Below are 72,089 nucleotides of genomic sequence, written 5' to 3'. Positions count from 1 at the left end.
ATCCAACTCAGGGAGGTCATGGCTGGAGTGTTTCTCTTTGCAAACAGATATATTTCAGTTAGTTTTTTTTTTTTTCATTTAAATTTCTAGGAATGGTTGTCTCAACCCACTGTTAGTTTTTGTTTACGTTCTTTTTATTTTTATTTAAAATTTACTTTTAGACTACATTTAAGAAAGAACAATTGTCAAAGTATAACTAAATGTAACTACTGACAGTTTAATAACTGTATAGTGAATCTTTAAAAAAGAGAGGAAGGAAACAGTTACTGTAATCCTTTAACCATCATAGTGTTGAACAGAAAGAAGGATGAAAACATTATGAAGAACAAGAAATCTGAACTCATATATTGCAGCTTAAATATTTTTGCCTAATCTAGTTAAATTCATTTTCTTTTCCAAATCATAATGATGACAAAGAGTGAATAGTAAACAGAGAAGCAACAGGAGCATCCGGACAAGTTCAATAAGACAACGGAGCAGGTTTGTAGAAGAAACAAGAAAATCACTATCGAAGGAATAAGCAAACATCTACACGTACCAGTAGAACTCAAATCATTTTCATGCTATTGAATTATAAAACGAAATCACTGTGCATATATATATATATATATATATATATATATATATATATATATATATATATATATATAAGTATTGAATATCACCAGTCCAAAATATAGTCACCAATTACAGGCAAGCCTTGTGAACAGAGTTCCTCCATTAACAGTGCCAAACACAAACATCAGGTCACCATAGGACCGATACAATTATAAATCATAAGTTAAATAGCCGGAAGCATAAATATACAGTGAGGCCAAGACACAATGAAACCGAACAAATCCTCAACAACAAATCCATAAAACGCTGCCTACAGCAAACACCTCGGACAGACAAACAGAGGAATAAAAATGAGCGACCCTACCTGATACGAGTGTAGGAGTCATGGCACGAGACTAGTGAGCGGATAGCCCAGTCGCACACATGTCCGGCCACAAACAAGCCATTATTGCCAAAAAAATAAAACCATAAATACAGAACTGTAAGCAGAGGTAAGGGTTTGCAGAAGAACTTACCGAAGGAGCCAAGCCTGTGCGAACAAGTGAGGAAGCCACGGACCAAGGTCACAGCCGCAGAGTGCTCACTGCCCACAAGGAGAAAGAATAGTCAGTGATAGAAGAAAACGAGATAGAGAAAAAAATAAAAGAGAGAAAACTCACCTCTAGTTGAACGTCGAAAGAGAGCCGAGAGCCGAGCCACCCCGCAACCATGACCTATGACAAATGCCAAGCAGATAATCAAACATCGGAGTAAGCACAATGAGAACAATAGAATAAACGAAGCCAGCAAACAACAAGAGCCCACAATCGAAATCATAACTAGGGCTGAACAATATTGAGACCAGAGACCGAGACCAGGGGTTCCAAACCTAGAACCTCGAAATGGTGCCCAGAACAGGAAGCATTGCCAACGCATGCAGGTGGAAACCCTCATGGGAATTCATGCCCAGAACCGGCGGAATGAAACCCTTGTGAAGCAACATGAGTCAGAACCAGAGCCTTCACCTCGCAGAGCAGCATAGTGAAACAATGACGAAATGACCAAGCTTAGCGTTTCGTGGGCATAATAAGAGGTGAGAGGAGCGAGCCCCAAGACCAGGACACTTGTCCTCAAAACAATTAAACCACAATACCACGCCATAAAGTCAACCAACCACACAGCTATCAAAAATACAATCATCATTTAATTATTAATTCGTAGGTGTATGGGGCTAGTCTCATCAGGTCATCAACCCCACCCTAGAATATTAAAAGTATCTCTCTGTTTTAACTAGCTCAAAGAAGAAAATTAATATAGCCGAGATTAGAACGAACTCTCATGAGCTCCATAGTGAAAGAGGTTGTTGGATAGTTCCTAAAACACTATGGATGGAAAGGTTCTGCAATCTCTGTGAGAATACGAACATCGAGGATGAAAATCACTTCCTCCTAAAGTGCCCCGTGTACAACCACACTAGATCTCAATTTCAAAATCTTTGTTGCAATACTGACTTTCCTAGCCTTTTACATTGTCAAAATTACAGTATCAAAATACGAGATTTGCGTGTATGTCAAAACTTAACCAGTTTGTGTAATCGTATTATAAAGCACAGACTAAATCGTTTTGATTTGTCCTACAATTTCATCTACTTTTGATTTCTCCTCACCTGGAGTCTCATCTACTTTTGATCATCCTCCTATACATTACAGGGCATTAGGCAGCGTATCTCTGTCAGGCCGGCCCACAAATTACCCTAAGCGTTTGTAAAAGTAATTTCTGACCTTGGCGTCCCAAATTTACGATATGGGGTTTAGCGGTGAGTTTCGTTGGGTGATACCCACGAGATGAGGGTTCAAATCCCATTGAGTATATGTTGACCTGTTGTGTCTTGGCTAGAAGAGTAGGCGACCCCATAGAGGACGTCTCGGCTCTTGTTGAGGCATAAGTTACCTGCTATTGTGCGGCTTGCAGGTTGTTGCACGTAGCCTAGGTTTATAGTGGCAGTCAGTGAGATTTGATCCTGGGTCTGTTCAGGATAACTCTCACCAGTTACCGATTATCCTAGATTCAAAAAAAAAAACAAAAGGTATTTACTTGAGGTGTATATTATTGGGAGTTAAGAATGCAATTACCAGTGGAAAATTAGAATTCAACAAAATCCTCATATATTTTAAACTATATCAGTGAACTTTCAAATTGAAATTGATGATTATTTTACCATAAAAGTTAATTAATCGGTTCACCGCAATTCAATCGACACGTCGCGCACGAATATATTTCACATCTCTTTCAAAGGATCCGGTCGGTTCTGGCTATCAGATTTGTCCAACCTACCCGTCCTTACTATGTGGACACTGTAGCCCATGGAATCTCATTTTATGATTTTTCTGAAATCAAAAATATAGAAAATAAAATGTATACCATATCTAGAAGTTTAAAGGTGAACGTGGACTCTCCCACAAGCCTAATTGATTTTTTTTGAAATAATTAAAATTTTAAAAAATTAATTAAATATATTTAATAAAAAAAATTCAAATAATATAATATTTAAATTGTATCATAAAAAAGCGTAATATTGATGCATTTTTTTAAATAATTAAAATTTTTAAAAAATAATTGAATATATTTAATAAAACATTTCAAACAATACAATATTTAAATTTATCATAAAAAAGCATAATATTGATGCTTTTTTTAAATAATTAAAATTTTAAAAAACTAATTAAATATATTTAATAAAAAAATTCAAACAATATAATATTTAAATTGTATCATAAAAAATTATTAAACATTGTATAATTGATATAATATTTAATTTTTTCTAATATTATTTAAATTAAAATTCTAAAATTCTGGATCTAAGACCTCTGTGGTTTATATCTTTTGAATTAGAAGCCGTAGAACAGTGTTAACCATTTCTTTAATCAACATTTTAAATCCCAATCGGGATCCATCATCAGGACAAACTTGAATGGAGAAAGAAGAAGAGCTTTAATGAGGGTTTAAATAGTTTTTAATAGAGATATGTCTACTAGTATATGTCGGCTATTTGATTAAATCATTTTATTTATTAATTTAATTTAATTAATTTATTTATTTTTTAATTGATAATTATTATTTATTTATTTATTTATTCAAAATTATAATAACATGTTTATTATTTGAGTTAATATTCATTTGAGTTAATATTCACTATATATAAATTAATAATAATAAGTGAGTAATTTTAATTTGTTATTATTATTATTAATTTTAAAAATAGCATTTAGTGTATTAATATATTATATATTTAAATATTAAATATTAAATATTAACCTTAATAATAATATTAATGTATCAATAATGATTAATACTTAATAATTAATTAATAATAGTAATAATTAATATTTAATAATTAATATTTAATAAATAATAAATAATAGTAATAATAAATAGTGATAATGATAATTAATATGTATTAATAATAATAATAATTAATAATTAATGATAATATTAATATGTTAATAATAAATGATAATTCATAACTAATAATTAATAAATAATAATAAATAACTAATAATGAATAATAAATAATAATAGTAATGCTAATGCATTAATAATAATAATTGATGATTAATAACTAATAATAGATAATTAATAACTAATAGTTAATAATATTAATGAATTAATAATCGATAATTAATAAATAATAAAATGATAATAATAATGTTAATGAATTAATAATAATTGATAATTAATAACAAATAATTAATAATAATAGTAATGCCAATGAATTAATAATAATTATTAATAATTAATACCTAATAATTAATAATTAATAGATAATTATTAATTATTAATCCTTAACCAATAAGGATTAATAATTAATGTTAAAGCGTTAATAATAATTAATAACTAGTATTTATTAATAATATTAATTTTAGCGAGTTAATAATAATTAGTAATCTTACAATATTAAATTAATGTATTAATAATAATTAATAATAAATAAAGTTAATGTATTAATAATAATTAATACTTAATAGCTAATAATTATCAATAATATTAATGTTCTAGTTAAAACCTAATAGAGAAGCAACTAACCAATGATTGCTAGAAGGGGAAAGAGAAATTTACCTGCTAAGCTCTACCTGAGATGTACTATCATTCTTAATCTTTCTGATTAAGGGAAGCCAGCTAGCAGTAATCTCAATACCCTGTTGAGATTATGTGGATGTTTGATAATTTCAAGAGCTTCTCTAATCTTCCGCGTGTGATGTTTATCTTCTCGAGCGATAATTGAAGCGCTTCCCAAGCAGACATGGTGCTTGGTTTTTGAGGAATGCTCTGCAAGAGATGAGGTTCGAGACCTTTCATTCCTAATGTCAGCTCCATGTTCCTTGAGTCTAGTCTACAAGGATCGACCTGTTTCACCAATGTAACTTTTTCCACATGAGCTAGACTCGCTTAAGTTGTTGTCCATTAATATTATCCTTGACAGACCTCATATTTTGCCTAATAGTTCCAGGTGCTGAGAATTGCGTGATTATGTTTTTCTTTTTAAGGATTTTTGCAATTTTATCAGTCACTCCTTGAATATAAGGAAGAAAAACCCTCCCATACTGAGGTTGGTCTTGATCCTTAGGCTTATGAGATAGCACCTTTCCTTCAGCTTTCTTTATAGTTGCTTTAATTTCTTTTTCATTGTAGCCTATACCTTTAAAAGCTGAGACTAAATGCTTCTTTTCTTCATCCAAATGCTCAGAGTCAGAAATTCGAAGGGCTCTAATGGTGAGAGTGTTTAGAACACCAAACTTCTGGGCTGGGTGATGGTGGGAATCAACGTGGAGGTAGTTTTCAGTGTGGGTTGACTTCCTGAAAACCTTATGACCCAAAGAGCCATCATTCTTTCTGATGATGAGCACATCTAAAAATGGGATGCTCATGTTTTCTTCAAGCTCCATAGTGAATTTTATCTCTGGAGAGATAGAGTTAAGATGAATAAAAAACTTGTCAAGCTCTGTTTTACCATGAGTCCATTTTATATTAGTATCATCGACGAATCGCTTCCACCAAGATGGCTTCAAAGAGTATAATTCAAGGGCTTTGTTTTCAAAGTATTCCATGTATAAGTTGGCTACAATTGGTGAAAGGGGTGATCCCATTGCCACTCTAGATGTATGCTCATAATATTCTCCTTGGAAGGTGAAAACAATCGATTGTAAACAAGTTTCTGCCAGTTTTGTTGTTCCTGGATCAGTAACATCTTTAATAACTTGAATGGTTTCATCAAGAGGGATCTTGGTGAATAGGGATACTACGTCAAAGCTAACAAGAATGTTGTCAGGGTTTAACCTTTCATTTTTAATAAGGTTCACAAAGTCGTGAGAGTCCTTAATGAAAGAATCAGTATTCCCAACAAGGGGTCTAAGGATTATAGTGACGTACTTAGCGAGCTCATAGGTAGGGGAGCCAATGGTATTGACTATAGGTCTAAGAAGAACACCCTCTTTATGGATCTTTGGTAAACCATAAATTCTTGGGATGGTTTCGCAAGAAGGAATTAATTTCTTCTTTAACTTATCATCCAGGTTGGAATCTGCAATTGTCTTCCTTACTTCTTTCATAATCTTGGGAATGGGATTATTATTCAACTTCTTGTAACTTCCACATCTAAGGTGTTCATTCATCTTACTGACATAGTCTTCCTTATCCAAGATCACTGTTGCTCCTCCCTTGTCTACCTTGAGAACCACAATTTTATCATTGTTTCGTAAGGATTTAAAGGCAATTTGTTCTTCTTTTCTTAGGTTACTTTTGGGAGCTTTGGCTTTTCTCAAAATGAGGGAAAACTCCTGTCTAAGGGTTTCCTTATCTTCCAACGAAATATTATAGATCCCATCCTCTATGCTGCAAATCATACTTTCAATAGGAAGGTTTTTAGGAGCAATTGCGAACCCTAAACCTTTGTTAAGGAGACTTATGATTTCAGGATCTAATTCGTGGGAAGATAGATTAACCACCTTCCTTTTCTACTCTTTTACTGAAGAAATGCCTTTTGGGCTAGCCTTGTCACTGCCTTTTAATATCTTACCATTCATATCAGCATTCTGAATATTGTGTGAATCGTTGCAGCTATCTGGAGGCCGTAAGCCCTGATTGCCAGACTGCTGAAGACTGCTATCTATGTTGCTATCTAGAGGCCGAAAGTTAACGCTGTCATCATCATCCAGAATGCCTGACTGCTGAAGACTGCTATCTGCGTTGCTATCTAGAGGCCGAAAGTTAACGTTGTCATCATCATCTGGAATGCTTGACTGCTGAAGACTGCTATCTAGGGGCCGAAAGTTAACGTTGTCATCATCATCCGAAATGCCTGACTGCTGAAGACTGCTATTTGCGATGCTATCTAGGGGCCGAAAGTTAACGCTGTCATCATCATCCGGAATGCCTGACTGCTACCTACGCTACATTTTAGAGGCCGAAAGCTAATGCTGTCATCATCATCTAGATTGTTGTCGGTCTTATGAAGGCTGTTGCTGATGGTGCCCTCTGCGACTAAACCCCGAGCGCTGCCTAAACGAGTGCTGCATGAACATCTGAAGCTCTGCGTAGTCCTACTCAACTCTTTTTTAATCTTTGATTCACCTACGTTGCTGAATATGTCGCTGTCTGTGCTGCACAATGTTCCACAATCAAACGGATTTTCTACAATGTCTGCGTTAATCCACGTGTTAATGTTATCTGAAAAACTGCTATTGTTCGGCAAAATGGTTTCACTAGAGTTCTATGTGCTGTTTAAAGTATTTTTGCTGCTATCTGGTTTATTACTAGCCCTTGGTGGAAGCGTGTTGTCATTCAACGAATTTGAATTGCCTACGATTGTTCTTGAATTATTTTCTTTATCAACTACCATAACCAACACGTTTTCTTTTGATTTAGAGCTTAATACTTCTGCTGTAACCAGGTTCCTTAACATGTTTTCTCTTGATTTTTCATCGGGCATTGTAGAGCTTAATACTTCTGAACCTGATGTATATGACCTGTTTAATAACTTCAACAACTTTTTGCGCTGTCTGGTCTGGGCAATGTGTCCTTCATTGCTAGCTTTTAGAGCAGCCCTGACATCAATTATAGCCAAAGATCTTCTTGGATGCTGTTGGCTAGCTTTAGATGTGCTGAGAGGGCTGAGCGTCCAAGACTATCCAGAGAAGCCCTAACCTTCTTAATCTCTGCCCGAACTAGAGTGATGCTTAGCTGAAAAAATGCCTTGCTATTAAATTTGTTATGTAACCTATGGTTAATTTGCGCAAATGAGAGAATAAGATTATTGTCACGATAGTACTTAAGAAATTGAAGTTCTGCAGCTCTTCTTGCTATCTTTACCCTAAATTTTTCAAGTAAATTTATTTCACTCCATGTGTCCCCTCTGCATAGGGAAATGATTCTGGGTTTAAGACCTCTGTGGTTTATATCTTTTGAATTAGAAGCCGGAAACCCACAGTATTAACCATTTCTTTAATAAACGTTTCAAATCCCAATCGGGATTCTAAAATTCTAAATCTTTCTACTAAAAAATTTTGAAATCTTTGAAACAAAGTAAAATAAAATCTTACTAACAAAGTAAAACTTAGTATCATAAAATAAAATCTTACTGACCAAGTAAAACTTAGTATCACAAAATAAAATCTTACCGACCAAGTAAAACTTAATATGTTTTTTTGAACCTTCTTATTGATTACCCATGATATGATAAAAAAACTTATTTACATATTAAAATGTTAATTATAAAATAAAAATAAATCTTTATAAATTTTATTCCATATATTTCTAATAATAATAATAATAATTTAAAAATAAAATTACAATTTAATTAATTTTTATTTTTATTTTTTTATAATTTTTTAAACTTTAATCATAAAATAATAAAATATTTTTATAAATTATTAATACATATCAACATTTAATAACTTTTTAATTTATATAAGTACACTGCTACATATTATAACAATAAATGTTTAATAGATTTATATTTATATTAATATTTTCTATATTTATATTGATATGTTCTAGTAGATTTATCCATAACTTTTCAATTTACATAAGTACACTGCTATATATTATAATTATAAATGTTTAATAAATTTATATTTATATTAATGTTTTCTATATTTATATTTACATTTATATTTATATTGATATGTTCTAGTAATTCTATCCAGCATAAGACTAAATATATTTGTTTTTGTCATGCACCCAGCAATAGAGTCGTAATTTTTTTGTTTTTACCCAAGGTTGGTTCCTGCAATAATCACGCGTGTATGGATAAGAATACATATGTTTGATAATAAATATTCTGGTCTCTGTATTTCAACCTGAAGGTTGGAGTGTAACATGCTCACTTTAATGTCATCGGAAAAATACTTTCCGGTGGTTGTGGATATGACTGGTTTCTCCGCTGGCTCTGCCAGCTTCTAACACTTGGCAATGGCATTCAATAACGCCATCTCAGTCACGTGAAGGGATGAGGTCCAGTACTCCAGGGATGTGCACCCTCGAATTCACCACCCCCATCGATGGCTTGGATGTGTTGCAACGCATCCGAGGGTTGTGCTGCGTCGTAGGGCTTTTCCATGGTTTATGCGGAGACGAAAGGTAACTCAAGGATCATTTGCCCAAGGCTCTGCCATAGCTCCAGCTAGCCCCACCAGACTCTTCTACCCTTCATGGAGGCCACTAGCTACATCTTGCCGAACTGAATCCGGGAACCCGCCATAATTCATTCAGCTTGAGTTACTGGTACTTGTTGCCCATACTGTAAATCTTTTTCTGTTATGGTTTTTTCTTTTTGTTTTCCTTAGCTTGCTGCTCACAGTTTTTTGTTTTTGTTTTTGAGTTTGAATTATTACTCGTTCCAACTAATGGGTTCTCTTGTTTTGTTTGCTCTATGGTCTAGGATGAAGCTGTCAACCTCCAGCATCCGCTCATCGGGTCTACTCGGTGCTGTTCGCTCCATCGAGTTCTTCTGGGTTCCAATTCGCCCACAGGTATGTACCTATTGACAGATCTCTGGTAGGGTTACTTTCAGTTTTGAATGCTAGTGGTTATTCTTTGAATGGTGAGTAGAGGGTCTCTCTTGTAAATTCTTTGGAAGAAGGCCACGCGGCTTGTGACCTTACGTCCCCTCCTCCTTGATGACATAAGGAAATGGCAAGTATCTCACACCTCACCAGCAGGCCTTGCACTCTTCAAGTTTCAGGGTAGCCTATTCTTGGTGTAGCTATGCCAATTCGTGGCCTGAGTTTCTCAGTGTTATAATATGGTTACGCCTTCATCTATTTTTGAAATTTCTCTGTAATTAAATTCTGTTGTATGGACAAAGTACAGGGTTTTACCCTGGTGGTCGACTCTTGTGGTTTTCCAAGTTATTGTTACAGTGCATAGCTATTAATTTTTCCATTTATAAAGTTATATTTATAGCCTTCGCGGCCTTTCCATATGCTACCTTCAATGGGGTTGGATTATTCTTTGTTGTGCGTTACATTAAATGTTATAGCATTTCTGTTTAACGTCGCCCTCTAGGGTTTCAAAATGATGGCGATGGTGCATAATTATTATTTCGGTTCTATGGATGTCTCATGGTATTGTTTGTTTATGCTTATTTTCACTTGCTAGATTGTTCTGGTGGCGTTCTGGTTAAGCCACACCCGTATGGAAATAGGATGGCTGTCTGGCAATCCTGCGATGCATAAGGGTGTTCCCCTGCGGAACTAACCCTAGCATTTGGCCGACACATCATATGTTTTGTACCACACTTTTCTTTATATTTTCTTTTACTAAATCTTAATATCACTACACAGATGTCGGAAAAATAAGCTTTATGTTGCTGTGGCATGAATGGCTTTCGACATGTGTTTGGTTATTTACAAGTTCTTTATTCTGTTATTTATTTCCATGGATATATATCGACTTTTCTTTCAATTTCACTATGGGTTATCTATAGTAGAATAAAAGACGGGAATTCTGTATTATTTTATTAACTAAACCCCCTTACCACACACTGTGAGGTAGACAATAGTTCTGAACGTCTTGTTTTTTTTTTTTAAGTTAACTGTAATCCCTTTCTAATACTCCCTCTACCATTTCAACTATTTCACTTGGGTTCTTGTGGTACATGGTCCTGCCGTCCACATTGAAACCTCCATGCTCTATTCCTTGAGTTTTCTACGTTCTCATGACCTATTTGAGCTTAGTTGGTAGTCTCTAACATGTCCAACAATTGTCTACCAGATAAGTTTTTTTAATAGTCCATCCTAGGGTCGGCCTTTTGCCCTATGATTTCCACTGTTCGTACTTGAATCTCCACCGTATAATAATACGTTTTTTTTTTTTTTTAGTTATTTAATCCCTACTGTCTCTCCTCACAGTTACCTTACAGTTCATTTTAAGGGCAACCAAAGCCCGGTTTGTCCACTAATTTATACCACAGTATTTACTAATTTCTATAGGTAGACTATGATATCATTTTACAGATGCTGTAGGGAAAAGAAATCCTCCTGCAATACAAATGTATTTCTAAAACAGAACTTTACCAGCTATTTGGTTCTAAGAGAATTTTGTACATACCTGGTTTTGCTGACTAGTTAGGATCTTTCAGATAGTCACCCAAACCTGGGTCTGCTTCAATTCAATCCACCCAACCATGAGGTTCGTCTTTCGAGACTAGAACCTCCCCACTCTTGCTTCTTGCTAGACCGCAGTCTTCCGCAAGTTGCTCGTATAATGAGCAGGGCTATCTAGTCATCACCAGACTTAGCCTCCTTACTTTTCCTTCTTGGAAATCTGCCTTTTTTTCGTGCCTGTCACTACAGCGCAAATTTTTTCCTCCCTCCCCTCTTTTCCTCGAGAAACTTTTCCAGTTAGGGGAGATAGTTAGGGTTGCTTGCACAACAACTGTCTTTCCACCTCAAGAGGACAACTTCCTCCTTGAGTATTACCTCCTTTTTGGAAACATACACATGAAAATAAATTATATTTAAATTTTAAACAAATAATAATAGCACGTTCAGTTTATTTTTACCACAGTAAATAAAATATTTACATTTTGTCCTAGGGCATGACATCTTCCTCCCCTGAGATTGGAAATCATCCCAATGTCTTTCAGTTGTGAACAGCCCTGGATAAGTCCTTTTAATAAGTTGTTCATCTTCCCAAGTGGCCTCATCAGGCCCAAAGTGCTGCCACTGCACTTTAACTTGGGTAATATCCCGCTTCCGTAGTGTTACTTCTCTCCGGTTGAGGATGCTCAGCAGTTCAACCCGGATTTCTCCTTCCGGTTCTACCTGCAACAAGCAACATCCTAAGTCACTTTTTCCCTTTATGGAATTTATTTAAGTCTATCTACCAGGCCATTCCTTACCTGTATATCCTGCCAGCTGATCACATGCTTAGGATCGTAAATATATTTTTTTAATACAGAAACATGAAAAATGTTGTGGACCCGTATATGACTTGGCAAGACGAGTTGTTATACTACTGGCCTGATTCTAGCCAAGATCTGAAAAGGTCCACAGAATCGGGGTGCTAGCTTAGCACACCCGCTCCACTGTAAAGTGCTCTTTTTTGCCCAGATTCTTACGTACACATGATCGCCGACTTGATATTATTTAAATCTCCTCTTCCGGTCAGCGAAGTTCTTTTGCCTATCCTGCACTGCCTTTAGATTAACACGTATATTTTTAACCAGCTCTTCCATTTCCTTAAGCATTTCAGGTCCTAGCATCAGCTTGTCTTCTGGTCCACCCCAACTTGAGGGGGTGCGGCACTTCCACCTGTATAATACTTCAAAGGGGCTCATCTGCAACGATGTATGATAACCATTATTGTATGCAAACTCAACCAAGTGTAGGTAATCCTCCCACTTATGTGGTTGCTGCATCACATATGCCCTTAACATGTCCTCCAACACCTGATTCACCCGTTCAGTCTGCCCGTCAGTTTGTGGGTGGTAAGCCGTGCTAAAGTTCAACTGAGTTCCCAATTCCTCGAACAATGTTTTCCAAAAGACCGATGTAAATTTTACATCACGGTCTGAGATTATTACCTTTGGTAGCCCATGCAATCTGAATATATTTTGCATGAAAATATGGGCGACCTACACAGCTCTGTAAGTAGATTGTACCGGTATAAAATGTGCTGACTTACTTAACTTGTCCACCACCACCATGATGGAGTCGTTATTCTTCTTTGACTTAGGCAAACCTGTTATGAAATCCATCGAAATGGTCTCCCACTTCCATTCCGGGATGGGTAATGGTTGTAATAAACCCGCAGGATGTTGGTGTTCTACTTTAATTTATTGACATTCTAGACATCGTGCCAAATAACCAGCCACATCTTTCTTCATAGCTAGCCAATAATATTATTTTTGAAGTGCAGTGATCATCTTTTGATATCCTGGGTGTCCAGCATAATGAATTCTATGATACTCATCCAATATCAGATTTTTAAATATTGTGCTAGTTGGGCACGGACAACCTTCCCTTATAATACAACATTCTGGCAGCATCCAAAGCATAAAACGGTTGTTTTTCTTTGCTGATTGGTTGTTGTACTTGCTGTTTTATTTACTGATAAACAACATCTTGTTCGGCTACCTTTTTAATCATTTCCCCAAAGGGGATTTTCCCTTCACTACAAGAAATCTCGTATAAGCATTGCAATTTCCAACTTAAGGCATCCGCCACTCGATTCTCCTTCCCTTTTAGATGGTTGATCTGAAAATCAAAACCACTTAGGAATTCCACCCACCGTGCTTGCCTTGCATTCAAAGTGGGTTGGCCGAAGTAATTTGTCAAACTGTGGTGATCAGTTAATAACAAAAAATTTCTCCCCATAAGATAATGTCGCCACATTTTCAGGGCGTGAATCACAACTGCCAACTCCAGATTGTAAGCAGAGTATTTTTGCTCATGCTCCTTTAATTTCCTTGATTCATAAGCTATTACTTTCCCTTCCTGCACTAACACACCTCCTACTCCTTTACTGGCGTCCATGCACACCACATAATCGGTCAGCGATGCTTAAAATAGGTGTGGTGGTGAGTAAGTATTTAAGTTGCTCGAAACTTCTTTGACACTCAGGGGTCCATCTAAACGCTCTTCCCTTTTTCTATAAGGAAGTGATGGGATAAGCTACTCTCGAAAATCCCTCCACAAACCGTCTGTAATAGCTTGCTAACCCCATGAAGGATTGAATGTCTGCCACATCTTTGGGCACCGACCATTCCATTATGGTCCTTATTTTTTCAAGATCCACGACGATTCCTTCTTTAGTGATTATATGCCCCAAATATTGTATTTTCTCCTTGAAGAAATCGCATTTACTAAACTTGGCATATAATTTGTGTTCCTGAAGGGTTTGTAATACTAACCTGAGGTGCTATTGGTGCTCCTCCATAGTTCAGGAATAAACCAGAATATCATCAATAAAGATCAGCACAAACTTATCCAAATACTGATGGAATACGCTGTTCATCAGGCACATAAAAGTTGCGGGGGCATTGGTCAATCCAAAGGGTAACACCACAAACTCGTAATGGTCATACCTTGTTCTGAAAGCTGTCTTAGCTATGTCTTCCTCTTTAATTCTGATTTGTGATACCCTGACCGCAGGTCGATCTTCGAGAAAACTGTTGCCCCTTTGACTTGGTCAAACAGTTCATCAATGTGGGGTAAAGGATACTTATTTTTGACCGTAAGTTTGTTCAGCTGGCGATAATCCATACACATGCGAAGAGTTCTGTCTTTCTTCCTAACGAACAACACTGGGGCTCCCTAGGGTGACACACTGGGGCGAATATAGCTTTTGTCCAGCAGCTCCTGCAATTGCATTTTTAACTCTGTTAATTCTGGTATGCTCATTCTGTAGGGTGCTCGGGACACTGGAGCTGCTCCTGGCACCAGTTTGATGGTAAAATCTATGTCTCTTTTGGGCGGTAGGCCGGGAATCTCTTCTGGAAATACATCAGCAAAATCCTGAACTATGGGAATGCTATCCAATGCGGCTGTTTTATCTTTCGAGTTGGCATAACCCACTTGGATGGCATAAATCTGACATCCTTTCTTAATGCATTTTGCTAACTGGGAGGCTGTTATGGGCCAAATTTGCATTGGCCGCTTAATTCCCTGCATTTCCTGCTTAATTCCAAGCTCATCCTTATAACTGATAGTCTTGGTTTTACAATTGATTATGGACCAGTGTTTTTCTAATCAGTCCACACCAATCAATATGTCATACGAGCCAAGAGGAAGCACATTTAAATATGTTGTAACTGATTGTCCTGCTATTTTTAAAGGGCAGTTTTTGACCTTAGCATTCACCCGTCTTTTTTCCCCTGTTGCCAACTGAACTAGCCAAGGGTCCTTAAACTTAACAGGTTGCAACTTACAATGCTCCACAATTCTAGGACTAATATAACTTAATGTTGCACCAGGGTCAATTAAAATAGTCACAACAAGGTCTAAGAGTTTACCTTCAAATTCCACCATGATCGGCTGGTACTCTACCTGACGATCCTCAAGAGCAGCATTAATCCTCGGTAGGCTTCGTCCTACATCACTGACTGTAGATGCTTCGTAAACTTGGGAAACCTGTTTGGTCCCTTTTCGTTGAGGACAATTTTTCACGTAATGGAGTCCACCACAGCCCCAACATTGCACTAGAGGCCTTATTGTCCCTTCGTTGTCTATTTTTCCAAGCTATTCTATGGTTCTAGACTCATTAGGGAGTTTTAATCAAAGTGGATTCTTCTGCATACCTCTGTTGTTCTGTCCCTTGGCGTATCCTTTGCTTCCTCCACCACGATTTCCCTTAGTACTACCAGTTGGCTTGTTGCTTTTCTTATCGACCCATTTCTTACCCAAATTTTCTCCCTTCTGCTTGTTTTGCTGGTAGTAGATTCGAACTTTACGAATAGCCTCGTCCTTTGTCTTTGGGTTGTCAAATTCGATTCTTTCCCTCATGCTCAAAGGTAGACTACTGACAAACCTCTTCACTTTAGCCTTTTCCTCTCAAATATAAGGCACGTAACGGAGCAGTGATGTAAATCGAGTGATAAATTCATCCATAATTTGTTGTCCCAAACGCAGGTCATGGAATTCCCTAGCCTTCTCGTCATAGAAGCGCTCGGTCAGGTACCTCTCCTTGAAGAATCTTTGAAATTTCTCCCAAGTGATGTTTAGTTCACTTACTCCTCTTACCATCTTAACTTCTTCCCACCATAGGGTAGCCTTTCCCTGTAATTGGAAGATGGCCAGCTGTGCCTTAATGTTGGAATCATATTCGTATAGCTGGAAATATTTATTCATGTTGATCAACCATGCTTCAGCTGCTTCCTTTTGTTCTCTGTCAAAGTGTGGTAGTTTGATCTTACAAAACTCTCCTTGCAACTCTACTCGTTGCCTTTTTGATGTTTGTTGTTCGGAAGCATTGTCAGATCGTTCCTCTTCCCGTCCTTTTGACTCTTCGTGTTTTGTGTGATGATTCTGCTCATCTGACATTCCTTGCTACTCGGCACTGGGATTCGGTGGATGCTGATTCTATTTGTCGGACAAGCTTTTTAAAATCCTCTCTTGTTCCATAGTTAGCCTTGCGTTGTCTTCCTGCAACCAGGCCATTTCATTTTTTAACTCTTGTACCGTCTCCAAAATTGCCAGATTTGTGTTACGAGCCTCATCTCCAAGTTGTACCCATATTTCGGGGTTATGTTCAGGATCAGCTGTAGGACCCTGCCCCACCATATGCCTGTGCGACGCACTGTCTGCTCTTCTCATTTTATCAGCTCCTATTTTTCCTGCACTTATCCTAAAAAATAACAGAAGAAGGATCAAACATTATTTTTATTTTTTTTTATTTTTTATTTTTTTTTACTTGTAACTGCTCAATAGAGGCGTAAATCAAATTGTATGACTTTATTTATCTATGAGTTTCCAGTTTTAGTTCCCAGAGGCCACAGGTTCTGTAAACTGGGCTCTGATACCACTTGTCATGCACCCAACAACAGAGTCGTAATTTTTTTGTTTTTACCCAAAGTTGGTTCCTGCAATAATCGCGCGTGTATGGATAAGAACACATATGTTTGATAATAAATATTCTGGTTTCCGTATTTCAACCTGAAGGTTGGAGTGTAACATGCTCACTTTAATGTCATCGGAAAAATACTTTTTGGTGGTTTTGGATATGACTGGTTTCTCTGCTGCCTCTGCCAGCTTCTAACACTTAGCAATGGCATTCAATAACGTTGTCTCAGTCACATGAAGGGATGAGGTCCGGTACTCCAGGGATGTGCACCCTCGAATTCACCACCCCCATTGACGGCTTGGATGTGTTGCAGCACATGCGAGGGTTGCGCTGTGTCGTAGGGCTTTCCCATGGTTTATGCGGAGACGAAAGGTAACTCAAGGATCATTTCCCCAAGGCTCTGCCACAGCTCCAGCTAGCCCCGCCAAACTCTTCTGCCCTTCATGGAGGCCACTGGCTACATCTTGTCGAACTGAATCCGGGAACCCGCCATAATTCATGCAGCTCGAGTTACTGGTACTTGTTGCCCATACTGTAAATCTTTTCCTATTATGGTTTTTTCTTTTTGTTTTCCTTAGCTTGCTACTCACAGTTTTTTTTGTTTTTGTTTTTGAGTTTGAATTATTACTCATTCCAACTAATTGGTTCTCTTGTTTTGTTTTCTCTATGGTTGAGGATGAAGCTGTCAACCTCCAACATCCACTCATCGGGTCTACTCATTGTTGTTCGCTCCGTCGAGTTCTTCCGAGTTCCAGTTCACCCATAGGTATGTACCTATTGACAGATCTCTGGTAGGGTTACTTTCAGTTTTGAATGCGAGTGGTTATTCTTTGAATGGTGAGTAGAGGGTCTCTCCTATAAATTCTTTGGAAGAAGGCCACGCGGCCCGTGACCTTATGTCCCCTCCTCCTTGATGACACATGGAAATGGCAAGTATCTCACACCTCACCAGCATGCCCTGCACTCTTCAGGTTTCAGGGTAGCCTATTCTTGGTGTAGCTATGCCAATTCGTGGCCTGAGTTTCTCAGTGTTATAATATGGTTACGCCTTCGGCTATATTTGAAATTTCTCTGTAATTAAATTCTGTTGTATGGGCACAGTACATGCTTTTACCCTGGTGGTTGACTCTTGTGGTTTTCCAAGTTATTGTTACAGTGCACAACTATTAATTTTTCCATTTATAAAGTTATAGTTATAGCGTTCGCGACCTTTCCATATGCTACCTTCAATGGGGTTGGATTATTCTCTGTTGTGCGTTGCATTAAATGTTATAACATTTCTGTTTAACGTCACCCTCTAGGGTTTTAGAATGATGGCGATGGTGCATAATTATTATTTCGGTTCTATGGATGTCTCATGATATTGTTTTTTTATGCTTATTTTCACCTACTAGATTGTTCTGGTGGCGTTCTAGTTAAGCCACACCCGTATGGAAATAGGATGGCTGTCTAGCAATCCTGCGATGCATAAGGGCGTTCCCCTGCGGAACTAACCCTAGCATTCGGCTGGCCCATCATATGTTTTGTACCACACTTTTCTTTCTATTTTCTTTTACTAAATCTTAATATCACTACACAGATGTCAAAAAAATAAGCTTTCTGTTGCTGTGGCATGAATGGCTTTCGGCGTGTGTTTGGTTATTTACAAGTTCTTTATTCTGTTATTTATTTCCATGGATATATATATCAACTTTACTTTTAATTTCACTATGGGTTATCTATAGTAGAATAAAAGACAGGAATTCTGTATTATTTTAATAACTAAACCCCCTTACCACACACTGTGAGGTAGACAATAGTTCTGAATGTCTTGTGGGGTAAAAGCATGTTAATGTGTCTCATTATGTGGCAAAAGCAAAAAAGTACTCAAACGAAAAAAGATAAAAAAATAATAATATAAAAATATCAATTAAATGAGTTGAGTTTCATACTTGTTAATTATAAAAAATAAATGCTAAATTTGTAACAAAGCTAACTCACAATAAATTTTGGTAAAAGCTATAGTGAACCTATTTATTGAGTTTGAAAAATATAAATAATGTTATAAAAAGTAAATACTAAATTTGCAAATAAGTCAACTGATAGTAAATATTGGTAAAAGCTATGGTTAATCACTCACAAAATATAAATAACTTTATGTAAATTTAAATGAAATGCTAAAACTCTTTAAAAATATATATAAAAATAGAAGTAGAATTTCTAAACAAATAATTTTCTATATTATATTTTGAATAATATAAAATACGTTATTATAATCATAATTAAAAGTTTTATTATAAAAAATATAAAATATATTTTAAAAATTTCAAAAAATAATTTTAACATTTTGTTATATGTTATTTTCAAATTTCTATTAAAAAAAATTGATTTTATAAACTTGAAAGGGTAGTTTCTTGGGTCGCGGTTTTATATATACGAAAATATGATCATTTTTACTAGTATTTTAATAATAATTAAAAAATATGCTTATTTTTTATTTTTAAATTTGTTTAGCAATCTTTAGAATGTTTACAACACATCTCTTAAAGAAATTGGAATTAAAAAACATAAATCAATAGAGAAATGGGGGGTCGCGGTTTTGTCACTACTTAAAAATTTATGTAAAATATTAATGATACCTTTTAAAGAAAATGAATAAATTAGATAAAAATTATATATTAAATTTTAGAAAAAATATTACATGAAATTGAATTTAAATTGACATGTTTTGTCTTCTTTTACCACCACCTAGTTTTTGATGATTTTTTAATTTTAAGAGTAAACATTCCAACTCTATTTATTTTTATAAAACTTCTTTGCCACAAAAAGGGAAAAAGTGATACACATTAACATCAAGTTTTTTTTTTAAGTTAACTGTAATCCCTTTCTAATACGCCCTCTACCATTTCAACTATTTCACTGGGGTTCTTGTGGTACATGGTCCTGCCATCCACACTGGAACCTCCATGCTCTATTCCTTGAGTTTTCTACGTTCTCATGACCTATTTGAGCTTAGCTGGCAGTCTCTAACATGTCCAACAATTGTCTACCAGATAAGTTTTTTTAATAGTCCATCCCAGGGTCGGCCTTTTGCCGTATGATTTCCACTGTTCTTACTTGAATCTCCACCGTATAATAATACGTTTCTTTTTTTTTATTTAATCCCTATTGTCTCTTCTCACAGTTACCTTACCGTTCATTTTAAGGGCAACCAAAGCTCAGTTTTTCCACTAATTTATACCATAGTATTTACTAATTTCTACAGGCAGACTATGATATCATTTTACAGATGTTGTAGGGAAAAGAAATCCTCCTGCAATACAAATGTATTTCTAAAATAGAACTTTACCAGCTATTTGGTTCTGAGAGAATTCTATACATACCTGGTTTTGCTGACTAGTTAGGATCTTTCATATAATCACCCAAACCTGGGTCTGCTTCAATTCAATCCACCCGATCATGAGGTTCATCTTTTGAGACCAGAACCTCCCCCCTCCCTTGCTTCTTGCTATACTGCAGTCTTTCGCAAGTTGCTCGTACAGCGAGCAGGGCTATCTGGTCATCACCAGAATTAGCCTCCTTGCTTTTCCTTCTTGGAAATCTGTTTTTTTTTTTCGTGCCTGTCACTACAGCGCAAATTTTTTCCTCCCTTCCCTCTTTTCCTCGGGAAACTTTTCCAGTTAGGGGAGGTAGTTAGGGTTGCTTGCGCAGCAACCGTCTTTCCACCTGAAGAGGACAACTTCCTCCTTGAGGATTACCTCCTTTTTGGAAACATACACATGAAAATCAATTATATTTGAATTTTAAACAAATAATAATAACAAGTTCAGTTTATTTTTACCACAGTAAATAAAATATTTACATTTTGTCCTGGGGCATTATAGTTTTTTAAAATTTCTCAAGTCATTTCGGCACTCTCACATATTCTTCGTCGATTGATATGTTTTACCCAACAACATCACTGAGTTTATTTATATATTTCGATTTTCTAAGTTGTATGTCGTTTCAAAGATTCACAAAAAAGAATTAGTTTGACCATCTTACAATTTATAAAAATTTTCCCCAAAAATATAATTTCATTTAAAATAATTTTTATGATACATTTAGATAAAATTATATTTAAGCAAGCAATATAATGCAGAGAGTCGAGAATATGAATAAATAAGATAAATATATTTATATTTTACTATAAACATCCCATGATGATGAATTTACGATATATTGGTTTTTCATTGGGAGTCATTTACAGAGGCTGAAAAATTATTTGGATTGTTAAAAGTATTTGGAATCTTGGTAAAAAGATTTCAAATTTTTTTGTAAATTCAGTGTTTGAATCATGTTTTTGATGGTGGAAATGTTTTTGATGGTGAAAATGGATTCAACACCATCAAATGGGGGGAAATCATGTATTCCTCCCCTTTTTCTTCTCGACCTTGAGCCACTCCCCTTGAGACGGTATCGTGGGAACAAGTTCAAGCAGATTTTTAGTGCCTAGTCAAGGATTTTCCTTGTCAGAATCAGAGGTGTTTGATGCATGTAGCCTTTTGGTTCCACTGTTTTCCATTGTATCTGAAGTCTTTTCCGGTTGTGATTCCATAGGTCCTTGTGGAGATGTCTCCTGCTTTCTGTTTGATTGTTCTCATTTGGGATGGGCTCTTCCACCTCAAATTCCTCCTCCTCTTCAGGATCTGGTGGGGGAAAATTCCAACCCTTTTGGTGTTTTCCAGTTTTCTTCTTCCTTCGGCTGTCTTTTTTGTATTCTAGGCATGTATTTTGTAGATGTCCTGTTTGCCGACATATTCTTCACCTAAATGCTGTGTTTTCATAGTCTATTATTTGTGTCCAGCTTCGTTGTTTGTGCTTCAGCTGTATGTGATCCGGTAAGCCCTTACTGAGATCAACTTCCACACAGATGCGTGCAAATGTAAAATTTCTTTCCTCCACTCTTTGTGTGTCCATTTTAATATATCTGCCGATGGTATTGCTTATACATGCAAGAACCTTTTGGTCTTAGAAGTGTATTGGAAGATTATGTAGACATACCCAAACTGGCATCCTGGAAACAACCATGATGTTGGCATCGAATTCCGAGAACCATGTTATGATGAAGAGGCCCAAAGATCCCTAGAACCAAGGTCCTTCCTATATCACTATGTCTCTTATCTCTGTTGATTGGAATTTGACTATGAAAAACCCTTTGGAGCAGAGATGAATCTCACAATGTAGAGTCCATTTTGTGAAAATCCAATGGAATAGTTCAAACGGTTTTGGCCAAAATCCATTGAAACGAAAAATGGTGGCTTGCATTTCATAATTATTACATACCTCATCTATATTTGATATATCTATTTTTAGTTCTGGTGTATAGTTCAGTTGCTCCACTATGTATGGATTGGGTTCTATTCCAGCCTGCTTTGGAGCTACTGTAGGAGATTTTCCCCCTTGTAAGATGTTCTTGAAAGATATTCCTTCATTTTTGTGCTGTTGATGTGGCTCTGAGTTGTTTTTTGTTTTTGTGCTTGTCCCACTGCCTCCTTCTGTTTGTTTTGTTGAGCTGCTTATTGCTGCACCACCTCGCAGTCTCAGATTGAGTGTTATAGTAGATTCTGGCATAATGTTGTAATCCATAATAGATCTGTAATCCTATAGTGTTCTGCCCCCAAATAACAGATGTTGTTGTCCATCCGGGTAGTCGATATGATGGGCAATGATATTCTTCAAAATTGTAACACTGTCTGTTGCATGGACCCAAATTAAGGTAGATTTCCCCGAGGGGTTTTTAATAAAAATATGAAAGCTATTAGGATTTACCACGAAGGGGGGTTCTATGTACTTCTGGTTCATGCATGGTCGTGCAGCTTCTCTGTCTCCATAATGCTCTGAAGTCTGTGGGTACTCCTCCAGCGTCTTGGTAGTTTTGGCTAATTTTCTGGGAGTCTTGAACAACCTTCGCAAAGAGGTGTAACTTCCTTCGTTACTCACGATCTGATGCTCTTCAACTGCCCACGGGAGAGGATCCCTTGGGCCTCTGTCGCCTCGGCCTTGCTCTAAGTCTCATCAAAAACCAAGTCCTTGATTCTCCGATGTTTCAGTCATTGGGATTCTGCTAGATGTGCTCCACATCAAAAATGCTTTGTAATAATTGACTAAAACAAAGGTGTCAGCGGCAATGAGTTTTAAGAAACTTATTTTCCCTTTTTCACCCATATCCACCTCGGCAAACATCTCAAAAAGCGCTCGAAGAAATAGGTCATGGCCCATTTTGTCCATTGACCATGTGTGCTCCGCTACCGTAATGTAGCCATTACCGTCCCTGACCAAGGAGCAGAACTACACCAGTATCTGCGCCTCGTTATTTGTGACCTCTGCCTTTACTGTAGGATCAATCGGTCTCTTCAGTTTCGTGTTATTTTTCCGCCCTTGTTCGCAACTGGTCTTCAGTCCCAGGGGTCTTAGAAGAAACCCCAACTCTAATTGCATCAGGGTTCCGTCTGGGACAAGATCGAGCCTTGCAATGATCTCCTTCAGCTCTTCTATTTGCTCCTCTAAGAAGTTGTTCTCATAGCCCATAGGGGTTTTGTCTTCCAAGCTCTCGGGCCAGAGCCATTGATTATGCACAGACGTGAGGACCCTGGGCGATCTGCCGCAAATGATAGTGTCGCAATGTAATTTCTAAGGAGATCCAATAGCCCTGTCCTCGCCGTTTTCTAGAACCGGCATGTGTCTATACTTCCCTTCAATCATCTTCGCTTGGTCTTCTACGTCCAGAGGCTCCATCATGACAAAGATGGGGTTCCGCATCATGACCTTTGAAATCAGTGTGCCACAGGGCTTCAAAGCCTCGACTAAAACCCTAATTGCTGCATCCTTGTCGACTATGATTCCACATGGTAAGGCGCTACGATCCGTGAGCAAAGCATCGATGCCTCTGCGCAAGGCCACTCCTGCCATATTCTGTCCCTGGTTGTTCATCTTGTCAGCGCCCTAAAACCCTAGCCTCAGCTCTCCGGACCAACTTCTCACCGTAAAAACCCTTTATAATATGATATGTTATTTTTAATATACTTTTTTATAATAATGGTAACATATAATAGTTTTAAATATGTCTTTTTTTTATTATGCAATTGTGATATATGAAAATTTTAATATATTTTTTTATTATTATATATAATTGATAATTGAAATATATATATAACACTTTTTATATTAACATGTTTCTTTATTATTACATAATAATAATAATAACTTTGACATATAATAGTTTTAATAAACTGTTTTTATAATATGATAAGTTATTTTTAATATATTTTTTTATAATAGTGTTAACATATAATAGTTTTAATAGGTCTCTTCTATTATGCAATTGTGATATATGAAATAATAGGGTTTTTTATTATTATATATAATTAATAATTGTTTAATATCAATAATATGATATTGTTTTATTGGCATTCTCTTTTTAAATATACAATTTTAATATAATAATTTTGATCCAATATATAACATTATTATAAATCGAATACACCTTTTTTATTATTATATATATTTCTTTATTACTAAATAATAGTTTAACATGATATTTTTGATATAATACAAAATAAAAATCCATTAAAATTATTATTTATATAACATAATCATATATAAAATATATTTCTTTATTATTTACTATAACTTTTTATATAATAGTTTTAATGTTAATAATTTTAATATACCAAATTTCATAATAATATTTTCATATTTATTGAATTAAGGCTTTTGTAATTCATATCAAATTTTTAAGACAGGTTTTCTGCGATAATCACATCAGAATTTATTTGACGATGTTTTTCGAACCAACAAGTGTGGTTCATCATCCACAATGCTTTTCCAACCAACAAGTGTGGTTCATCATCAACACTTGTCGGCTCGAAATGCGTTGACAAATGAATTTTAATTATTTATCACATCAGAATTCATTTGTCGACGCTTTTCGAACCAAAAAGTGTGGTTAATCCTCCACAACGCTTTTCCAACCAACAAGTGTGATTCATCATCAACACTTGTTGGTTCGAAACACATCAATAAATGAATTCTGATTGATTATCGCCGAAAACCTGTCTAATAATTTTCATATTTCTTTATTATTTACTATAAATCTTTATATATTAGTTTTGATGTTAATAAATTTAATACACTACAATTTCATAATAATAGTTTTAATAGTTACATCGATGATGATGATGATGATGATGATGATGATGATGATGATGATGATGATGATGATGATGATGATGATTTTAATTTTAACATATTATTATTATATTTAAATTTTAGAGCCTATAATTAAAACTATTTGGCATTTACATCGACAAGCTAGTAGGTTGTTTAGAGGAAGCAGCATGTACTGGCACGATCTTAGCTGGGATAGTCATCATCCTTCTTCTCTATGCTGAAAATATTGTTCTTCTCACAAGGTGACCATCTAATCTTGATAAGCAACTTATACTTCTTAAGGATTTCTGCCCTACCATCGGTATGATTGTTAACACTGACAAAACAAAAGTTATGATTATGAAATCCAAGAAGGACACTTACGCTAATTTTATGTATGAAAATAGTAACTTCCTCCAAGTACCTAAGAATTGATATTCATCACAAGATCAACTAGAACTATAGCATTGAGAAAATGATTAATGGGGGATGGAAAGCTTATTTTGGTCTTGAAAATAATTGTAAAACGAAAAACCTCATAATGTGGGATAGAAAGAAGTTCCTCTTTGGAACTCTAGTCACTCCGGTTATCTTATATGGATCTGAGGTTTGGGGTTGTAGCATCTCTAGAGAATCGGAGAAAGATTCAGAAAATCTACAAGCATTTTATAACATATAACCTCAAAATTAAAAGCAACACACCCTATCCTATTCTCCTTATAGCAGTGGGTCTTTCCCCTATCGAGAGCCTAGCTATGACTAGGCTTCTGTTGTACAAGCACAAACTCAATAACATAGGAGACCATAAACTTCCTAAGCTACCTTTAAATTCCAGCCAAAACCACCCAAGGCTCAAACGAGGTTGGTATAAAGACACCAGGGCAAGGAAGATCGACGTGAATGTTTCATTGCAAAACATTAATAAGATTAAAAATATTGTTACTTCTAAGTTCAAAGAAAAAATGTGGTGTGAGAAATATTTAGTAGCTAAAAGAAAATTAAGATATTATAAGGAGGCCATCAACCCCACCCTAGAAGATCAAAAATATCTCTCTGTTTTAACTAGCTCAAAGAAGAAAATTAATATAGCCAAGATTAGAACGAACTCTCATGAGCTCCATAGTGAAACGGGTCGTTGGGCAATTCCTAAAACACCATGGATGGAAAGGTTGTGCCATCTCTATGAGAGTACGAACGTCAAGGATGAAAATCACTTCCTCTTAGAGTGCCCCGTGTACAACCACATTAGATCTCAGCTTCAAAACCTTTGTTGCAATACTGACCTGCCTAGCCTTTTATGTTGTCAAAATTACAGTGAGCTGGGGAGTCTTCTCTCCAAGCTTTTTGAGCATAGGAATAAAATATTAAGTAAAACTAAATAATTTGTTTCTTTAGGTACGATAAACCAAAATTAGGTCTCAGTGAACGTTAGCCACCACCACCACCATCATCATCTTATAATTTTAATATATAATAATACTTTTAATTTTAAAATATTATTATTATATTTAAATTTTAGGCTTTATAATTAAAACTATTATTATATTTAATTTTATAACCTATAATATATAATAATTTTCATATGTAATATATTATTATTCTATATTATTAATTAAAAATTATAATTTTATTTTACAATATATTTTGTATATTATTAATAAAAAAATATTATTAATATAAATCTCAATATTATAATTAATATTTTAGTTACCATTCATATTAATAATACATTGTAATACATTAATAACTCTTATAATATAATGTGATATATTAATATATAATATTCATTTTAAATAGTAAATATAATAAATTTATATTAATAGGAAATTGACAATTTTTATAATATATGGAGTATTGATATTATTATATAGTTTAAATTAAATTAATATGGTTTAAATTAATAAATTTAGAGGCTAAGTATATCATATTATTATTTGGTTTAATATTAGTATACACTTTATTAATATAAATATAAATATTATAATTTTATATTTTAGTTAATAAAATATATATGCTATAGTATATTGTTTAGTTAAAATACGATAATTAGTAGTGAATATATTAATTTTAAATAATACATTATTAATACTAAATTTAAATAATAATATATAATATTATTTCTATAAATTTAACTTAAAAACATAAATAATCTTTCATATATATTTTTATTGATAATTTTATGGCTATATTAGTCATAATTCTATTTAACACAGTTAAAAATGATTTTATTGATTTTGGACCCTTTTTTTGTGTGCTAGAAAGTTTAATATGAATTTAATTATCTTTATATTTTTACCTTTGAAATTTTGAATATTTTTTTTTACCTCCCATTATCACTTCTGATAAAATTTAAACCTATTTCCAAGCAATGGAAGACAATTTTGGAAAACTTTTTTTCCTTGTTACAATCCAATCAAATTTTCATGAATGAACTTGGATTTTATGGTTCCTTTGTTTCATAATGAAGACAATTGTTTTATTGTTAAATATCTTAATCAAAATGTGTGTATATCTCATTTTCTTGTGTGATCCATATATTCAAGTTATATAGTGGAGCCTACATTGGAATATATGGTTTTGTTATCTTTACCAACATAATGTTCCCATTCATACAATTATTTTGTGATGAATCTATTTGCAAAATTTTTTGCAAACATAGAGACTCAGTTTCATGCTTTATATTGTTGGAAAATAAGACTAAATTGTTCTAAAACATATTTATGAAAGAATGCAGCCAAAATTTAGAATTTGTGGTAACCTTGATACGATTATCTTTTCTTAATAATACTTCACTTCCTAAAGAAACCATTTTCTATAAAACTATATCATTTTAATTATATTTACACCAAAAATATAAAAATTAACTTATATAAAAATGGTTTGATGTTTTAATTTTAAAAAATAAATAAACATTATATTTTGTTCTCATCACCATACATATATATAACTAACATTATACAATAATAAATTTAATATACAATATGTGTTATTAACATCCTACAATAATAAGTTGATTGGTCTCATCAAGAAGAACTCTATTGCTATCGACTTACGACTGTGTTCAATATATCCAATCAATAGATTTCTGAGTTGTAGGGCTTGAGAAATGTATTTCCAATTGTTCCCCATATGGATTCTATTGATAAAATTCTATTATGGGATACAGACCTAAGGTCTTAACCTATTAAGCGTTTTGAAATTTGTTGACTAATATTTTCATTTTATTTATTTTCAAACATCAAAATCTCTATTTTGATATAATACACTTCCAAATCATTATAACACTTACAGCACAGGGTTCTCATTATATTTAGTTTATCTCGCTGACTTGATACGGATTTATCCCTTCCTACTTTACTATTTACACAATTCCCTTCCCTTTTGAACTTGACCATACAAGGTCAGATTCGAGAGAGAGATCAGTTTCTGCGTTAGAAAACCCTTTTTTTTTTAAATTCAACAATAAAGGATCCAGAATCAATAGTAAGTAACTGTATTTGCGATCACCGAATCATGGTGGATTTTTCGCTTAATAAGGCTTTGAAGCGGTTTGAAAGCTAAATAAACTCTGCGACACTACACTGCAGATGCCCGATGGGCAATATTAATGGTGATCGAGTGACTCGTGGTGATCTGTATGCGACTCTTCGATGATTCTGCTTCTCTCGGGCTGAACCCACCGACCCTCGGAGTTCTTGATCAATCCTTTGTTAGAGTCTTGTTTCCAGAAGGGAGGAACTAGGTAGTCCTCCTTCAGGAAATCGCACGCCTTATTCACCAGAGCCGGATCGCGGCGAGAAGACAGATAAAAGCGCTGCCCTCGCCCATGGTATCCGTCCAGCAGGTGGAGATAAGCCTCCAGATTATGAAAGCACGACGGATCATTCGTGGGCTTCAGGAAGGGAGAATGCGTGTGATCAAGAGCCAGCTCCACCCCAGCGTGACAGTAACTCCACGGAAGCTTATGGATCCACCGCTTCATCATCTGCAACTTTTCGTTGAACAGTATCCCGGGGACCTTCGGCACACTGTCGTGTACATTCACCACTCTCAGAAACTTGAGTCCCAGCTCCTCGCATCGATCCTTGAATGCTGCGTTGCCCACCCTCGGCCCTGCGAACGAGAACACCGTTGTCGGAATCGACTCCACCTGATCGCCGTTCCCCGCGCGGTTCAACCCCAACTCTGCGATATCGTATGCGCTAAGCATCGCGAGCGCGCTCCCCAGGCTGTGGCCCGTGATCGTTATGCTCAACTTCTCGCCCCTGTATTTCTGCAGCAGACGCCTCAACTCCGAGAGGACTTGATCCCGTGCGCTGCTTTTACAAAACCGGCAGTCGTGTTCCCTGGCCGTATACAGATTCAGGAATCCCGCCTCCACCTTCACGTCAGGATGGGGATGCACGTTGTTCAATTCCGCGGGTCTCAGATAATCCATGAGGTCCGCGATCCACTCCAGATTCGTCACTGTTCCTCTCCACGCGATTACGATATCTCGCCGCCCGAGCCTTTTGATCTCGTCCTCGTCCGTGGCCACGGCTATGAAGCCCATCCAGTTGGCGTGAGTACTCCACGTCTTCTGCACTTGAGGCTTCTGGAAAACCCCAGGGAGATTGATGTTGGAAGTGGCATAGAGATACTTGGTCACTTCGTAGCCGTAATCGGACATCCCAACGCCATGGAAGAGCTGCCTGAAATGATACTTGCAGCTACCACAGTATTTGGAGAAGGGGTCGAAGTCGAAAGCTTCATAACAAGCCTGGGCGAACTCTCCATACCTGATGATTTCCTTTCGCAATATGCCGTCCATGGGATCAAGCAGTCCTTCCCAGTTGTTGGCCCCCTGGATCTCCCCCCATATGTCTGCCAGTTCTCTCTTGGGCGTCGACGCCTTAGAGATCTTTGTCTCGTTTTTCTCTTCGATGTGTAGTGCGTCCAGCGTGGTTGTCAGGGACTCAACTGCCCCACTTCTGATGGGCAGCGCCCTTCTTTTGATGGCTGTCGGGTCGCGACGACAACGAGTCTGCTTCCTGAAACGATTAACCGGATGCTGATCACGCAAAACTAGCGTATGCAGGGTGTCCACGGAATGCGATGGATAAAGCTGGGTATGGCAGCATAACATTCCGAGATTCGAAACCTTTGAAATCCCGGAAGCGGAAGGTAAAGCCGCAAGGAAAGAGGTTGTAAGCAATGCCGGGGAATTCATGGCTGCAAGCGAAGAACAGATGTTTGAAGAGGAGCAGCAGCAGAAAAGAAAACCAAGGAATGGAATGGGAAGACAGGGTTGAGGAACCAGCTGATTTATTCTACACATCGCCGCGTTGGGACGTTGATTTCTAAACACGAGATTTGCGTGTATGTCAACACTTAACCAGTTCGGGTCATCGTATATCGTTTTGATTTGTCCTACAATTTCATCTACTTTTGATTTCTCCTCACCTGGAATCTCATCTACTTTTGACCATCCTCCTCCTACAAATTACCCTTAAAACACAAGCGTTTGTAAAGTCATTTCGGGCACTCACACATATTCTTTGTCGATTGATTTGTTTTACCCAACAACATCACTGAGTTTATTTATGTATTTCGATTTTCTAAGTTGTATGTTGTTTCAAAGATTCCCAAAAAAGAATTAGTTTGACCATCTTACAATTTACAAAAATTTTCTCCGAAAATATAATTTCAGATACATTTAGATAAAATTATATTTAAGCAAGCAATATAACACAGAGAGTCGAGAATAAGAAGAAATAACATATTTTACTATAAACATCCCATGATGATGAATTTATGATATATTGGTATTTCATTGGGAGTCGTTTATAGAGGCTGAAAAATTTCAAAAAGATTTCAAAATTTTTTGTAAATGCAGTATTTGAATCATGTTTTTGATGGTGAAAATGGATTCAGCACTATCAAAAAAATCTTAAACACCTAAAATTATGAATTTTAACACTTAAATTCACAAAAATCCCTACCATTTTTTTCAAAATATTACCAGAATTTCCATAACTTTTAGAGCAAAAGAACATAATTTTTAATCTACAACATTCCATTGTATTGGTGACGTAACGTGGCATACGTGGTTAGGTAAACATCTGATGATGAATCGACGGATACAGTTGTATTCCATTGTATTGGTGACGTCACGTGGTTATTCCATTGTATTGGTGACGTCGCGTGATTAAGGGAATGACACGTATGTAGGACAACCCAAATTGAATGCGGTCTCTATTTACATAAATAAAAGTTAACTAAATTTTAAGAAGTCCCATGTGAAAGAGGAAATAAACGTTTTCAAAATGATGAATATTCTCTACTTACACTAAATCATTAGTTTTTAAACATAAAATAATAATAATAAGCTACATAATATTTTATATAGAAATAACACTCTTTTACTCTACATAAAATATTTACATAATATTTTAGGTAGAAATAACACTCCTTCACTCATTTTATTCAATGTATGCCTCTATTGGCTTATATTTATTTATACGAGATTCGTAGTCTAAAGTCTATCAAAGATTCATTATTTTAATAATTTGTGGCAATGGGGGCTTATTGACTCCCAATTGAAGATCTCAAGAATGGAATTCCATTTACACTACTTGCAAAATCAATCCATGCCTTTTAAATGATGTATGATTTCTTATTGTAGTCAATATATGGAAACAATTTCATTTAGATATTCGAGGCACAAACAACTGAATAATTTCATTCCTCTTTTATTTGGGTTATATGAGTATGAACATAACATGAGAATATTGTTATAGAAAACTAAATTCTTGGGCCTAGAGTTAACATATCCATTTATGCTTTTCATATTCCCTATGGGTATTCAATAGTGTTGTAGATTCTCGCATTTTCTTTATGCTAAAACTCAATATGCGACACATATGAATAAAGTGTACGAGTAGAAGAAATATTTAAAAATGTATTTAATTTTTTTGTAAACTTAGGGATTCCTCTTTCTATATTACGATAGCAGAAACTTACAGCAAACTAATGTTCAGGTGGCTAGTCTGCCTGCAGGAAACCAGACCGCCACCTATCAGCATTATAACCAGACCAAAATTTAAAAATGTTTTTCTCCTTCATACTGTCATATCCAAGTTTTTGAATACTGCTAACTATACTAACTACACGACCATAACATAGTAACCAGGCACAGTTCTTTTTTAACATCATGTTAAACAAAATATCCAGAGACTCATCTTTGTCATTCCTCATCTGACGAGCTGACCGGGGCGGGCGCTGTGGCGCTGCACCAAGCTTCACCTTCTTCTGTTCCATAGCCCATTTCATTTCTTGCAACATTTGTTCCATCTTCCGTAGCATCACGTCGTTTCTCGCTGTCTGGACTTGGACGGCCGCAATCTCTTTCAGGAGGGTAGCCTTTAGATTTTCTGTTTCCTCCCTTGTCTGGCTTTTTTCCTGTTCCTCTCTCTGCTTTCTGTCCTCCTCCTCTTCTTCTCGGACTGCCTGGTTCATTTCCATAGCCCGGGCGACCATGTGTTTCATTATCCAATACTGTTGTAACGTCTTATTAAACAGAGAATTTCTGCTCCTAGTGTTTCCGGGGTCTGGAATCAGATCCTCCCATTCCCCTCTGGGAATTTCCTTATTCTCGCTAATGGACCTCAGCTCCCGTTCCCACCCATGGATTTGAGCTCGAGTTTTTGGGGAGTTCCCAGCCATATATGCGTTTATCATGAACATGCTTTTTTCTAATTCTGGATGCCTTCCTCTCCGCTTCGGATTGTTGCTTGTGCCTTCTTCCCGGGTCCGAGCTTGTTTTTCCTTCTTCAGAGCCATCTTGCTGCGGTCCTGAATCCTTGAATTTATTGTGGCTTGTCTACCTATCAAGACAGCAAACCACAAGTTAGTGCCTTTAATTTGTAGTTCTGTGGGAATCCAATCACTTACCACCCTAGCCTTGGCCTAAAGGGCCCGCAGATGCTTCTGGCTTGTAGTCCTGGGCCACCTCATGACTTTGCCTGCTATGCAGCTCGAGACCCTCCCCCCTCTCTCTACTTCCCTGAAATCCCCGCGCTGACCAACTTGGCTAGTCTCGGAAAATAGAGCAATCCTCCCTCGGCTTCCCATCTGATGGGGAAGGCTTATTACCCCCCAGTGGCCCAAAGGATTTCTGTGCATAGCCTTTCGGGGATTATCCGGGCAGCCGTCAAAGTTAAGGCACCAGTGCCCATCATGGATCTCAACGAGACCCGACAAGGCCACCCTCCCCTCCCACCTCTCCTTTTTGGTCATGAATTGAACCCACCTCCGGGGGCCATGGATTTCTCCACCAGAACTCTCATCAGCTCTGATGGGGTAAAGGTTATTCGTCCCGTGGCCAGGATGACCACCTCCTATCCGTCTACTAGTTAAAGGCTCCCTTTTTCTGGACATTTCCATGAAAGAACAGACGACTCTACCTCTATCTAACACAAGGCCTGAAAGACAGGGGCTTAAGGAAACATGCCACCTTTCTTCGCCAAGACCTGAGATGAGGGCTGGACGCTGAGCCTTACTGCTACCTTTCATCGATCCTTCATACTTCGTGCTATGCTGCATGAACATTCTAGTTGCCACCTCAAGCCTTTGCTTGTAAACTCTCCTTTGTCCTTTCATCCTGACCTCCACTTGGCCAATTAATTGCCCAACTCTCATCCCCGCATCCCTTCCTTGGGATTTGGCAATACCTGTCTGTCCTCCTTTCTTCTTCATTACTCCTACATTCTCCTAGCTACTCCTGCCATACCCTTTCCGTACCCCTGATGCCACCTGTCGTCCTTCCTCTTCCATTTACCTCAACTTCCCCTCCAGATCTTTCCTTAATGATGCCTTGGGTCTCTCTACTTCCTCGTTAAGTGGCCCTTGCCCCGTCATCTGCCCTGCTCCGTCACTTATATCGCGCCTGTCCTTTCTTATGAATATGTTGTCTGTCCCTACCTACTGCAATCTTTCCCCGCAACTGTTACGTCCTATCTGATTCTGGTCGTTCGCCTCGGAATTACCATTACCACCCTTATCGACGTCGAGTAATTGTTGTAATCGGTCGCGCTCCTCCGGGAGCAGCGTATCCATTCCTTCATTGTCAATCGACTTGCCCCTATTCCGACTACCCCAGTTCGCTAACCAGTCAGCTGGTTTATTGCCTGAGCGCCTTACATGGGAAGGGATTAGATAGTCAATTTTGGTCAGGAGTTTCCCTATTTCTCCGATGAGCCACACCGTTCGCCAGCTCTTGCTGATTTTTTCCACTGGTTTTTGCTGTTGTAATTGCCTTACCATGTCCACCACCAATTTTGAGTCTCCCTCAATTTGGAGACTCTTAATTTTTACCTGTATCGCAATTTCCAGGCCTCACTTCAGAGCATGCAGTTCTGCTTCATTATTAGTCGCCTCCCCGTAGTCCATTGCAAATATTCTCAGGGTGTTACCACAGTCATTCCTAAAGACTCCCCCGATACCTGCTTCTCCCGGGTTGTGTTTGGCAGCACCGTCGAAATTTAGTTTTGTAAATCCCTGTGGGGGGTGTCTGTACTTTGTAATTTCTGCCACCTCTCTGACTTGGGCTTTTCTTTGGACACTCCCGCTTACCATACTCTGGTTTACCTCTAGTCTCTTCAAGATTTTCTCCTCCATTTGCGACGCTTACTAGCCTTCGTCCTTCCAACTCTCCATTAAAATTGTTTCTCTCATATTCCTAAGGGTTTGCTCCCATATGTCTGCTAGAGCTCGGTTTTCTACCTTGAAAATAACACTATTCCGTGCCTTCCATATGTTCCAGATCAAGAACCCAGCGGTGAGGAGCCACGCACGATTTACCACCGGGTTTTGGTAAGGTTTCCTCGGCCAGTTTTCTATGGTATTAATGATGTTTTGATAATTTTTGAGATGGCACTCAAACATTTTGAAATGGCTTTCCCATAGGGTGTTGCTAACTATGCATCGGTTCATCAAGTGCTCCATAGTCTCCTCCTGTGAATTATAGAGCACACAGCGAGACGGTCCTTACTGCCCCTTCCTCTGTATCTGGTCCCAGGTAAGCGCCCTGCCATGTAGCATAGTCTAGACAAAGAAGGACACTTTCGGCCAATGTTTAATTTTCCATAGATTTTCCATTTTTTTTTCTCTGCCTATTGATTATGGTTAGCTTTTTGATAATATCCTTCGGTTATTGAGAAAGTGCCTTGAATTCGGGTGCCCCATCTTAGAATATCTGGCCCAGTTTTCCTCGCCAGTTTTCGAGATGCCATCTCCTTGTAATAATCTTGCCATCTGTCTGTGTTAGGGGCCCTTTCCCAGTCTTCTTTCTGTTTCCAGTTACGCCAATATCCTCCTACCCCTGGTTTCCAGAATTTTCCTACAACCTTCTCCTCTGCCTGGGACGTGAAATCATGGATGGCTTGAAGGTTTTCCTTATGGATGAGCCTTTCACGTTGCTGCCATGATTCCTCCCAAAACCTGGCTTTATCTCCAGCTCTTATCTCCCAAAAGCTATAATCTCTGATCAGTTCTTTGTTACCCCTTGCCAGGTTCCAAATTGCGGAGCCTCTAGCCTCTGTCTGGCTTCTCATTTTGTCTTCGGGTTCCCCTGTTACCTCATATTTCCTTTCCCAGATCACCTTCCATAAATCTTGGCCACCCTGAGTCCACCTCCACCAAAGCTTCGCCCCCATCACTTGGTTAAGAATGAAGGGGTCCCTTAATCCTAAGCCTCCATCTTTGGAAAGCCTACTTAGCCATTCCCACAAAATTAAGGCCCATTTTCTAGTTTTGCTGGTTCCCTGCCAAAGAAATTTCTTGAACATGGCGACCATCTTTTGACTAATGGACTTGGGAATAGCTTGACACGAAATCTGGTAGATTGGGATAGCCTGCAGAACAGCTTTTAATAGAATTAGCTGGCTGGGGGCATTCAACGAGCGAAAGGTCCAATTTTCCATCTTCTTCTTGATTTTTTTTAATTAATGGTTCCCAGTTAACGACCCTGTATTGGTGCTCATTCAACATAATGCCTGAGTATTTTGTCGGGAAGGTTCCAATGCTGAAACCCATGGTGCACGCCAAGAATCTTTGGATCGCTAGTTGGGTGTTAAAGAAGAAAACTTCAGATTTCTCCTTATTAATCTTCGTCCTGGAAGCTTGATTAAATTCAGATAATGTTTTAACAATCTTTTGGGCCTCCTTGAGCGTGGCCTGGCCATATAACATAACATCGTCGAAAAATTGCTGGTGCAAAACAGGGAGATCGTTCCCACATATTCATAGCCCCTTTATCTGATCCCTGACGACTTGGGCCTTGACCAGCCTACCCAAACCTTCCGCGGCCAGGATGAAAAGGAAAAGAGATAGGGGATATCCCTGCCTTAATCCACACGATGGGTTGAAGGCTTTGGAGGGGGTACCATTCATCAAGACTAACATCACTAGGGTACTTACCATTGACAGGATCCAATTTACCCATCTTTGATCAAATCTGTGGGCTTTGAGAATGCTTTCCAAGTATCTCCGGCTAATGCGGTCGTACGCCTTAGCCAAGTCTAATTTGATAAGCATACTTGGGTTTCGAGAAATTTTCAGGGAGTGAATCACTTCTTGGGCCACTATGATTCCGTCAGTGATCTGCCGCCCTTTGATGAAACCTGTTTGTTCCTGCACTATGAGCTCCGGCAGAATCGGCTTGAGTCTATTTACCATAATTGATGCTAAGATTTTATACACTACATTACACAGGGATATGGGCCTGAATCCCTATGGTTCGTCCGAACTGCCGTTCTTCGGGATCAAGGCCAAGAAAGTGGCATTCAGTCCCTGATGCATTCGTTTAGAGCACCTTGATTCCTCCACTAAGTCTAGCAAGTCGTTTCCCATAAAACTCCAGGCTGCTTGGTAAAACTCAATGGTAAAGCCATCGGGGCCCGGTGCCTTATTCTTTGCCATTTTGTTAACCACTTCCTCTAATTCATCCTTAGTGATTACCCTGAGCAGAGCCATATTTTGTTCTCTGGTAACTTTCTTAGGGATATGTTGGCAGACCTTGTCTATTTCCTCTGTTTTGTTAATGTTTGGTTCTGTTAGGACGCCTTTGAAATGCTCCACCAGGAGTCGTTCCATATCTTTCTGCTTCATCACTCTGTTTCCTTGACTATCTTTCAAAGAGAAAATTCTGTTGTGATGACGGTGATTCAGCATCGCTTTGTGGAAGAATTTGGAATTCTTTTCCCCCTCTTTTAGCCATTGGACACGAGATTTCTGTTTCCACAGAATTTCTTCCTGTTTGCGTCTTTCCTCCAGTTGATTGATTACCCTGCCTTCCTCCTCAGCTACCTCCTCATTCCTTCCGTCTTTGATGATTTGTTGTTGTATTTCTTCCAGTCTAGTATGAAGTTTACCTTTCTCCTGTTGTATGTTGCCGAATTCTTCCCTATTCCATTTCTTGATTTTTCTCTTTATTTCATTAAGTATGAGATGGAACAAATGCATTTTGTTCCGGCCTTCCATTCCCATCTTGCTTTCCTGCCACCAGTTCTTTACTTTGTCTAAGAAATCTGGAGCTCTGAGCCAAAAGGATTCAAAACGGAAGGGTCTCTTTTTATTCTAATCATTCAAAGCTATTTATAGCTTGATTGGCCAGTGATTGGATCCTATAGAGGGTAGGATAGAGGTTTCGTAGAAGATATCCAACCCTATTATGTGCTCCGAGACTATGAATCTATCTAATCTTGACGCGATTTGTTTGGCCCCACCTCTTCTATTGTTCCAGGTGAATTTCCCATTTATAGTGGGAATATCTACCAACCTTAATTCTATTTGGACATCTCTGAATCTTTCCATCTCCGGGTCTTCTCTACTTATTCCTCCTTTCTTCTCTTCTCTTGATGTTATCAGGTTAAAGTCCCCTGCAATAATCCATCTCTGCTCCTGGTGCATATTTTTAATTTTTTCTAAATGGGTCAGGAATAGGCCTCTATCAGCCTGGGTATGGGGCCCATAAACAGCTGACACCGCCACCCATTCACTTTGCCCAATGAGTCTAAATCTTCCAGTCAGGATTCTTGGCATTCCTATCCACCAATCTGATAGGACTTCTACTGGATTCCAAATAACTGCTATCCCTCCTGCACTTCCTTTGGCGTCTATGGTTACTTGTTCATATCTTGGTTTTATTTTATTGAGAATTTCCTCCATCTTCTAACCTGAAATTTTAGTTTCTTGAATAAGCATGATTTGAGGTTTGTCCTTCCTCAGTCTTGCCACTAAATGTCTCTTTTCCCCTTTGATGTTTAGGCCTCTAATATTCCATGATGTCAAAATCATTGATTAATTTTGGATAGGTTTTGAAACACCACTGACAGTGGTACCACTCTCCCTGTATTCACCAGCATTTCTCCCATTAATTGGATGGAGTCCTTAAGATTTTTCCTTCCTCTTTTTTCCCCCCTTTCCTTGACCTTGTTGATCTATTCTGCTTTCCCTCTGGCTCTCTTGATATTCTTCTGGCATAGCTTTACCTTTTTCCAGTTTAGCCTTATACTGCTGAAAGGTTTCCGCGTACAACCTCTTCTGGTCTTCTGGGATAAACCTCTCATCCAAGTTCCTCCATTCATTCAGTAGTTTTCTTAGGACTTCTTCCTCTTGACTTAAATCTTCCCTGTTTGTCTCCAAGTCCATCTCCATCTGTTCTGTTAGTTCTTCCTGTTCCTTACCTTTGTCCATGGTCTCACTTGGGGCTTTCCTTTTTGTGTGGTTTCTTTCACTACTCGCGCTATTGTCTGACTCCTTATCCTCTTGATTTTCCATGGTTTGGTCCTCCTCTTCGCCCTCTTCCTGTAATATTTCAAAGCTGTTTGATTTCTCTGGGGTTGATTGTTTTTCCTTCTTGTCTTCCTTGGAGATTTCTTTGTTCATTTTCCGTTTACTTTTCACCTCTTGGAATCCTTCTTGGTCAACTGGCCCTCTCTTTTGCAAGTTACTTCTCCTTTCTTCTTCTTCCCGTGTAATCGGACATTCCTTAGCCAGATGGCCATGGTCATGGCACCTACGGCATCTAAATGGTATGTGCTCGTAGTCTAAGTTTTGCTGCCAGACTTCTTCATGATACTCTAGTTCCACAGAATCTGGGATGGGGTTTGCTAAGTTCATATAGACACATATCCTAGCGAATGAGGTGTACCTTCCCTTCTTCATGGTTTCTACTATTTTCACAAAACTTCGTATTGAGTTTCCTATCCCCTCCAATATTTCCGGATCCCAGAAATCTATAGGTAGCCCGAATAAGCGAACCTAGACTGGCACTGCTAGAAATTTTTCCTTATCAGGGTTGTAGCATTCCTCCCAATAACGCATAAACAGACTAGCATTATAATAGAAATAGGGGCCATTTTCAAAAACTTTTTCCTTATCTTTTAGGTTTGAGAAGATTACCGTAAAGAAACCCTTCGCTCCCAACTTGAGCTCAATGTGACCTTGGGGCTGCCATTTTTGCTGAATCCACTTGGTAAGGTCTCTTTCTGACGGCCAAACTCCCACGAACTTGCAGATAAGGGCATGATCCTTCATATAACTTCTGTACCCTTCCAGTTTATTCGATGGAATCACGAACCTGGGTCTCTCCTCTGCACATGGCAGGCATCTTCCCCTTCGGCCGGCCTGCCAGGTTGCTCCCAGCACCAGTCCAGCGCTCTGTTTCTCCTTTGTCGCCTGACTGTTCTGACTGTCTCCTGTCATAGTATCCCGATAGGAGGGGATCTCTCCCCTCCTGACATCTTCTGTCATGCCTTTTGTCTCTCAGTTGTCAGCCTTTTCTTCTGCTATATCACTCTGATGTTTGCACCCTGGCCGTTCCTTCGCTCCTCCCCGAGGGTTTTACCGCCTTGCCGCCATTAGGTTTTTGGTTGCAGAGCGGTTCCAAACAAAATTGTATGTTTTTAACCTATATTTAAAAATGTATTTAATAATAGGAAAAAAAAATAAAAATAAAAATAAAAAAAATTGTAAGATATTCAAAGGTATTTTCCAACTCGTTTTTTCAGTTATTCTCCAATAGCTCTTATTGGTTTGTGCTTGTTTGAAAGTTGCAAGTGTAATATGCACTCTACAAATCCCCACATTTAATGCCATTTTCCTTGAGTCACCAAATATGCACTCTGCAATTCCAATATGCACTCTACCATTTAAAACTTTAAGTATGTCCCAAAAACCATTTTCCTTGGGTCACCAAATATGCACCCTACAATCCCAATATTAACAATATGCAAGCCAAAATGTGATTATGTTTGGTCATCAATAATTTCCCATTAAGTATTGTGAAGATTTTTTCTACACAAACTTGATTTGATATAGATTTAATATTAATATTAACATTGATATTAATAAATATATAATTATAATAATATTATTATAATCATTATTATAATATTATAATTATGATAATAACTTATAATTATAATTATTATTATATTATAATAATTTGCTAATATTATTGATATTATCAATAATATGATAAACCCAAGGGATTAGTTTTATAAACCCAAGGGATTATTAACATTATAAACTCAAGGGATTAATATTATAAACCCTTGGGGTTAATATTAAAAACTCAAGGGAATAATATTAAATCTAAAGGATTAATATTATAAACACTTGGGATTAATATTATAATACCAAGGAATTATTAATATTATAAAAGTAATGGATTAATAAACCCAAGGAATTGATATTAAAAACCAAGAGATTAATATTAAACTTTAGGATTAATATTACAAATCCTAAGATTAATATATCAAACCTAAGATTAATATTACAAACTCTAAGATTAAAAACCCTAATATATTATTATGCATATCACAGATTAATATTATAAACCAAAGGGATTATAAACCTAGGGAATAATATGAAACCCAATAATTAATATTATAAACCCAAGTAATTAATATTATAAAACCAAGGGAATAATATTAAACCCGAGGGATCAATAAATCTCATGGATTAATATTATAAATCCAAGGGATTATTATTATAAACCCAAATATTAATATTGTAAACCCAAGGGAATAATATTAAACTCAATGGATTAATATTATAAACTCGAGGGATTATTAATATTATAAAATCAAGGGTTTAGTATTATAAACACAAGGGACTAATATTATAAACTCAAAGTATTAGTAAACCCAAGGGATTATTAATATTACAAACCCAAGGGATCGATAAACCCGAGAGATTATTCAAATTATAAATCCAAGGAATTAATATTATAAACTTACGGGTTTACAAACCTAAGGGAATACTATTAAATCCTAGGATTAATATTATAAATCCAAGGGATAATAAATCATAGGATTAGCCACAAGTGTTAGCTCAATTGGTTTATTTCTCGTCATTAAAGCACCTCACCAATGGGAGGTCATAAGATCAATTCTCCTCGATTCCCTTACGGTTAGGTGCTAATAATAAGTTGAAGGGATGTGATCCCTTCGATTAATGGTCCAACATGACTCAATGGAAACTTCACACAATAATCTTTTACACATGACTCTTTATAATGATATTGATGATTAATGTCTATTAAAATCTATATGGTCTACCTACTCGACATTAAGAATGATATTGATGATTAATGTTTATTAAATTCTATATGGTCTACCTACTTGACCTTAAGAAGGTAACCGATTAATTATAATTCTTTGATATTTTATTTCTATGCTAAAAAAGAAGTGAGAGGAGAACTCCAAGATCACCATAGATTTTCTCAATTAAAAGGTAAAGAAAGTTGGTAGTGAGACAAATATTTTAAAATTTAGATCGAACACGAGTATAAAATAGAGAATTTAAGATTATTTTTCATCTTGAACATCTTAGGATTATACAAGAGACAAACACTCTAATCCCATGGTGTTTTGGGAATTGATAAATGTTGAGTTTCACTATGAGTCTCACAAGAATTACTTTTAATCTTGGCAATGTTCATTTTGTTCTTAATGAGCTAGTCAAGAAAAGAGATAATTTAGATTTTTATGATTGGGGTTGATCACCTTATTATAATATCATAGTTTCCTTCTTCCCTCTGATTCATTATTTCCCCATAATTTCTCCTTAAATTTGGAAGTAATAATATTTTTAATATTATCTTAATTCTATGAGATGATTCCCTTCTTTATTCCCCAATGGTCTAGCCAAGATTGGGGATCCTTATGCCAACCTCACTTGGTGGGGGCTTCGGCTAGAGTTAAACGCAATTTTAGGAAATGTCTTAGCATCCATGTTGTATAAATTCTTCTTATAGATAAGATAACTAGTCATATTAATGCTTTCAATGGGGGAATATTTGCTTCAGAATAGGGTACGGATTATTTCCTTTAATCTTGAGGTTGTAGGTTATAAATTAATTTTGGATTTGTTCAATCTTCCTCCACAACTCTCTCAAACCTAAACCTAACATCCATATAAAATAATAAGAGTGACAAACACTTATTCTCACTTTACTTTTTGAATTTTGTCTAACCTACCCATCCTTACTATCCATAAAAATGTAACTCCTCAAAATCCCAAGCCATAATTTTTTAAAGTAATAAATATAAATATAAAATATTTCACTTACTATGTTATCCCATTTAAAAATATAACTTTATTTAATTTTTTTATATGTTTAATTAAAATATTAATTTACTTATAAATTAAAATTAATTTAAATAATAAACTTTATAACAATAATTATACGACTTAAAATCATAGAAAGTTTAAACTTCGCGCTCGTAAATTTTAAAAATTAAAACATATCTATCTTGAAAACACATTAAAACCTTCAAAAAAGGTGCATTATTTGGTAAAACATATGAATCATGAGAACACCTATGATAAGTACAAGGGTTTGTTAAACATATCAATACAACCTTTGATAGGTCTAGCATATCAATACAACCAGCGTTATTGACATATCTTATTAAACCTGTATAAAATTTTATTAAACCTAATATTTTATGATGGGTGTTTTTAATTTGTTAATATATTTTAATAAATTTAATTGGTTTTTTTTTTCAAATTTTAAAATAATGAACAATATTTCCATTTTAGAAATTTAACTTATACAATTATATCTAATTTTAAAATTGATAACTCAAAGTTTTTATAAATGTCGTAAGTTATATCTTAAAACTTAAATTCACTTTAAATAAAATTACGCCCACTTAGGGTGAGCTTAGTGTAGGATCATAGTACGTCAACTGAACAATGATGTCTTCCTAAAATTTTATAAAAAATAATTCATTTTAAATTAATGTATCTTAAATTTAAGTACAATTATAATATAATTGTATTTAAACAAATAATTTAATATATAAAATTAAAAAAATATTATTTAATTATTATATATTTTAGGATTTTTAGTTAAAATAAAGAAAATAATTTCAGTCAAATATTTTTTATTTATTATTTAAAATATTTTTTTAATTATATATATAAATTTAATATTTTTTAAAATTTTCAAATAACTAATTCAAAAATATTAATATTATAGAAAATTAATAACTTAAACTTATAATTCTAATAATTTTTTTCCAAAATTTAAATAAATACAACTAAAAATACATGCTCAAAATTCCAAAACATATATATATATATATGAATGCACAACTGTTTTACAATAGAATTGGGATGTATTCATATATCATTACAATGACGATGATGGATGTATTCATAGTCCGTTACAAGGAGAACGTCACATCATGTGACATATTGGAGGCGATAGCTTCATGTCAAGTATGACGTATAAAATGAGGATTTACGAATATCTAAAGTCACATGTATTGTTGGACAATCCAAATTGAATGTTTTCTTTACTTAAATAAAATAATTTCAAAATTTTGATGCAGTATTTATTGAGATCATTTTTGGTGTGTTTTTTTTAAATTTTCTAGTTGATTTTATTTTAAGGAGAAAAATAATAATTTCAAAAGTGGTTATGTTTATACAATTTTAGTATTTGAGAATTTTTCAAGGGTTAAATTTACTTTTTATTTAAAAATATAATTTAAATAATAAAATATTACAATTTCATTAAAAATTATTTCATCTAATTTCTATAAAAAAATATAAAAGGGATACTCTTCTAATGATACACAAATCAGTCTTCTATATAAAATAAAAAACTAAACTCATTCTTATATATTAACATTCTTTATTTATATGAAACCAAAACCATCAAAATCATAAATAATTTTTTTTAAATGATACCATGAATACTTCCTAATAGGAAAAACATTCATGCATAATTAAAGTAATAAGTGGCTTTAAAATATAACAAAAAAACTCTCGCGATATTCTACGGGAATCCTATCACATGATCTACAATTAAATATGCTAACATATTCTAGTCATCTATTTTACATCAATGGATCATATTAGTCATATTAACTTACTTATATGTATCAATCCATGGTTTAATATTTCCCTTTACAAAGCATGTTTAAAAGATTACTAGCTTACCTTAATATGTTGCATTTTGGGAAGTAGAATGCCACATATCACACTTTTGTGGGAAATAGACAATATAAACAAATATTGTCCCTAATTAGGCTTGAGGGGTGGGAAGTGGAATTACTACAACTCATTGATATCCCTGATTAGCCAAGTATCAGAGTGATGGAAAGTGGGTTTACTATGCCTCGTTTATACCCCTAATCATTTCACATGGTGGGAAATGAAATTACTATGCCTCATTGATATCCCTAATTAGGCCCAATTGGGCCTAATTAGGGAAGTGGAATGGGAAGATTGGGTCATGGAGTATGGAGGTTGCATGACAAATTATGCCACCTTGACCTAGCTGACCATTTGAAATTATTGTAAAACCATAAATAACATTCATGTTATTGAATATTAATTTCCTTTTTTGACCATGTTGATAAATTTTATATTAAATCAGTGTTAGGAACATAGTTGATCACTAGGAATTACATCATTATTTATCCGATTTTGCTAACATTTTCCTCTTATCTATCTTAACTAGCACAATTTCTTCATAGACTTCATAAGAAAAACAAGAAAAAGGGCTCTTTATAGGCATATACCCTACATAGTTGGCCTAATAAGACACAAAATTTACAACTCACTTTCCCACTAATCAGAAATGAAGGTAAGACTCCCCATGTGCTAGGTAGGCTCATTCAAAGCTAACATCTTATCTGGTGATGGAGCACTAGAGCTGGTGGATTCATTCTGAAAATCCTCCATTCTACTCAGTTTTACCTAGAGTTCCATGAAATTCAACTGCAATTCCTCATTTTTTAAATGCAAAGTCACCATTTCATTATCTTGATTTGCTAAATGAGGTTCCTTTTTTTATTACTTGTCAATTAAGGATGATATTGTAGCTATTTTCTCACTAATCTTCAAGTTCAATCCAAAAAATTAATTCACTTTGCGTCCATTCTCTTTGTCAACTGCTCCACCAATAACTCCTTCTTGTATGATTATTTTTATGTGTTAACTTCCAAATCACTCAATCTTCCCCACTTCTAGAGTCCATTAAGGTAGAACTCCCACTCACTCTCCAAATCTGGTTCCTTCCTCACCTTACATTGTCTTCTTCGTGCTTTCCAAACTACACCTTGGTGCTCTAAAAAGATAGGAGAAGGGGAGGTCTCTTTCCACAATTGAAACTAAACTTGTCATCCCCCGACAATACTATGCTTGAGGGGATTCCATGGGATGAATTTTTATTGAGTTAGCTTAGAGAATTATTTTAGGGTAGTTGTTTCTATGTAGCAGAGGAGTTAATGATGACAACCTTGAGTGTAACTATGTGACCAATGTAATGAAACTCTGAAATGATCTGCTTGCATGACCACTTATATGTTTGTTCCCATTCCTTTTGAGTTGGGTTGGTTGGGGGGGGGGTGGGGGCGGGGGGGTAGCTCCTTCTAATTCATGCCAAAGTTGCAAGGGAGGTGATCTATCTTTGTCACTGATGCAATCTGGAAACTTGCTTTATTTTTTCAAATGCCTGCCCCATATGACATCTTACTGTAGTTCAAATTTATATTTGCTGAAAAATTGAAGTGTAGGAAGCCTAGGGGAAAAATACCACACTAGGCGTGCCTTTCAAATTCCTTATATTTCATCAACAACTTGCCCATCAGGATGATGCATAGACACTAAGTTGAAATTCCTGTGAGCCTATGAATGCCCAGGATTGTGTCATTATTTTATTACCCTTGTTATGAAATCGTAGTGTGGAGTGTCGGGGTGAATGGAATATGATCCCACATTAGGCCAAATTTCCACTCTCATCTCCATACATTAATGATTTTTTAGTTTATGTAATGCAAAGCCACCTAAATGTGGTGGTATTTTGGATCTACTCTATACATTTGATCTGTCTCATGCTTGGAGTTATGATTGATTTTTCCTTAGTCTTATTGTGGGGTATTCACCTCTATCAATTGATATATTTTCTCGGGGAGGCCACATGGGTTTGGTTCCTCCTTAAATTTTTGTTTCTTCCATTATATATTCTTTTATGGTAGATGCCCAAAGGGATATTTCCTTTTTAATTACACTACATAATAACTCAAGGAATTTGAGAAAATATGGTTTTCCCATTGACAACCAAATTACTCATTTCAACATGACATCCTTCATTTGCACACTTATTTACCTCCTTGTTGAACTCGCTAAACACATGGAATAATGTTCACGAGTCCATATCATTATCATAATCCCAAATTATTTTCATTATATGATTCAATGCCTCATCTTTTAGGATAGTTCCTTTTGTTAGGTGATGCATTAATAAGAGTGAGTCTCCCAACATCGAGAGTGAGGATACTTCATGATCTACTAATATTTGAATCCCTTGTAGTAGAACACATGCTTCAACACCCCTCCCCCTCTTTCCACCCCTTTGACTATGAATTTTATTGCAAAAGCACCCCCAAATACGAGTCCATAGTTAGTAAAAACAAAAATAACATTCATGTTATTGCTAATAAATAACACTAATATTATCCCTACATGGAAGGGATAAGTTGAATGAGATTACATGCTTTGAGAAGAAATGGGTTAAATTGTCTCAATATTTAGCTGATTTTACATTTTTTCACAATGTTGATAAGCTAAATGAGAATTCAAAATTCTTCTGTAGATCTCCTCATGATGGGTTGTGATACTTAGGCCGAAACATCGATACAAATAATTTACCACACAAGAATCCAAACTGTTCTCCAACGTTTATGTTATTTGTTATGAACGTTATTGAAAATTCATAAACCCATATATGAGTCCACCAGAATAAATGATAGTTTGTGTGAGAGGACATTCATCAAACAAGCAAGGAAAAAAGATTTTTGTTTGTTTATGATTATAAAATTATGTAAATATATTATTTAGTTCTCTTGATATATTCTGTTATTCTCTATTGCTAAACAAAATTTGCAAATCTGAAACATAAAAGCAAGGAATCCAACAAAAAAAGAATTATAAGTCCTTTATCAAAGAATAAAATTAACATTTCTTAAAAGGTGTGATTGTATTTTGTTTGTATAAATGTTTTGCACACCATAATTTAAATATAATTTTAAAATAATATTAAAACTTTAATTGTATATATGTATTTATATACCTATGTGTATTATACTTTATTATATTTGATTGAAACAAATTTAAACCTTTATTAAAATATGGAATTCCATATTAATATATTAACATGTCACCATATTCTTCCCTTTTCATAGTTACTATGAATGTTAACGCGTTTATGTAATAATTCTAACCATTGTATACTATCTCTTCATCCCAGCAAGCAAACTCTTGAGGAGGCACTCATGCATAAATCATGTCATTCTCAATGTCTTAAACTACCACACTATGATGAGAAGGAAAAAAAACATACAATAAAAATACTTTAAAACATATTTAGTTATCATGAGATCAACACTAATGTACAACCATAATTATAATTATAAATCTTTTATATAGTAATTTCAATATATACAATTTTAAAATAACGTTAGATTAATTTATATATGATTATAACACTCTCTCCCCACACATTTACCTTTTCCGTATAATTTGATCTAATATAAACAAATATTGATATAATAATATAAAACAAAATGTTGATTATAATAATTTGATACAATATATGTTCCAATACACTTCACTTTTTTTTAATATAAGAGAATCATATATATAACACGCCTCATTAAGACGTATCTTTATTATTACATAATAATAATAATTTTGACATATAATATAATATTATTATAATAGGATATGTTTTTTTTTCTTGAAAAAAATCATAATTTCCATTAAAGTTTGAAAATTACATTTTGTAGATGCCATAGCATATGCATATGTGAGGCGATATAGCCTGTCAGTATGTAGATAAACAAATAAACAAAAACTAAAAACATGTGTTCCACGCAGGGAGCACTGATATATCAATATGGGGGGAAATCATGTTTTCCTCCCCTTTTTCTTCTCGACCTTGCGCCACTCCCCTTGAGACGGTATCGTGGGAACAAGTTGAAGTGGATTTTCAGCACCTGGTCAGGGATTTTCCTTGTCAGAATCAGAGGTGTCTGATGCATGTAGCCTTTTGGTTCCACTGTTTTCCATTGTATCTGAAGTCTTTTCCAGTTGTGATTCCATAGGTCCTTGTGGAGATGTCTCCTGGGTTTCTGCTTGATTGTTCTCATTTGGGATGGGCTCTTCCACCTCAAATTCCTCCTCCTCTTCAGGATCTGGTGGGGGAAAATTCCAACCCTTTTGGTGTTTTCCGGTTTTCTTCTTCCTTCGACTGTCTTTTTTGTATTCTGGGCATGTATTTTGTAGATGTCCTATTTGTCGACATATTCTACACCTAAATGCTGTGTTTTCATAGTCTATTGTCTGTGTCCAGCTTCGTTGTTTGTGCTTCAGCTGTATGCGATCTGGTAAGCCCTTACTGAGATCAACTTCCACACAAATGCGTGCGAATGTAAAAATTCTTTCCTCCACTCTTTGTATGTCCATTTTAATATATCTGCCGATGGTATTGCCTATACATGCAAGAACCTTTTGGTCCCAGAAGTGTATTGGGATATTATGTAGACATACCCAAACTGGCATCCTAGAAACAACCATGGTGTTGGCATCGAATTTCGGGAATCATGTTATGATGAAGAGTTCCAAAGATCCCTAGAACCAAGGTCCCTCCTATATCACTATGTCTCTTATCTCTGTTGATTGGAATTTGACTATGAAAAACCCTTTAGAGCAGAGATGAATCTCACAATTTAGAGTCCATTTTGTGAAAATCCAATGGAATAGTTCAAACGGTTTTGGCCAAAATCCATTGAAACGACAAATGATGGCTTGCGTTTCATAATTATTACATACCTCATCTGTTTCTGATATATCTATTTTTAGTTCTGGTGTATAGTTCAGTTGCTCCACTATGTATGGACTGGGTTCTGTTCTAGCCTGCTTTGGAGCTACTGTAGGAGATTTTCCCCCTTGTAAGATGTTCTTGAAAGATATTCCTTCATTTTTGTCTTGCTGATCTGGTTCTGAGTTGTTTTGTGTTTTTGTGCTTGTCCCACTGCCTCCTTCTGTTTGTTTTGTTGAGTTGCTTAGTGCTGCACCACCTCGCAGTCTCAGATTGAGTGTTATAGTAGACTCTGGCATAATGTTGCAATCCATAATAGATTTGTAATCCTATAGTGTTCTGCCCCCAAATAAAAAATATTGTTGTCCATGCAGGTATCCAATATGATGGGCAATGATATTCTTCAAAATAATAACATTGTCTGTTGCATGGACCCAAATCAAGCTAGATTTCCCCGAGGAGGTTTTAATAAAAATATGAAAGCGATTAGGATTTACTACAAAGGGGGGTTCTATGTACTTCTGGTTCATGCATGGCCGTGCAGCTTCTCAATCTCCATAATGCTCTGAAGTCTGTGGGTACTCCTCTAGTGTCTTGGCAGTTTTGGATCATTTTCTTGGAGTCTTGAACAACCTTCGCAAAGAGGTGTAACTTCCTTCGTTACTCATGATTTGATGCTCTTTAGCTGCCCACGGGAGAGGATCCCCTAGGCCTCTGTCGCCTCGGCCTTGCTCCGAGTCTTGTCAAAAACCAATTTCTCGATTCGCCGATGTTTCAGTCATTGGGATTCTGCTAGATGTGCTCCACATCAAAAATTCTTTGTAATAATTGACTAAAACAAAGGTGTCATAGGCAATGAGTTTTAAGAAACTTATTTTCCCTTTTCCACCCATATCCACCTCGGCAAACATCTCAAAGAGCGCTCGAAGAAATAGGGCATGGCCCATTTTGTCCATTGACCATGTGTGCTCTGCTACCGTAATGTAGCCATTACCATCCCTGACCAAGGAGCAGAGCTACACCAGTAGCTGCCCCTAGTTATTCGTGACCTCTGCCTTTACTACGGGATCAATCGGGCTCTTCAGTTTCGTGCTATTTTTCCGCCCTTGTTCGCAACTGGGCTTCAGTCCCAGGGGTCTCAGAAGAAACCCCAACTCTAATTGCATCAGGCTTCCGTCTGGGACAAGATCGAGCCTTGCAATGATCTCCTTCAGCTCTTCTATTTTCTCCTCTGAGAAGTTGTTCTCGTAGCCCATAGGGGTTTTGCCTTCCAAGATCTCGGGCCAGAGCCATCGATTGTGCACAAACGCGAGGACCCTGGGCGATCTGCCGCAAATGATAGTGCCGCAATGTAATTTCTGAGGAGCTCCAATAGCCCTGTCCTCACCGTTTTCTAGAACCGGCATGTGTCTATACTTCCCTTCAATCATCTTCGCTTGGTCTTCTACGTCCAGAGGCTCCATCATGACAAAGATGGGGTTCCACATCATGACCTTTGAAATCAGTGTGCCACAGGGCTTCAAAGCCTCGACTAAAACCCTCATTGCCACATCCTTGTCGGCTCTGATTCCACATGGTAAGGCGCTGTGATCCATGAGCAAAGCATCGATGCCTCTGCGCAAGGCCACTCCTACCATATTCTATCCCTCGTTGTTCATCTTGTCAGCGCCCTGAAACCCTAGCCTTGGCTCTCCGAACCAACTTCTCACCGTAAAAACCCTTTATAATATGATATGTTATTCTTAATATACTTTTTTATAATAATGGTAACATATAATAGTTTTAATATGTCTTTTTTATTATGCAATTGTGATATATGAAAATTTTAATATATTTCTTTTTTATTATATATAATTGATAATTGAAATATATATATAACAGTTTTGATATTAACACGTTTCTTTATTATTACATAATAATAATAATAATAACTTTGACATATAATAGTTTTAATAAACTGTTTTTTGACATATAATAGTTTTAATAAACTGTTTTTATAATATGATAGGTTATTTTTAATATATTTTTTTATAATAGTGTTAACATATAATAGTTTTAGTAGGTCTCTTCCATTATGCAATTGTGATATATGAAAATTTTAATAGGTTTCTTTATTATTATATATAATTAATAATTGTTTAATATCAATAATATGATATTGTTTTATTGGTATTCCTTTTTTAAATATACAATTTTAATGTAATAATTTTGATCCAATACATAACATTATTATAAATCCAATACACCTTTTTATTATTATATATATTTCTTTATTATTAAATAATAGTTTAACATGATATTTTTGATATAATACAAAATAAAAATCCATTAAACTTATTATTTATATAGCAAAATCATATATCAAATATATTTCTTTATTATTTACCATAACTATAATTTTAATACACTAAATTTCATAATAATATTTTCATATTTATTGAATTGAGGCTTTTGTAATCTATATCAAATTTTTAAGACAGGTTTTCTGCGATAATCACATCAGAATTTATTGGACGATGTTTTTCGAACCAACAAGTGTGGTTCATCATCCAGAATGCTTTTCCAACCAACAAGTGTGGTTCATCATCGACACTTGTCGGTTCGAAATGCGTCAACAAATGAATTTTGATTATTTATCACCTCAGAATTCATTTGTCGACGCTTTTCGAACCAACAAGTGTGGTTAATCGTCCACAACGCTTTTCCTACCAACAAGTGTGATTCATCATCAACACTTGTTGGTTCGAAACACGTCAATAAATGAATTCTGATTGATTATCGCCAAAAACTTGTCTAATAATTTTCATATTTCTTTATTATTTACTATAACTTTTTATATATTAGTTTTGATGTTAATAAATTTAATACACTACAATTTCATAATAATAGTTTTAATAATTACATCGATGATGATGATGATGATGATGATGATGATGATGATGATGATGATGATGATGATGATGATGATGATGATGATGATGATGATGATGATGATGATGATGATGATGATGATGATGATGATGATGATGATTTTTTTAATTTTAACATATTATTATTTCAATAATAGTAATTTTAATTTTAACATATTATTCTTATATTTAAATTTTATAGCCTATAATTAAAACTATTTGGCATTTACATCGACAAGCTAGAAGGTTGTTTAGAGGGAGAAGCATGTATTGGCATGATCTTAGCTGGGATAGAAAGAAGTTCCTCTTTGAAACTCTAGTCACTTCGGTTATCTTATATGGATGTGAGGTTTGGGGTTGTAGCATCTCTAGAGAATCGGAGAAAGATTGAGAAAATCCAGAAGCATTTTATAACGTATAACCTCAAAATTAAAAGCAACACACCCTATCCTATTCTCCTTATAGCAGTGGGTCTTTCCCTTGTCGAGAGCCTAGCTATGACTAGGCTTCTATTGTACAAGCAAAAACTCAATAACATAGGAGACCATAGACTTCCTAAGCTAGCTTTAAATTCTAGCCAAAACCACCCAAGGCTCAAACGAGGTTGGTATAAAGACACCAGGGCCAGGAAGATCGACACGAATGTTGCATTGCAAAACATTAATAAGATTAAAAATATTGTTACTTCTAAGTTCAAAGAAAAAATGTGGTGTGAGAAATATTTAGTAGCTAAAAGAAAATTAAGATATTATAAGGAGGTCATCAACCCCACCCTAGAAGATCAAAAGTATCTCTATGTTTTAACTAGCTCAAAGAAGAAAATTAATATAGCCAAAATTAGAACGAACTCTCATGAGCTCCATAGTGAAACGGGTCGTTGGGCAGTTCCTAAAACACCATGGATGGAAAGGTTGTGCCATCTTTGTGAGAATACGAACATCAAGGATGAAAATCACTTCCTCTTAGTGTGCCCCATGTACAACCACATTAGATCTCAGCTTCAAACCTTTGTTGCAATACTGACCTTCCTAGCCTTTTACGTTGTCAAAATTACAGTGAGATGGGGAGTCTTCTCTCCAAGCTTTTTAAGCATAGGAATTAAATATTAAGTAAAACTAAATAATTTGTTTCTTTAGGTACGATAGACCAAAGTTAGGTCTCAGTAGACGTTAACCACCACCACCACCATCATCATAATATAATTTTAATATATAATAATAACTTTAATTTTAAAATATTATTATTATATTTAAATTTTAGGCTTTATAATTAAAACTATTATTATATTTAATTTTACAACCTATAATATATAATAATTTTGATATGTAATATATTATTATTCTATATTATTAATTAAAAATTATAATTTTATTTTACAATATTTTTTTTATATTATTAATAAAAAAATATTATTAATATAAATCTCAATATTATAATTAATATTTTAGTTCCCATTCATATTAATAATACATTGTAATACATTAATAGCTCTTATAATATAGTGTGATATATTAATATATAATATTCATTTTAAATAGTAAATATAATAAATTTATATTAATAGGAAATTGATCATTTTTATAATATATGGAGTCTTGATATTATTATATAGTTTAAATTAAATTAATATGGTTTAAATTAAGAAATTTAGAGGCTAAGTATATCATATTATTTGGTTTACATTAATATTAATATTAGTATACAATTTATTAATATAAATATAAATATTATAATTTAAATTTTTAATTAATTTGAATATTAATAACTAATATAACACTATAAATTTATAGTAATCTAAATTAATATAGTGTCCATTAATATTAAATAAATTAATAAATTTAAATAATAAGCATATTATAATTTTATATTTTAGTTAATAGGAATATATATGCTATAGTATATTGTTTAGTTTAAATATGATAATTAGTAGTGAATATATTAATTTTAAATAATACATTATTAATATTAAATTTAAATAATAATATATAATATTATTTCTATAAATTTAACTTAAAAACATAAATAATCTTTTATATATATTTTTATTGATAATTTTATGGCTATTAGTCATAATTCTATTTAACATAGTTAAAAATGATTTTATTGATTTTGGACCTTTTTTTTTGTGCTAGAAAGTTTAATATGGATCTTATTATCTTTATGTTTTTGCCTTTGAAATTTTGAATATTTTTTTCTTTACCTCCCATTATCACTTCTAATAAAATTTAAACCTATTTCCAAGCAATGGAAGACAATTTTGGAAAACTTTTTTTCCTTGTTACAATCCAATCAAATTTTCATGAATGAACTTGGATTTTATGGTTCCTTTGTTTCATAATGAAGACAATTGTTTTATTGTTAAATATCTTAATCAAAATGTGTGTATATCTCATTTTCTTGTGTGATCCATATATTCAAGTTATATAATGGAGTTCACATTGGAATATATGGTTTTGTTATCTTTACCAACATAATGTTCACATTCATACAATTATTTTGTGATGAATCTATTTGCAAAATCTTTTGCAAACATAGAGACTCAGGTTCATGCTTTATATTGTTGGAAAATATGACTAAATTGTTCTAAAACATATTTATGAAAGAATGCAGCCACAATTTAGAATTTGTGGTAACCTTGACACGATTATCTTTCCTTAATAATACTTCACTTCCTAAAGAAACCATTTTCTATAAAACTATATTATTTTAATTATATTTACACCAAAAATATAAAAATTAACTTATATAGAAATAGTTTGATGTTTTACTTTTAAAAAATAAATAAACATTTTATTTTGTTCTCATCACTAATATACCCCCCCCCCCCCACACACACACACACATATATATATTATTAACATTATACAATAATAAATTTACTATACAATATGTGTCATTAACATCCTACAATAATAAGTTGATTGTTCTCATCAATAAGAACTCTATTGCTATCGACTTACGACTGTGTCCAATATATCCCATCAATAGATTTCTAGGTTCTAGGGCTTGAGAAATGTTTTTCCAATTGTTCCCCATATGGATTCTATTGATAAAATTCTATTATGGTATATAGACCTAAGGTCTTAACCTATTAAGCATTTTGAAATTTGTTAACGAATATTTTCATTTTATTTATTTTCAAACATCAAAATCTCTATTTTGATATAATATACTTCCAAATCATTATAACACTTACAGCACAGGGTTCTCATTATATGGTTGTTTAGTTTATCTCGCTGATTTGATGACAGATTTATCCCTTCCTACTTTACTATTTACACAATTCCCTTCCCTTTTGAACTTAATACAAGGTCAGATTCGAGAGAGAGATCAGTTTCTGCGTTAGAAAACCCTTTTTAGTCCTTGCCATCTGGCAATGGCCAGGGACTATAGTAATCGAAATGGGTCACTTTAGCATTAGTTTGTGTGATATTTTATGACTTATATGACTTATAGCTTAATGTTTTTTTGAGTCGAGTTTTTACGGCCAATGAAATTTCAGTTTCAATTTTCATCGTCTTATTTGGCCTCATACCGAGGCATATGAGGCCAAAGGTTATGGTAAAATATATATTAAACCACCATTTGAAACGATATGAATTAATATTAGCATTAAATCTTAAACATTTTATGCTAAAGCACATGTACCACTGCTACAATACAATAGCATATGTACCCCTCCTACCGCATGTAGGCCTGCCACCGCATGTACCACCGTTAGATGTACGCCTGCCACCACATCTATGCCTTTTGTGGGCATGTAACAGGTGCCAACTTTCCTCTTTACTGTGCGTTAACAATATTAATATTTCTTTGCTTAAAGCGCTGCAATAAAATTCAAATTCATTCACTTGAATAGGTAGAGAACTCACCGGATGAACCAGGCACCAGGCGCAGGGCGAGAGCAGCCATCGATTCTGTAACAATCCTTCATTATCAGGGAGACTAGTTCAGTAGACCCAGCAACAACATCCCTTCGCTTAGAGCCCGCAGCATTCCTTCCAGTTACAGATCGATACCCAGCCCTATTAGATTATAGACATGGAGAGCCAGTTACAGACCTTCATGAGTGAGATCCATATACAGTAGCTTCTTCCCTTTGCTCAGTTCCATACGTAGATCCTCCAGCATCAGTAACATACCTAGAAGCGTAGATAGAGACAAAGGCAGGGACAAGGGAAACTCCTGCTTCTGGGTCATCAAATGAATCAATGGATCATGGGTCATCAACTGAATCTCGAATAGGAAGGGGTGCCGAGCGAAGTGATGGCTCTTTAATAGGCTATTGAACGGGGATGCCGGCTTTGCCTTTGCTTAAACCGCTTATTCCGCTGATTATGTAGCTGGATCTTTAGATGGTGCTGCTTCACCGACTGGAACTGTAAGATCCCTGAACCGCATGGGAACTGTAAGAGTATGCCTTCGCTCAGCGAGAGCTGGGAGCGCCAAATCATCTCCACTGGTCTGCATTTTGTGTTGTAAACTCTCTGGAACCCCATTTGCAGAAAAGCTGAATAACTCTAGACAATGTGTTTCCTGTAGTTTAAATCAGTGTGAATAATGGTCAGTGTTATCATTTCTTAGAAATTTGAAAAATGTCCATGACGTAATTGTACTTACTGCTATGTAAATGTACAGAGATCTTGCTTAAAATTTAGATTTCAGTGAAAATTTTGAAAAACAAAGTAAATACAACAGGTTTGATTTAACTCATTGTAATATTTTGAGAATGGTATCCAAAACTAGGCTCGCTGTAATTAAAATCTGCTGTCACGAAGCCTTTCATTTTTATCTATTTTTTGTCATTACATCACTGAATGATATGCCAAATAATAGACTTAATAGTAGTCCTCAGAAGATGATGATGAATGATACCTTGATTAACTGGAAAGGTCTCAATATAGAGTTGCTGTTACGTGCCACATGCAATCCGCAACCAGCCACGTGCAATTTTCTCAATGATCTCAGCCCTTCCAAACCTGCAATACGTTTAACATTTTCACATTTTGAAATTGAAAGGTTTTGCAAGGATTGCTGGGATGCAAAATCAGGCAATTCAACAAGTTCTCTGCAGTTGTGTATTCTTAGTAGCTTCAATCTCTTCATATGTGACCAACTCGATATTTTCCTTAATCCCAAGTTATCTTCAATAAATAGTTCAAGCAGTTCTTTTGGAAAAGTTGATAATTCTATGAGTTCTGTGCAGTGCTGCAGGTAAAGTTTATTTAATCGAGGAAGACTGCTAAAACTTGCAGGCAGGGAGGAAAATTTGTATGATTTCAGGCATAGAACTTCTAATGATGAAAAATCTCCAATATCCTGTGGAAGGCGACACCCACCTGATTTTAGATGCTCCAATGAAGTAAGTCTAGAAAAACTAGGTGGAAGCACTGATAAACTATAGTTTTCTTCCATTTCTAGAATTCTTAGTTTTGAAAGATTTCCAATGCTCTGAGGAAGTTCACACAGATTGTAGCATCTATTCAGAAATAACTCTTGTAAACAAACCAGATTTCCAATTATGTTCACTGCCTTAACAACCAGGTACTGTGGTGGGTTTAAGACTTTACCATGAAGAAGCTATTACCATAAGCAGACGATGGGGTGGTCCAGGAGATGCTCAGACAGCTCAGACAGTTTTAAGAAGAGGCACTTTGCTTCGTCGCTACGCTTCAACCTGGGAGACAAGCTTCGCTTTGCTACGCTTCCACCATCAATGTCAACAGACAGGTCGGGGGGATCTTTGTCCTGCACCCTTTCTTCAACCAATTTCTCCATAATTGTCCCCCTCTGTTAATAATACAATAAAAAGTTGTCCCCTTCTGTTAATAATACAATAAACATGAGGCAAAGAAGATTGCAATGCTGAAAAATAAAACCAAAAATTTGAGGAAACTGGTAAATGCCCACCTCTGGATCGTCCAGAATCCAATGACGACTATTGTTCTCGGCAGAAGCGAGGAGATCCTTCACCACTTCATTATAAATTTCGATGGCATAAAACTTAAAGAACTTATTTGCACTTTGTGCCCAGACCGAACTTGAGACTAGGGATAACGACTAAAAATATTAATATCTGGTGGAAATGTCAGAAATCAAATACAGTATGGGGAACTTGCAGATTAATTAGAGCAGCTCTGTGTCGTCCATGGAAGTCTTACTTTACGAGCCAGCATCTGTAACCTCTGTGGTGGCCTTGCTCCTGCTTCTAGAACTTGTTGCATCTGGTGGAACTACTCGCTTTGATTTTGCACCTGAAATGCCAGACTGTTTGGTATACCACTGGTACTTTGTGAGATGGCCGCTGCTGGTTCAAGGTCTTCATATAGACCACGAGCAGAAGAATTGAAGCTAGAACTAGTTAGCATATTCGAGAGAGATAAGGGATTGCTCCATTAGATAGGTTTTTACAGTTGGGAGCTAGCTGGTAATGGACATTGGAGCCAACAGTTAATGGACGTCGCTGATAGCCAAGCTAACCTTTGTTCCACCGCCCGCTACGAAATGATTTCTTTATGCCAGAATGTGGAGAATAAAACACAGTGACAAAGCAACAAAAGAAAAATCTAGCCCCAATACCTCGTCAATATCCCTGTAAATATCCATCACGACACTATCTGTGATGCCCTTCATCGTATATGTATTTCCACTGCTGGTCTGTACATATGCAAATATTGTTGTTGTAACACGTGTAATACATGCGCCATGCTCTCCACATGTAATACATGTGTCTTGGTGCTCCATGCTAACTATTACAAAACAATTAAATAAATTTTTGGGCCTACATTAATTTATTAATGTATTGTTATATCTCTTGCTTAGGTTACTGGTTATGTTTTATTTTTCATATAACATCAACATATCATTCTGATTAACAATTCCATTCACTCGGATCTAGTGTCCTATTCTGATAATGGCACAATAATAGGGAAATGTTGACTCTGCCGTTGTACATTAGATTATTAGAGACCTAAGGATCGACCCCTGGATCGAGATTTGAGGGTTGTCGGCAGACCCCCGGAACCCCTAAAGATTGTTTCCAGATAGCTAAACTGGCATCGCATCATCAAGTAGCGGGATCAATTGCATCGACTGCATCAACTAGCGGCTATATACAATGACCTTCTGGCAATGATGACTATTGGACTGGTTTATCGATATGCTCATAAGTAAACAAGCATGCCCCAATGGCTCAATCTCATCTGTTGGGAACATGGGCAATCTCTTGAATCTGGCGATCGTTCAAAGATCGTTCAAACTAGGCAGGTCGGTGCTCCCCCCGAACCGACGGCAAGCAACGAAGCAAGTAATGAAAGCAGTACTAACTTTTCACTCAGCGGAAGGGACTTGCTAGTCTCTGGCTACCGTGTTTTTTCTTCGCTCAGTAGCAGGGACTTGCTGCTTAGCAGCCTCCCTTGTTTTTTTTAAAATTCAACCATTAAGGATCCAGAATCAATAGTAAGTAACTGTATTTGCGATCACAGAATCATGGTGGATTTTTCGCTTAATAAGGCTTTGAAGCGGTTTGAAAGCTAAATAAACTCTGCGAAACTACACTGCAGATGCCCAATGGGCAATATTAATGGTGATCGAGTGACTCGTGGTGATCTGTATGCGACTCTTCGATGATTCTGCTTCTCTCGGGCTGAACCCACCGACCCTCGGAGTTCTTGATCAATCCTTTGTTAGAGTCTTGTTTCCAGAAGGGAGGAACTAGGCAGTCGTCCTTCAGGAAATCGCACGCCTTATTCACCAGAGCCGGATCACGACGAGAACACAGATAGAAGCGCTGCCCTCGCCCATGGTATCCGTCCAGCAGGTGGAGATAAGCCTCCAGATTATGAAAGCACGACGGATCATTCGTGGGCTTCAGGAAGGGAGAATGCATGTGATCAAGAGCCAGCTCCACCCCAGCGTGACAGTAACTCCACGGAAGCTTATGGATCCACCGCTTCATCATCTGCAACTTTTCGTTGAACAGTATCCCGGGGACCTTCGGCACACTGTCATTTACATTCACCACTCTCAGAAACTTGAGTCCCAGCTCCTTGCATCGATCCTTGAATGCTGCGTTGCCCACCCTCGGCCCTGCGAACGAGAACACCGTTGTCGGAATCGACTCCACCTGATCGCCGTTCCCCGCGCGGTTCAACCCCAACTCTGCGATATCGTATGCGCTAAGCATCGCGAGCGCGCTCCCCAGGCTGTGGCCCGTGATCGTTATGCTCAACTTCTCGCCCCTGTATTTCTGCAGCAGACGCCTCAACTCCGAGAGGACTTGATCCCGTGCGCTGCTTTTACAAAACCGACAGTCGTGTTCCCTGGCCGTATACAGATTCAGGAATCCCGCCTCCACCTTCACGTCAGGATGGGGATGCACGTTGTTCAATTCCGCGGGTCTCAGATAATCCATGAGGTCCGCGATCCACTCCAGATTCGTCACTGTTCCTCTCCACGCGATTACGATATCTCGCCGCCCGAGCCTTTTGATCTCGTCCTCGTCCGTGGCCACGGCTATGAAGCCCATCTAGTTGGCGTGAGTACTCCACGTCTTCTGCACTTGAGGCTTCTGGAAAACCCCAGGGAGATTGATGTTGGAAGTGGCATAGAGATACTTGGTCACTTCGTAGCCGTAATCGGACATCCCAATGCCATGGAAGAGCTGCCTGAAATGATACTTGCAGCTACCGCAGTATTTGGAGAAGGGGTCGAAGTCGAAAGCTTCATAACAAGCCTGGGCGAACTCTCCATACCTGATGATTTCCTTTCGCAATATGCCGTCCATGGGATCAAGCAGTCCTTCCCAGTTTTTGGCCCCCTGGATCTTCCCCCATATGTCTGCCAGTTCTCTCTTGGGCGTCGACGCCTTAGAGATCTTTGTCTCGTTTTTCTCTTCGATGTGTGGTGCGTCCAGCGTGGTTGTCAGGGACTCAACTGCCCCACTTCTGATGGGCAGCGCCCTTCTTTTGATGGCTGTCGGGTCGCGACGACAACGAGTCTGCTTCCTGAAACGATTAACCGGATGCTGATCACGCAAAACTAGCGTATGCAGGGTGTCCGCGGAATGCGATGGATAAAGCTGGGTATGGCAGCATAACATTCCAAGATTTGAAACCATAGAAATCCCGGAAGTGGAAGGTAAAGCAAGGAAAGAGGTTGTAAGCAATGCCGGGGAATTCATGGCTGCAACCAAAGAACAGATGTTTGAAGAGGAGCAGCAGCAGAAAAGAAAACCAGGGAATGGAATGGGACGACAGGGTTGAGGAACCAGCTTATTTATTCTACACATTGTCGCGTTGGGATGTTGATTTCTAAACACGAGATTTGCGTGTATGTCAAAACTTAACCAGTTCGGGTCATCGTATATCGTTTTGATTTGTCCTACAATTTCATCTACTTTTGATTTCTCCTCACCTGGAATCTCATCTACTTTTGACCATCCTCCTCTACAAATTAACCTTAAAACACAAGCGTTTGTAAAGTCATTGCGGGCACTCTCACATATTCTTCGTCGATTGATATGTTTTACCCAACAAGATCACTGAGTTTATTTATATATTTCGATTTTCTAAGTTGTATGTCGTTTCAAAGATTCTCAAAAAAGAATTAGTTTGACCATCTTACAATTTATAAAAATTTTCTCCAAAAATATAATTTCATTTAAAATAATTTTTATGATACATTTAGATAAAATTATATTTAAGCAATTTAAAATAATTTTTATGATACATTTAGATAAAATTATATTTAAGCAAGCAATATAACACAGAGAGTCGAGAATATGAAGAAATAACATAAATATATTTATATTTTACTATAAACATCCCATGATGATGAATTTACGATATATTGGTATTTTATTGGGAATCGTTTACAGAGGCTGAAAAATTATTTGGATTGTTAAAAATGGTTGCAATTTTGGTAAAAAGATTTCAAAAAATTTTGTAGATGCAGTGTTTGAATCATGTTTTTGATGGTAGAAATGGATTCAGCACCATCAAAAAAATTTAAAACACCTAAAATTATAAATTTTAACAACTTTTAATTAAATTTTCAAAAATCCCTACTAATTTTTATCAAAATATTACCAGAATTTCCATAACTTCTAAAGCAAAAAAACATAATTCTTAAATTACAGCATTCCATTGGTGACATCACGTAACGTACGTGGTTAAGTAAACCTCTGATGATGAATCGACGGATACACTTGTATTCCATTGTATTGGTGACGTCACGTGACATACGTGGTTATGTAATGACACGTATGTAGGACAACCCAAATTGAATGCGGTCTCTATTTACATAAATAAAAGTTAACTAAATTTTAAGAGGAAATAAACGTTTTCAAAATAAAAGTTAACTAAATTTTAAGAGGAAATAAACGTTTTCAAAATGATGAATATTCTCTACTTACACTAAATCATTAGTTTTTGAATCTAAAATAATAATAATAATAATAAGCTACATAAAATATTTACATAATATTTTATATAGAAATAACACTCCCTCACTCATTTTATTCAATGTACACCTTTATTGGTTTATATTTATTTATACCTATTTATATTATTTATACGAGATTCATAGTCTAAAAATAACACTCCCTCACTCATTTTATTCAATGTACTCCTTTATTGGTTTATTAGTCCCTGCCATCTGGCAATGGCCAGGGACTATAGTAATCGGTTATGCCGATATTAACATTAGTTCACCTGTCTGTGGAATTCACTATCACGATATAACCAAAGTTTCTAGACACAGACTGATTCGCGATCGAAAGTTTTTCAATACAGATATATTTTCCTTCTTATTTGGCCTCTTCCCGAGGCTGAAGAGGGAAAGCATATGTTATAAGTAGTATTTGGTTTCGTATTTTCAAACTATAAATACTAGCTAGCTTAATGCTAGCTATTAGCTGAGCACATTAAATGCTAGTTTTGTTTCACTGCATACATGGGAAGTTTAAAAGTTTAATATGATTTTTTCGACGTGTGGATCTTTCTCACACTGCCATTTGGATCTTTGTAACAATTATGTGGCGCTGGGATCTCCAGAGTTGGGTTTAAACCTTATTGTTTATAATCGATTTTTGTAGACTATGCCAGGCCAAATTGGTTGCCTCCTGCCGGACCTGGATCCCTGGATCCCTGCCGGACCTGGATCCCTGGATCCCTGTCAATGCCTGTGAAGGTCGTCTGTAGGAAACGAGCAGCTTATGCCTGTCAAAGTCGTCTGCGGGAAGAACAAGTCCACCTGGTCATTCAGGCTACAAAAGCAAAGAGGGCTTATGCTGAATATCTTGAACTCACACCAGACTTTCATACCAGTAAATAGAAGATGTGCCGGAAATAGAACCTGGAGCCAACAGGATCTGGAACGGGTCCAATTCGATCTGCATATGTATCTGGTAACTGGCTGAAACTTGATCCAGCATCCTCACCCGAAAGCTAGCAGCCTGGGTTGAATCAGCAGTTTACCTTTCTTTAGCAGCAGCACATCTAGATGCAGATAGTTATCGAGATGGAGATTCAGCTCTGCAACAGCTATGCATATTGCTGCTATCTGTATCTTCACAGGGAGAAGACCTTCCTCCATACGAGAAGAGGGATACGATCACGAAAGACTTCGGGTCTTGAGCTGGTGTGCGATGGTCCTGGTAACTAACCTGGATGAAGCACTGTTCCATGAACAAATGGAAAATCAAGCCGCCGAGTGTTGGCATTTTTGAAAGATAGAATCACCTCTCGCAAAGACCACCTATGCCGTTATAGTAGACATGAAGAACATAGGTCTTTAGGGCTTGAATTTATCAAATTATTTTCTCTTTTCTGAACAATTTGAAAATTTCGCTTGAATTTATCATATTATTTTCTCTTTTCTGAACAATTTTAATTTATCATATTATTTTTATTTTCTCTTTTCTGAAGAATTTGAAAATTTCTCTGTAATTATGAACTCAAAAGGTGGCATAAAAAAGGAAAAAAAGGGAATTGATAGCCAACCTGATCAATTACAAAGGGATTTTTCCTATGGTGAAAAGTAGAAACCAGTATTGCAGAAGCAAGAAGTCCTAGCTGCTACCGCTCCATAGGCTTCTTATTCTTCTTAGTCTTTGGTTCAGAGCTTGAATCAGAATATCCTTCAGTCACCCCAGTATACTTTAACATTTACAGATCTCTTTCATTATCCTATTATCCGGGTTACTCACCGTACAGAGCAGATTGAAGGCCATGAAATTGAGAGAAGGTTCAAGATCCATACCCGGGCGGGGAAAGGAACAGGGGTATAGGCAGTTGACTTAGTGAACTGAGCTTAAGTGGATTCAGTATATTATGCAGATTAAGCCATATATTAAGCAATCTAAGTCAAGCCCATCTAAGCCAGCCTTAGCCAGTGATCCATACACAGTAGATCCATAGCTTCTATACCCGGGTGACGCAGTGGCATATGCAGTAGCTCCAAATCGATACCCCAATGCACCCCTTCGTATGGTTCCAGGTCCAAACGCGGAGGCAGTTCCAGTCCTTGTCGAAGCGAAGTAGTTACTAGGTGATCCAAGACCAGAGATAAAAGACGCAGCCTCGGATATGCCATAAGGACAGAGATAGCTGAAACATGATAATTGAATAGGAGAATAAGGAACTACTCCTTCGTCACAATCACTGACTTAGGAAAGGAGTCATCGACGACGGTAGGAGTCAGAAAGCCAACCAAGCCCGGAAGACTGCTTAAAAACGTGAGTGCGAGGTTCTGAAAGAAGTAGCTCGACTGAAAGAAGAGGTTCTGAAATATACTCGACCGTAGGGAGAGGGGGCTTTGGCGATACGGCTTTGTTGTGAGTTCTATCTTTGCAGCGTTCGGATAAGTAGCTAAAAGTATTAAATAAATCCTTTCCTTGGGTTGGGAAGTCAGGTTTATGTTGACGTGCCTTTGGACTTTCAGACAAGACCCAAAGCGTCGTTGCCCAAAACAACCTTCCTCCACCGTTGAGGAAGATCGGAGCAGGCTAAACGGGAGCATTGGAGAGGGCTCAACCAACATTAATATCTAATGGATCAACTCGTGCTTATGCGGGTATCAAGCCTCTCTTCTTCAACGGGGTAACTACAGAGTTCAGTGCCACGAAATCCTTCACAAGCTGACAAATCTCAGCTCAGAAGCATATACCATTTGGTATGCATGCAGGTTGTCGTTCAGCGTGAGCGATACGTGGCTGTGTTTATCATCACGTACTTCCTTATTGCTTTGACACTAGCACAGGACGGTGGGACTTTTTTGTGACGTGGCGTCTTTGGCCTTGCGTGATGTGGTTGGATTCAAGAAGTGCCGTGCAATATAGTTTGGTGGCTGGATGCAAGAACTAGCGTGCAATATGGTTCTCTCGGTTAGCCACTAAATTATAATACTTCATTGTTGTTCACATCTAAAATAATTAAGTCTAACCATTATTTTTTAAATTCGTCATTAATAAGATTAAATGTCATTATAATCTAGAAATAACAATTTATTTATACAGTGAATTCAACGCATTTCATTTTTGAAATGACAGACACTGGTTTGGAACTATTTTCATGTGTATCATTTTCAGTCAGTCCTGAGCTTCACGCATTGACTTTAGTTGTAAATATTTTCCACGTATTGATTGTTACTCGTAAATATTTCCATGAATTGATTTTCCGTGGAGATATTCAGAAGACTAAGAAATTCAGACAACCGAGTTTCACACTGAAACTACTTTATCATCTACAATTTTTTTTACTTATAAATATGAAAAGGGTGATGTCCATTTTCATGAAAAGGTAAAGGGCATGCTGTGTTCCTTCCGCAGAAGAGATGACAATGTCGTTATGTAATATCTCAGATCCATAAGCAAATGTATGAGGCCAGTGTCACCTCTTTGTGGATGAAACCTCATGTTCCTACATATGTATCATTAGTTTTTTTTTTTTTTTTCTCTGACAATGGCCTTCTATATGTATGAGGCCTTTATGTATTATTAGTTTTTTTCTGAGAATGGCCTTATATAATACCTGAGATCAATAACTAGATGTACGAGGGAGTGTCATTTCTCTGTGTTTGAAACCTCCTGTACCTACATATATCATTAGTTTTTCTTTCTTTTTTTTCTAATAATGAGGGGGCACCCATGCTTACAGCCCTGCACATTTGCAGTTATTTAGATTCACATAAAATTGAGTTTATGTGGGCAAGTAATTGATTTCTTAGTTTATCTTCTTTGATATTCTTACTGTTAACTATTAATGTGATTGAATAAGCTTAAGTCTGAAACTCTTTTACTAATGATTTGAATTGGCCATGATAAAAAAACTGCCTTCCCCATATGTTTCCAATAGTTAAGCAGACTATTGATAAGTTCGTTCTACTTTATCTAGTCAGATCCTAGACTGGGTTTTTTAATATGATAGGAAAATCTCAACTATAGACCCAATGGGCCTGTCCTTGAAACTTGTATGAATCCTGTGTGTTTTCTTACAGTGGAGTAACTCAATGCATGGGGAAAAGGAAAAGTATATCAAAGAGGAATGGGGAGTGTATGTCAAAAAGATGGTGTGCTCGGGTGATCTCTCTCAACAGAACAACAAAAAGGCAAATAAAGGACCATCAGATATCACGCTGCGAGTTTCTTCCTTCCCTTCGTTAAGTATTATGTTCAATACCTTGAATGCAGTATTTGGATGTTGAATATTTCCTGCTGCAGGACTTTAATTTCTGCCCTTTGGGGTCGTGATTTCATGTTAACGGGTACTCAGCCGGAATTGATATTGAATCACCAGCCATAGAATCAAATCCAAACCACCTGTATTACATTTTCAAGCTTGAAACTTGCATCCTGTGACTGTATTAAAGCTTAGATGTTTAACTTGATGCAGGGACTTGCTGCCTCGCAGCTTCCCTTGTATTTATTTATACCTATTTATATTATTTATACGAGATTCATAGTCTAAAGTCTACGAAATATTCATTTCTTCAATAATTTGTGGTAGTGGGGGCTTATTAACTCCCCATTAAAGATCTCAAGAATGGAATTCCATCTACACTATTTGAAAAATTCACCCATACCTCCTAAATGAGGTATGATTTCTTATTGTAGTCAATATATACAAACAATTTCATTTAGATATTCAAGGCACAAATAATTGAATAATTTCATTCCTCTTCTATTTGGGTTATAGGAGTATGAACACAACATGAGAATATTGTTATAGAAAACTAAATTTTTTGGCCTAGAGTTAACATATTCATTTATGGTTTTCATATTCCCCATGGGTATTCAATAGTGTTGTAGATTTCACATTTTTTTAGTATTGTGACACATACACATGAATAAAGTGTACGAGTAGAAGAAATATTTAAAAATGTATTAAATAAAAAAATTGTAAGATATTCAAAGGTATTTTCCAACTCCTTGTTTTTTTTCGATTATTCTCCAATAGCTCTTATTGGTTTGTGCGTTACAAGTATAATATGCACTCGACAAATCCCCAAATTTAATGCCATTTTCCTTGAGTCACCAAATATGCACTCCGCAATCCCAATATGCACTCTACCATTTAAAACTTTAAGTATGTCCCAAAAATCATTGTCCTTGGGTCACCAAATATGCACCCTACAATCCCAATATTAACAATATGCAAGCCAAAATGTGATTATGTTTGGTCATCAATAATTTCCCAATAAGTATTGTGAAGATTTTTTTTACACAAACTTGATTTGATATAGAAAAAATATAAATATTAACATTGATTTTAATAAATATATAATTATAATAATATTATTATTATCATTATTATAATATTATAATTATGATAATAATTTATAATAATAATTATTATATTATAATAATTTGCTAATATTATTGATATTATCAATAATATAATAAACCCGAGGGATTAGTATTATAAACCCAAGGGATTATTAAGATTATAAACTCAAGGGATTAATATTATAAATCTTTGGGGTTAATATTATAAACTCAACGGAATGATATTAAATCCGAAGGATTAATATTATAAACACTTGGGACTAATATTATAATACCAAGGAATTATTAATATTATAAAAGTAAGGGATTAATAAACCCAAGGAATTAATATTAAAAACCAAGAGATTAATATTAAACCTTAGGATTAATATTACAAATCCGAAGATTAATATATCAAACCTAAGATTAATATTACAAACTCTAAGATTACAAACCCGAATATATTATTATGCATATCACGGATTAATATTATAAACCAAAGGGATTATAAACCTAGGGGAATAATATGAAACCCAATAATTAATATTATAAAACCAAGGGACTAATATTAAACTCAAGGGATCAATAAATTTGATGGATTAATATTATATACCCAAGGGATTAATATTATAAACCCAAGGGAATAATATTAAACTCAAAGGATTAATATTATAAACCCAAGGGATTATTAATATTATAAACTCAAAATATTAATAAACCCAAGGGATTATTAATATTATAAACACAAGGGATTAATAAACCCAAGTGATTATTAATATTACGAACCCAAGGGATCGATAAACCTGAGAGATTATTCAAATTATAAATCCAAGGGATTAATATTATAAACTAAAGGGTTTACAAACCTAAGGGAATACTATTAAATCCTAGGATTAATATTATAAATCCAAGGGATAATAAATCATAAGATTAGCCACAAGTGTTAGCTCAATTGGTTGAGTTCTCGTCATTAAAGCACCTCACCAATGGGAGGTCATAAGATCAATTCTCCTCGATGCCCTTACTATTAGGTGCTAATAATAAGTTGAAGGGAGGTGATCCCTTCGATTAATGGTCCAACATAACTCAATGGACACTTCACACAATAATCTTTTACACATAACTCTTTATAATGATATTGATGATTAATGTCTATTAAAATCTATATGGTCTACCTACCCGACCTTAAGAATGATATTGATGATTAATGTCTATTAAATTCTATATGGTCTACCTACTTGACCTTAAGAAGGTAACTGATTAAGTATAATTCTATAATATTTTATTTCTATGCTAAAAAAGAAGCGAGAGGAGAACTCTAAGATCGCCATAGATTTTCTCAGTTAAAAGGTAAAGAAAGTTGGTAGTGAGATGTCACACCTCCCAAACCACACACGCATATGGTAAAAAAAAAATAAAAGAAAAATAATCAACAATAAATAACACTAAATTTACAGATAAACTCAAGGCATTATTTTACCATATGATAAAACATTAGTTTAAAAGGCTATTACAGTTGCATTAGGTGGACTGAATACAAATCTTAATTCCGATTACCATCCTTAATCTCTGGTTATAATCCTTGATTAAATTTTATTGATGAATGGCTTAAATAATGTCTCCCGTACGTTGGGTTACTCGACCCTCCCGCTTGATGTTAAACTTGACGCTTGAGCGCTCTACCTGTTAGATTCATATTAGTGGTTCACTGTAGAATTTAATTTGCTGTATTGTTTTATGGATTATGGTATTGAATATCTATGCTTCATTCCGAGTACGTGGCACAGTAGACTGACACTCCACAGCGACGCTTTTCGGGTTCCTCGATGAATCGACGGTGGAGACCATCGTTATGCAAATCTACGGTGGAGTTTGATCTGAGGGTTTTCACAACCTAGTTCTCGTGTGAACCACCTCATTTTTTCACTTTCCTTTCCCTTGCCTACTCCGTTCTTCCTTCTAAGCTCTGCGGCTAGAACAATCCTTCGAACTAGGGATTCATTCCAAATGGCAGTCACCTCGGACACAAGACCATGGCTTTTCCTCCACAGAAAGTTTTCCTCTGGTAATTTTTTTCGCAGTTATAGTTCTATGTTTATTCTATTTGCATGTAGTTGATGTTTGATTTCTATCATTTAAAAACCCTCCGTTCTATTGACTCGAACGCTAACCAAGCTCCCGTTGCTCTGTGGCTGTAGGGTCTCAACTTCGGTTTTTCGTTGTTCAGAAGCCGTTAATACTTGGTGGTTTCCTTATAGGTTTACCAAGCTTTTACTGGTAAGAGTATTTTACGGCTCATCGCTTATCAATAGTGAAGAATTTCTGCTATATGATTGGAGATTTAAGGTTCTGTTCTCAGGGGTTTTACTGCTTCTTCTCCAGAATTGAGGAGGGACACCATTCTTACTATTCCAAGGTTATATTTGGTTTTCCCCTCAAGAGAAGACCGGATAATTTTTGTTCTGTTTTATGTATAGAAACTACCCCGCTTTGGGGAAGTTGCCTGCCCAGCTGCGGGCCTTGAGGCCAAGGCTGCGGCAACGAGGTCTTCATTTTGTATTCTCTTTTTATTTTAAAAGGGGCTTAAGTCCTGCTGCCTCAATTTGGTCTGGTTTACTTTCTATATGAGGACTTAGGTTTTTAATGGTTACAGAACCATACAAAATGTAATTTCAAGCTCCTGTTCTAATGTAGGAATTTTTAAACAGTTTTCCTGTAATATATACAAGTTTTCCTTGTTATGAAATACATTCACGACTTTTGCTTGTAATATGGTATTTTCCTCAAGTTTGATTTCTATACACTTGACTTAATAATATGTTATGAATTCGCATTTCGATTCCCTGTTCAGCATATGTAATTTCTGGATTCGTTTTCTGTACAGTTATTTGTAATTTCTTTCATGTTTCAATTCAGAATGAATATGTTGTTTCTTCATTGTGGGGTCTCAAATTTCAAGGTTTCACTCCTTTTGTCAATCTCCAGGAGTCTTGTGACTCTGTGTTAATTATCCGCATCCTTGCCTTGTGGGATTAGAAAGTCTGTTTTTCTATCTTTCTGCATGTTTCAATATCTATTAATTGTTAGCTAAAATACTCGAAGTTATTCCTCACGGTGCTAAACCCCAAGAGGTTCCTCCTCTGTGCAGGGTTTAGGTTTATTTACTAATTCCTACTTTAGCAGGTCAGAGTTTCATGCTTTCTAGGGTACATACCCTTGTATTTCCCGACTTCACGCCCCTTCCCACGTATCATGCTTCGGTTCACAGATTCTATCCGAATACCGAGACCACAGTTACGATTACTTGCACCTAAGGGTTTTGGCTTTAATGTTCTTTAATCTTTCTTTCTATTTCTTGAATTCATGGTTATTTCTTTCGATATATAAATCTAAACTTATACAGACAAACTAGATATGATTACTACTATATTACAAGCGTAGTCCTAATGTAATTAATCTCCAAACATTTAAAGATTCATACAAAATTTAATTCCACAGCTTTTTTTACTTGGAAATGGGCCTTTCCAATTCTAAATAAATGTGGACCATACTGCAAACAATACTGGTACCAATCATTAACCTACCGATAACTGGTTAAGGACCTATTCATTGTTCTTTCCAAACACAAATTCAAACAGTTAATTTAATTTACGCAGCAATTGATTTCCAGAGGTTCCACTTACCTGTGTAGTATTTTTAAAGGAAAGAACTCTAGTGGAAGTGATCACCTTGATTTTCTGCTTCCTGTCAGCCTCCCGTCCATGAGATTCATCCTACGGGACCAAATCTCCCCCCAAGCTCACTCACAAGACCACCGTCTTCTATAAGTTGCTTGCACAAAGTGCATATGCCATCTGATCATCACCAGACTTGGCAAGCCTTCCCCTTTACCACCTGACCTTTCAGCGTGGTATTTTTCCTCCCCTTTACTCCTTTTCTCTGGAGCATCACCCAGTTACGGGAGGTAGTTAGGGTTTTGCTGGTAACTGCCTTTTTTCCCACTTCTCTTATGAGAAGTTACCAAGTCTATTATTTCTCAATCATTTTCTAACTTCAGAAAATTAATAATATTATTTTAATAACAGAGAATAACAATATTACCCAATTTGTTTTCTTACAGTGGTAACTAAAATATTTACAGTTTTTCCTGGGAACATTACATCTTGCCCCCTGAAAGCAAACATCGTTCCAATGTTTTTCAGCCTCAAACAACTGTGGATATGCTTCTTTCAAGAGCTGTTCATCCTCCCAAGTGGCCTCCTCCGGC

General features: G+C 36.0%; 2 protein-coding genes and 2 pseudogenes across 2 annotated transcripts; all 4 read right to left on the bottom strand.

Annotated features, from left to right (window-relative positions):
• Positions 1-28,064: 28,064 nt before the first annotated feature.
• On the bottom strand, positions 28,065-30,020 carry LOC149264488 (phospholipase A1-Igamma1, chloroplastic pseudogene; annotated as a pseudogene).
• A 6,514-nt stretch (positions 30,021-36,534) lies between these two features.
• On the bottom strand, positions 36,535-37,971 carry LOC149264487 (uncharacterized). The gene is made up of 2 exons (XM_089399171.1): positions 37,583-37,971; positions 36,535-37,339 (listed from the first exon to the last, which is right to left on the bottom strand). Exons 1-2 carry the CDS (start codon positions 37,969-37,971, stop codon positions 36,535-36,537), a joined length of 1,194 nt encoding a protein of 397 aa, XP_089255297.1.
• An 18,423-nt stretch (positions 37,972-56,394) lies between these two features.
• On the bottom strand, positions 56,395-57,382 carry LOC149264486 (uncharacterized). Its single transcript, XM_089399165.1, has 2 exons — positions 56,935-57,382; positions 56,395-56,595 (listed from the first exon to the last, which is right to left on the bottom strand). The coding sequence occupies exons 1-2, from the start codon at positions 57,163-57,165 to the stop codon at positions 56,395-56,397; spliced, it is 432 nt and encodes a 143-aa protein (XP_089255291.1). The 5' UTR covers positions 57,166-57,382.
• A 2,256-nt stretch (positions 57,383-59,638) lies between these two features.
• Positions 59,639-61,240, bottom strand: LOC149264485 (phospholipase A1-Igamma1, chloroplastic pseudogene; annotated as a pseudogene).
• Between the last annotated feature and the right edge of the window lie 10,849 nt (positions 61,241-72,089).

Source organism: Pinus tabuliformis, chromosome 6 (assembly GCF_031772625.1).
Source record: "Pinus tabuliformis cultivar Carrire ecotype Pingquan chromosome 6, CPIR1, whole genome shotgun sequence".
NCBI classification, from domain to species: Eukaryota; Viridiplantae; Streptophyta; class Pinopsida; order Pinales; family Pinaceae; genus Pinus; species Pinus tabuliformis.
The sequence above is the reverse complement of the archived record's forward strand: the minus strand, read 5'-3'. Positions and strand labels throughout refer to the sequence as shown.

Bases quoted from the DNA above. Each gene is read 5' to 3' on its own strand.
- LOC149264487 (XM_089399171.1), bottom strand. From the start codon at position 37,971: ATGGAGGAAATTCTCAATAAAATAAAACCAAGATATGAACAAGTAACC. The intron at 37,340-37,582 runs GTTGGTAGATAT...CTTTTGGCTCAG, and splicing joins GATGTCCAAATAGAATTAAG to AGCTCCAGATTTCTTAGACA.
- LOC149264486 (XM_089399165.1), bottom strand. From the start codon at position 57,165: ATGAAGAGATTGAAGCTACTAAGAATACACAACTGCAGAGAACTTGTT. The intron at 56,596-56,934 runs GTATCATTCATC...TTTAAACTACAG, and splicing joins GACCTTTCCAGTTAATCAAG to GAAACACATTGTCTAGAGTT.